This window comes from Perissodus microlepis, chromosome 7 (assembly GCF_051167445.1).
Source record: "Perissodus microlepis isolate ML-2025 ecotype Zambia chromosome 7, ASM5116744v1, whole genome shotgun sequence".
NCBI classification, from domain to species: domain Eukaryota; kingdom Metazoa; phylum Chordata; class Actinopteri; order Cichliformes; family Cichlidae; genus Perissodus; species Perissodus microlepis.
The window spans coordinates 56,310,346-56,372,619 of NC_140467.1; the positions used below are offsets into that span (position 1 = coordinate 56,310,346).

The following is a 62,274-nucleotide window of genomic DNA, read 5'->3' on the forward strand; positions in this document are numbered from 1 at the left end:
TGGCATTGGAGTGGATGATGCTGTCACTCTCCTCCTACATCGTTCCCTCTCTCACCTGGAGACTGCTGGGAGCACTGTGAGAATCATGTTCTTTTATTTCTCCAGTACCTTTAACACTATTATTCCCACAGTCCTTAAGGACAAGCTGGAGAATTCAGAAGTGGACCATCATTTCATAACATGGATACTGGACTACCTCAAGAAAGGACAGAGCAGGCTGTACCTGCTGCAGGGGCTCAGGTCTTTTGGATTGAGGGGCCCACTCCTGAAGACCTTCTATGGCTCTATGCCCCAGACAACATCGACCCTGGGATCCTTGGGACACAAAAACCTGTTCTAAACTGCAGCAATTACCCCACTTTGTTTTCCATAACTGGGTGTACTAATTGAAGCTTCTCCTGTGTCTAAAAATAATAATAGTTATCTGAATACCTAAACAGTTATCAAAATACAATAGCTATAATAACATGCTCAATCATCCAGGTAAGTAAGTTGGACTACAGACGAAAGTTTGAGCCTGTTTCAGCAATGCTAAGCCCCCAGCATCCAACATCAACATGGAGGGGAGGAAGGCACTCACATCACTTATAATGACAATAACATTATCTGGCAGACAAGGGTAGGTGCACGGTTGTGCACCAGAAAGACTATCATGAGAAAATGTTGTCACTGCTCAGTGACAAAAATACTTATGAGCCCCTGAAACGAGACCCAGGAAGTGGTTACAGGAAGAGGGTGATAGATTGTCTCAAGCAGTTAGAACAAGAAACTGCTATTGACTGGATCTCATACCACATCTCATACCAGAGGAATCTACACCAAGTCTGTATGGTTTACTGAAGATGCATAAACAGGGTGTAAGGTGTACCAATTGTCTGTATGATCAACTCGGTCACCTATAACATTCCAAGGTTTCTGGTTTGAAAACACTATGCCCAGATGAAAAGAATCAACCTTTTGGGATTTGTTGCATGGTGGACACAAAAATGTACATTATCAATTAAACAACAGAATAAGGCTTTCAAAAGATTTAAAAAAATGTTCCCAAAATCTAATAAACTACAAAAAGAAACAAGCACAGGTTAGAAGGATCATGATTATTGGAGAAAATACTGTGATTCCCTGGGTAAAAATACACCATTAGACAGGGTTTGGTGTACTTTAAAAAAAGAAAAGAAAAAAGAAAAAAAAACCTTTTCACTTCCCCCATGTAAAGGTTGGCTACAATAGGTGACACCGAGGAGCCAATGGCACATCCATGTTTTTTTTCTGTAAAACCCTTTCTGTAATTAAAATATGTGGTGGTAAGGCAGAGGTCTAACAGTGTCCTTAAACACTCCTGAGAGAGAAGTATTAATGAGTAATCTTAATAATGACAAAAATAATTTAAGGATAAGGGAATTCTTTCAAAGAGACTCAGGGCATATAGTTTTTGCTGATATTTTTACATTTTTGAAGGAGACGGGAATTTTAAAAATAAATATATTGGCGGTACTGTAGATTCTGTGCTATACTCCAATCTAAAAGGTGGCGGTATTGCACCTAGAAGTTATTTGCCAACCGCCAAAAAACAGGGGAAGAAGAAGAAGAATTTCGCTACTTGCCAACCAATAAATATTAAGAAGAAGAAGAAGACCGCGACGACTCCTCCGAATCCGAACGAGTTCTTTCCGCTTTTCGAACAATGATATCTTCCTGAAACCGCTAGCTGGAAAACTGTTATGCAGATATGCACAGAATAGGTTGTGTTTAGCACTGGTTTGATGAATAAGGCAATTTTCTAACAATGCGAGCTTTTCCAAAGCTGTGAAACGACCTAACCAAACAGAGCACTGAGGAAAAATTTCGGAAACCCCTCACATCCAACTGTTAGCCTGTTTCGGTAAGTGGTCAACCCAGTTAGATTGCTAACATTATCATTTATTGCAAATCCTGTGTCTTCTCACAGGTGGTGTAATTGACTGAGGTATGTGATATAAGCGCTTAAACGATCCAAGGGATAACAGACCGTTGGCTGGCCAGTAAAACCATAGCTGACGTCTGTGGACGGTTGCAGCTGGCGTGTGGAAGATGCACTATGTTACCCGACTAGCTTGTTAGCTTGATTGCTTATTTATTATTTCACAGTTAGAGTTGACAAACGAAGTCGAGTTATTGTCGCACAATAAATAATTTAGTAATGGCTGTTGTTAGCAATTTGTGTTAAACCTACGAATCAATGCGTAACTTGTCCTGTATGGGGAGAACTTTTGAGTGACATCTTTTTATCTCATTGCACCACTGGAATTTTGAGTGTTTGGACGTAGAAGAGAAATCCAGTCCTTTGCAGAGGAGCTCGCTGGAGACCAAAAAAGCAAATTTATGTCCTTAACGTAAGCTGTTTGTTTATACCCCAGATTTTTTTGTGACTTATGTAAAATAAGTTGCATCAAGATTTAAAAAAATATGGCAATAGAAGTTTTTTCCCACAAGCCAATAAAAATGTACATGGGCCATTAAAACTCTGAGCCATTGTCCTGAGGGTTGTTTGGTTGGACACAATTCAGTTCAATTCAATTCAATTCAATTCAATTCAATTCAATTCAATTTTATTTATATAGCGCTAAATCACAACAAAAGTCGCCTCAAGGCGCTTCATAGATACAGAGAAAAACCCAACAATCATATGACCCCCTGTGAGCAAGCACTTTGGCGACAGTGGGAAGGGAAAACTCCCTTTTAACAGGAAGAAACCTCCGGCAGAACCAGGCTCAGGGAGGGGCGGGGCCATCTGCTGCAACCGGTTAGGGTGAGAGAAGGAAGACAGGATAAAAGACATGCTGTGGAAGAGAGACAGAGGTTAATAACAGATATGATTCAATGCAGAGAGGTCTATCAACACATAGTGAGTGAGAAAGGTGACTGGAAAGGAAAAACTCAATGCATCATGGGAATCCCCGGCAGCCTATGTCTATTGCAGCATAACTAAGGGAGGATTCGGGGTCACCTGGTCCAGCCCTAACTATATGCTTTAGCAAAAAGGAAAGTTTTAAGCCTAATCTTGAAAGTAGAGATGGTGTCTGTCTCCCAAATCCAAACTGGAAGCTGGTTCCACAGAAGAGGGGCCTGAAAACTGAAGGCACTCCCTCCCATTCTACTTTTAAATACTCTAGGAACAACAAGTAGGCCTGCAGTGCGAGAGCGAAGTGCTCTAATAGGGTGATATGGTACTACAAGGTCCTTAAGATAAGATGGGGCCTGATTATTTAAGACCTTGTATGTGAGGAGCAGGATTTTGAATTCAATTCTGGATTTAACAGGAAGCCAATGAAGGGAAGCCAATACAGGAGAAATATGCTCTCTTTCTAGTCCCTGTCAGTACTCTTGCTGCAGCATTTTGGATTAGCTGAAGGCTTTTCAGCAAGGTTTTTGGACGTCCTGATAATAATGAATTGCAGTAGTCCAGCCTGGAAGTAATAAATGCATGAACTAGTTTTTTAGCGTCACTCTGAGACAGGATATTTCTAACTTTAGAGACACTGAATTACTATTTATAATTATTATTATTGACATCTACTGGGGATGGAACAGTTTACAAAATCTGTGGTTCTGTTCATAGCACAGTTTTGGGGTCACAGTTTTTGATTCGATTTGGTATATCTTGGCTCTTGTAAAGTTAGTGCTCTAATACAGTGATACCATACTTTAAGATCATTAAGATACGCATCTGGTTAGATACAATATTTTGGAGATTTTTAAGGTCTTATAAGGAGGTGAACTATTTAAACATTTTAAAAGACCTGTTTTTTGTCTTTTGAATATTTATTACTGCTCATTAATAAGACAAAAGTATTTCTTATTCGATTTTTGATGCAATAATAGATACTCAATTACTAAAATGATCTAAGATGAGCCCCAGTACAGTCTCTACTTATCTGAAAAAAAGAAATGTCCTGCAAAACTCTTATAGAACATAATGCAAGCAGTTTCAAAATTAAGTGTATTTCAAACTAATGAAATGGGAGCGGTAGGGTGAACAAAAAAATTAAATGTATTGATGATAAATAATTCACATAATCACAAAATGTATTTTTCTAATAAATTATGTAAGGATAATGCCATGATCAAAATATAAAAATGTGCTTTTTGAAAACTAGACTATATAATGGTGTTAACTATGTGCATTTCAAATTATGGCCAAGTGTGATATGTATAGCTTAATGGTTTTTGTCTCAATTACGAGTTTCTGAATGTGTTATTTGATCCAAGATTTGTCATTGAAAGTAAATTCATAGATTTTATTATCTGACTTGCAACAATTAAAAAAACTATGCAAGTACTATGCAAGTTGCAGCTAGGGCTGGGCGATTTTATTTTTTGTGTGTGACTATGTTATGGGATTTTTTTTCTACTTTGAATACAAAAAATCTGAATGAATTTAAATGTTTTATTTAAACCATTTTTTAAACCATCAGCTGCACACAGAGGTTGTTCGGAAATGACAATACTGTCCCCTCTTTCTGTGGTAAAAACTAGACTTTTAACAACCAAAAGATCATAGCATCAAGCAAGAATTCATGAGGCAAAATAAAACAATTTAAATTTAAAGGTGCTATTTTGTGCTTATAATGTATTTAAAAAAAAGTAGTGACTATAAAAACAACTAACCAAGAACAGTCACAGGTACGACAGCTTTAACTTAAAAAAAAAAAAAAAAGTGTGTGACATATCCAATATAAAACAAAAATTAAAAATATATTAAAAACATGGCAAACCCAAAAGAACATCATTTTCAAATAATGTCATTCTTAACATATCTTTGATTACAAGATTTTGATCCACATTTTGAGTTCATGAAAATTAAACTTTTGTATATTCCATATTGCATTACAGGTAAAGTGATATACTTACTTAAAATAAAATATTCTGTAGTTTGTACTATTTAAACCGTATATAATAGAGTATATCTCATGGTAATCTCAGGAGATTGGAAAGAAAAGCATCTGGACTCCTTTAAGTTTCTTGAAGATGTTTCACCCCTCATCCGAGAAGCTTCTTCTAAGACCATTAGGTGGAGAGTAGCAGATTTTTAAGCCCTCTTTGGAGTGTCCCTAAGAGGATCCTGGACCCCCTATTGTTCCTCTCATCTCTCAGTGAGCTTCATGATGTAGTCACCTAAAATGGTTTCCATCAAGTGCTATGATGAGCCTGGCTCGCACGAGGACCACCCAAGGAAAGGAAGACCAAGAGTCACCTCTTGCAAGGTTCAAGTGGAATATGCAGAGGCCTGCAGAGCAGTAAAGAAGAGCATTAGGATGGATAAGAACAACTACATAGATGGACTTAGAAGCTGACACTGAACAGACAGCATACAACGATAACATGAAGCAGCTCTACGACACAAGCAAGAAATTGTGTGGGAAGCACAGCAAGCCAGAACAAGGACAAGGAGGGAAAGGCCATCACAGGACTAGTGCAGCAGATGAAAAGATGGTCTGATCTCCTGAAGAGACCTGCACCACCAAATCCACCAGACATCAATCCAGCCAACGAATATCTCCCCATTAACTGCAGCAGACCAACCAGAGAAGAGATCAGGAAGTCCATCACCCTAATGAAGAACAGGAAGGCTGCTGAACCTGGCGATATACCAGCAGAGGCCCTGAAAGCAGATTTGGAAGCACCAGTGGACTTGCTATATACACTCGTCTGGAAGCTCTGGGAAAAAGAGGAGTAACCAACTGTGTAGAAAGAGGGATATGTAATCAAGCTCCCCAAGAAGGGTGACCTCAGCAGCTGCAACAACTACAGGGCCATCACACTCCTGTCAGTAACAGACAAGGTCTTCAATCGGGTCGCTACTATGGGATGAGCAAGCAGGCTTCCGACAGAATTGATCAAGCACAGATTAGACCGCAGTGCTACGCGTCATAGTTGTGTTTGACAGTGTGGACCGAGAAACTCCTCTGATACTACAGCATCCCAGCCAACATGGTCAACAGTCTGTCAGTCTGCCCCAGGGCAGCTGTGGCTACAACTATAGCTTGCCTCCACCAGTGTGTGAATGTGCGAGTGAATGAATAGTGGAATTGTAAAGCGCTTTTAGGGTCTCGAAAAGCCCTATATAAATTCAATCCATTATTATTATTATTATTATTATTATTATTATTATTATTATTATGATGATGATGATGATGATGATGATGATGATGATCAAGGGTTCATATGAGGGCACGACCTGCAGAGTGATCCATGGAGGGCAGCTTGTCAACAGCTTCCAAGACCAGAGTCCAACAGCAGGTCAAAAGCTAGCAAATGTGTCCTCCTGATTGAATTGCCATTTTATAATGGAATATTTTTTAATTACTGACTCTCTGTCTCTTTTCCTTCAACAGAGCTTGAACTACTTCATTTAAATAGTCTTTAAGTACTTGTGTATCAGAAAGAGGTTTTTTTATTTTTTCCTAGCATGCAGAACCATTCCTGTAATCACCATTAAAACCTTTACTGGGAAAAAGTGGGAGTGAGGTGTGTCTATTACACATTTCTCTGTGATACTGGGTTGAGGCGGAGTCCTTCATCAAACCACCTAATCAACAAACTCCAACATCAAGAAAAGTGAACTTTGTAGTTGCTCCATCCACAATTGTTTGTTTTATACAGGAAACCTCCTTGGTAAAGCTGCAGAAGTTGCATTTAAAAAATGCAGCTGAACTGTTAACTTGATACCATGTTTAAAATGCGCAGCTTGTTGACGGCTGACATTCCACTTTCTGTCGCCGTGATACCTGCAGCAAGCAGAGGGGACTTTAAAGAGGGGCAGGGGGTGTGCTAGACCAGTCTTTTAATAATTATTTTTCAAAATTAAAGTGAAGTGAAATAAAATGTTAATCTTTAAAAATATAAATATAAAGGTAAAAAGTTTGTTTGTTTGTTTTGTTTTTTGCAGGCCAATAAAAATGTACAGGGGATAGTAAAACTCAGGCACTGACCTGGGGCTGTTATATTAGACACTGTGAATTATTAGCATTCATTATTAAAATCTACGCCATTGTAATATCCTGTTTTCAGCCCACCAAATTTTGCATCAAAGCTCAGGGTAAATGTCCAAATGCTCACTATTCTTCATTGGAGCCCCCACATACTCTTAAAGGCTTATTCATTCACTAACACACACAGATGCAGAAAAATGTACACATGAACACACATCTACCTCATCCAGAAGATACAATACTACAGTAATACGAGGGTTTAGGTTTTTGTGAAAGTGCAGTGTTCAGTTAAACTGCACCATCACAAAAACTTCTGTGAATATATTCTATTAGCCTCATCTTATTGTATCCTATGTGTGTTTTTTATCTCTCACTGAAATTGACTTTTGATATCGCTTGATGTTATCATTTTCAGTATAATTTCTTGGCACTATCCTATGGATACTTAAGAATCTGAATTTTTTTTTTTCTTTATTGGAAAATAAAGTTTTCCAAGCAAATATGATTTAAAACAGTGGGTTTTTTGGGGGGCGGATGCTGCAACAATGTAACTCCACTTAATGCAGTAACCTGAGCTGTCCGTGGAAGTGACCAGTCACATTAGGACACCTGCTTTCTTTGGGCACCCCCTCCAAACAGTCAAAAATCTAATGATTTAAGCAAGCAGGATTCACATCAGAGTTGTGCCCAAGAAATTAAATTATTTGCTCGGATTATATTTTTTCCCTTTGTGACTTATGGTACAAAAAATAATTCCATACTTTAAGTTCAAAACGGTTAGATCGGAGCTCAGTAAGTAGAGTAAAAGAATTTACCCTGTATGAACAGCAGAGAAAAGTACATGTCTTATCTTACCAATCAATCCTGATGTTTATTCCCGTTCCCTCATTGTCCTACTTTCTGTGCCTGTTTTCCAATAATGTCATCTGTGGGGCTTTTTATTGCAGATCTCTATAAAGATGCCTGAGGTTCGGGACCTTTCTGAAGCTTTGCCAGAGATGCCAATGGACCCAATCACTGGAGTCGGAGTAGTAGCCTCTAGGAATAGAGCACCCACTGGATATGATGTGGTAAGCAACATAACATAACTCAAGAATGATTGGTCAGAATTGCCAAATACCAGAATTTTCCCCACACTATTAGATTTCATTTTTTGCAGTAACAGAAATATCTAATTTGCGCATTTATGCACTTGTGTGTGCGCATGAAAGGAGGCACTTAAATGCTTTCTTAAATTAATTTAATTTCTTAAATATTCTATTGTGACAAAATTAATTGAGCAATAATCGCATGTGTTTCCAGTGAGGGCTTCTCTCGTGGATAAACTCCAACATCTGACATACAAACCTGTTTTTGATTTGGTGCACATTCTGGTTAGCAAAATGGTTAGCTGGTTGTTAGGAAAATATAAGCTGTGACTGAACTTCAGTGATGCACAAATTCCTTTTCTTTTCTTTTTTTTTCTTGACTGATTTTATTTTGTTTTTTAAACTTGCCAATAGTGATTCTGTTTTTTTGTTTTGCTTTTTTGTTGTTTTTTTTCTGTTCACCCAATTCCAAATGTCTATGGAAAAACACATGTATTATTCTCCGTGTATATGATGATAGCCCAGACTTAAGAGTGTTTTGCTGTGAATTAGTCTTCATGAATCAGGTGGATGACAGTGTGTGTTTGCCAACAGTAGCAGCTGCTTTAGCATTTGTAGCAACTTTTCACCTGGTAGTTTACAATTAAAGAGGAGCAGAATCACTATCCTTCTTTCCTATGAAATAAGGGATGTGCATGACTTGTTAATCAAGCAACTAATCGTTGCTATTGTCACTAGTCAGTACAAGACGTAGTAATCATTTAACCTAATTGCTATCATTTTAATTGATGCGAAGTGATGGTAAATTGTTGTGCCTAAATGTTATACAGCCATGTGCTGCCATTTGGCGCATCATTGTTGAGAAACTCCATTAATCTGTTAATTTTGGGCTAATCTATTGTTGTTAGTTCTTTTATAAGCGAAAGGAAAAGATTGAGGATACGAGTAACGAAAATGGGCTTTCCGTTAGAATAAGATTAATAGTTCAATTATTTGTGTGGGGTTCAGAGTAGGGCCAGAAGAGTTAAGTAAAATAGGTATCGAACCTCAATTCAGGAGGAAGGTCAGTTCATGAATACAAAATATCAACTAAGAAGTTAAAAACCAGCAATAAAATTATTTATAAGTTTAATAAGGCTATTAAGTGGTCAGGAAAGCCAGGTTAAATAAGTAAGCTTTCAATCTTGATTTGAAGGATTGAATAGAGTCTGTGGCACGAATAGAAGCAGGGAGGCTATTCCAAAGTTTAGGTACAACTGAAGCAAAGGCACGATCACCTCTGGTCTTCAGCCTAAACTTAGGTTGGGCCACGAGTAATTGACCTGATGGTCTTAAAGCTCAGCAAGGAGTGTACAGATTGAGGAGATCATCCACAGATCCACAGATATTGTTATTCTTGTCTCAGAATAATGAAAATCTATCCCCCTCTGCCTATAGATCTCAACAACAACAGATGGCCTGGATGCTGACCTGTGGAAAGACGGACTTTTCAAATCCAAGGTGACCCGATACCTTTGCTTCACCAGAGTTTTCTCTAAAGAAAATGTAAGTTTACTTACCTCCTCAACAGTTAAATAAGTGTCCCACCCCCTCTCCAATAAACATCTCCTTTCTCAATACCATATTCTTGTACTCTATTCTTTCCTCTGCAGAGCCATTTAGGTAATGTTCTTGTGGACATGAAGCTGATTGATATAAAGGACACTTTGCCTGTGGGTTTCATCCCAATCCAGGAAACTGTTGATACTCGTAAGTTATTATCTCAAGTGGAAAGACACTTAGAGCCTCAATGTGTGGTAAGAATATGTGAAAATAATTAATCTTTTTAACCTCTGAAATAAGAATTGTTTGTTATTCATGAACCACCTTGTTGTGGAATGACTGTCAGTTTGTCTTTTCTGCAACAGAGGAGCAGGCCTTCAGGAAGAGGCGACTCTGCATCAAATTTATTCCACGGGACTCCACAGAGGCAGCCATCTGTGATATCCGCATCCTGGGACGCTCCAAGCAGGCACCTCCTCAGTATACCTTTATAGGGTGAGCATTGCAACTTCCAGTCAAATTTAACTTTTTTTTCCTTTTTTTTTAAACAGAAGAAAATAGTTTATAAATAAAAAAGTTGTTTGTACTGTAATGGAATCACTCCATTTGGCATAACAGTTTCCACTTACTCCAGAAATCAAGTCACATTAATCTTTTTTACATTTTTAATGTATGATGGAATGTTCAGGGCATTTCTGTCAGAAAGTTTTCTACATGAAAAGACACTTCCAGTATGTCAGATGTGTTCCACATGAGAGCTAAAGAATCCAAAGCATTTCTGGCAAAATTTTTATTAAAAAAAAACCTTTGTCCCCAAAACATTTCTAGGATAATTGCTTAGAGAACGTAAGAAGGGGAAAGGAGGGCATGGATTTAATACACACACGTTTTGACTAGCAGGTTTACATTAACCTTGGAACTAGTGTCAGCGCTTTCTGCTTAATAATGCTTCTAACATTGTTTGACAGAGAGCTCAACAACATGGGAATCTGGTATCGCATGGGAAATGTGCCTCGGGCCCAGGACTCCACACACACACAAACCATCAACAACACCCAGAATGTGAATTCCTCCAGCTCAGGATCAGCCCCACCAGCTCCCATGCTTAAGTAAATTCACTCTAATGATGTGCTAGTACTTGTATGTAATTGTCTTCACTTGTATCTCTTATTAGTTCTTGTAACCTTAAAAGAGAAATACAACACAAAACAAAGCAAGTGCACTGTAACAATACAGGTTGCACAGATTAGCACTTTAGTTTATCTTGGTATTGCCTAGAGGTTATGGAATGTACATGCAAGTAGTGATTCATTCGCTTGTGAGTGCCCCAACACAGAGAAGATGTATCTTCAGATGTCACAAAAATTGTTATGATGATATGTTTAAATTAACAGTGGATATTTATTTTTACACCTTTGAATGAATCAGTGGAGGAACTTCCTTAACTTTCTTGTCATCTTCCTATTTCAATTGTTCCAGATCGTATGCCTCCATGTCCATATTACCAAATCCAGTAAACATCTGTGGTCTTTCTCTTTTTCTCCTCCCTGGCAGCTCCATACTCGGCATCCTTTTTCCACTATACCTCATCTGCACATCTCCAGACCAACTTAGCCTTGCCTCTTTTATTTTGTCTCAAACTCCTTCAACCCAAGTTGTCCATTTGGAGCGATTTAATTAAACTTTTATAGAAAATGTGCTTAAGAGTTCAAATAATAAAATAATGAGTAACATAATTTCTTTTAATATTAATGGAACAATTGAGAATTGAGCAGAGCACTTTACAGATTTAAAAAGGATTTTTTTTTTTTTTTTTTTTTAGTTCTCTCTCTCAGATTTTGCACAACAATATATATTAAAAAAATCCCCTCTCACCCCTGCGGGCAGTCTGTCCTTTAAGCTCAGGTCCTCTACCAGAGGCTTGAGGGTCCTGCGCAATATCTTTGCTGTTCGTAGGACTGTGCTCTTCTGGACAGATCTGCTGGAGCCACTCGGCTAGGTTTTGGGTCACTGCACGGAGTGCTTCGATTACCACTGGGACCACTGTTACCTTTGCCCTCCAAATCTTTTCAAGCGCTTCTCTGAGTCCTTGGTACTTCTCTAGCTTCTCGTGTTCCTTCTTTCTGATGTAGCTGTCATTCGGTATTGCTACATCTATCACTACGGCTGTCTTCCTCTGCTTGTCCAACACTACTATGTCTGATTGCTTACCCACCGCTATTTTGTTCGTCTGTATCTGGAATTCCAGGATCTTGGCTCGGTCATTCTTGACCATCCTATGGGGCGTCTCCCATTTATACCTCGAGACTTCCAGGTACTCGGCTCAGATGTTTCTGTATACTAATGCCGGCCACTTGGTTATGGCGTTCCATTTATGCCCTGCCTGCCAGCATCTTGCACCCTGCTGTTATATGCTGGATTTCTCCGAGGCATCTTTACACAGCCTGCACCTGGGATCTTGCCTGATGTGATAGACCGCAGCCTCCATGGATCTTGTCCTCAGAGCTTGTTCCTGTGCTTGATTAGTGCCTCTGTGGTGTGTTTTTGTCCAGCCACTAGTAGGATTTGTGGACGTCAGACACTTCATCTATCGATTGATTGATCGCAGCAGAAACCCGTGACAGAGGAGGAGCCACCATCAAAAATATATATATTTCAGCTACTGTAGCAAAGATAATTTTCAAATTAAGTACATTATAACAATGTATGAATAAGTACTCTAGGATGAATAGAAATTACCCAACAAGCCATAGTCAAAAATTTGGATACAGCTCTAATGTACAACCCAACTTCCTTTGCTTAGCTGTGCAATTTGACAGTCCAGGATTAGTTCTAGCTGACACAGCAGGAGTGGATAGTGATAGTTTCTTTAAAATCTTGAGCTGTTTGGCTCACTTTCACATATATATTGAACTACTGAGGTGCTTAATGTTTTTCTTTTTTTCTTTTTGTTTCAAGGCATATTTCCATGACCCTCCCTGCCAGCTTCAGAGGAAAAAATACTACCAGACCAGACTATGAGCACCAGAACTCCAACCTGTATGCTATTACAGGTCAGGTCTTTACAGTTTCAGTCGCCCTTGTTGATTTAAAGATGAATACACACACACATATACACACAACCCCGTTCAACTATCTTAGTGAGGACCTTCATTGACATAATGGTTTCCCTAGGCCAGGGGTCTGCAACCTTTAACACCCAAAGAGCCATTTGGACCCAGTTTCCACGCAAAAGAAAACACTGGGAGCCGCAAATACTTTTTGAAATCTAAAATGAAGATAACACTGTATATATTGTTTTTTTACCTTTATGCTTTGTGTGAACAACTAAGGTGTGTTGCAAATGAAATCCATGAAGTGCTACAGAGAAAATTACATTTTATTTATGTAATTAACACATTTTGAACTCTTAAAGAAATATAACAAAAAGAAAGACACCCAGCTGAACTAAAATGATCCAGCAAACAAAAACTGTTGTGAGCCGCCACCCTTATATCGCCTTTGGGATTTTGGAGCCTTGACCTGACTTTTAAAAAATAATTGGAAAAAAAGCACTACGCTGCTAAAAGATGAAAAATAGATATTTGCAAAATTCTGCCTAAATATGTATTTTACCTGGTTAATGTGTGTGGCAGGGCGTGGTCTGCGGCACCGCTGCAGGGGAGGCGGACGCACCTGAGCGGGACCCGCAATCACGCCTCGCCGCCTTTACGTCTGTGCTGTTGTGTTGGTGTGTGTCGGGCTGTGGGCTGCAAGGCTGCAGCCGGCTGTATGCATACAGCAACCGTGTGTGAAAGGTGGTCAATAAAGACATGCTGAAAAGCATGTTCATGCGGACATCGTCAGGTCTGCCGTGATGTGTTTACAGTGGGACTTCTGCTCCTGGGCCTCTGCGTGCGGCGTCTGCGGATCGGGGCTGTGCGAGGTCACTCTTTGCGCGGGACTGTGGGCTGTCATCTGTGAGGCGTGAGCTGTGTTTGTTTTTAACATAGTTCACAGTGGAGAATGGCTGCTGACATAATGTGGATCCGAAGATCCATAATTGGCCTACCTGGGGTTGAAAGTCTCGATAAATGCACGCCGTTTCGGCGGGTACACCGGCTTCCGCAAATGTGACGCTTATTTTGAGTGATGAAAAAATAATAGAATATAATTTTATTTTTATATTTCAATATCACAATAATCTTCCAATTTAGAGCTTCAAGTTAAAGAAGAACTAACATAAATAAAATACACTTCAGCTAAATACTTCTAATTTATTTTCCCAAACCACGCGGAGCCGCACTATAAGGACTAAAGAGCCGCAGGTTGCCGACCCCTGGCCTAGCCCTTTACCCTAACCCTAACCATTAAAAATGAATGCCTAACCCTTACCCTAAACCAAACCATAACTTAATTGTAACCCTGACACTAAAACCACATTTTGAGCCTCAAAAAGGCCTTCAAACTTGTGAGGACCGGCGAGTGTGTCCTCACAAGTGACTGTTGGTTCTCACAAGTATAGCAGAATGCAGATTTCGGTCCTCACAAAGATAGCTAGACAAGAACACATACACATATATATGGCCTAAGTGTTGAAATAATATAGTATAGTTAAGTCATTATAGTGTAAAGAAATGTGTAGGATTAAAACAATAATAATAAGCTTTCATCTAATCAGAAGGGAAAAAAATAGCTGTAGCTTACCAGTTAATTGAACTTCTATCACTTATCTTGGGCTGGGTCATGGGGGCAGCAGCCTAAGCAACCTGTCTCTAAAGCTGAGCCCATCCACCCTGCAGAGAAAGCTAATTCTTACTGCTTATAGCTTCAGTCTCATTTTTTTTTGTTCATTTCCCAGAGCTTGTGGCCATAGATGAGGGTAGTGATGACACATCAACAGCTTCACTTTTGTGTGCTTTTAAGCTCTCTCTTCATAATAGACTGCGTGTTGAAGGTGACCGTCTCCACATCTCTGTATATGTGGACACTGTCATTTGTTTAACAGTCTCGAGTCGTTGCTGTTATTCAGTTTATGGTTTGTATGGGTTACTACTTGATCTCTTTTACGAGATGAAATTAACATTTTTTTTGACCTTTCTCTTTCAGCAATGGACGGGGTGCCTTTTATGATCTCTGAGAAGTTTGCCTGTGCCTCATCTGATGTAAGTCTTAAGTTTTAATCCTAGTGATATTTGCCAACATGTCCCCCTGTATCAATTTCCAGTGTTGTGCTTTAACATCTCTGCTCAAAAAGAGTACAACAACCACAGTATATGCCCAAAAGCTGTAAAAAGAGAGTAGCCTTACATTCATACACTAAGCTTCATTACATTGTCTGATGTGTATTTGGTACGTGAATGTCAGATTACATATATTTCTTAGTTGAGATTGCTGTACCCTGCAAGAAAGGGATACAGTGCTTAACAAATTTATTAGACCCACATGTCATAAAAGCAAGAAAACACACACAATTTAGAAATCTGTGAAAAGCTTGTTTAAAACTAAAAAGTACAGAATTAACTTAAATGAATTCATATTTTTATTCCCAAACTTAAGCCAGGAAACTGAGAAGTCAGAAATTAATCAAGCATAACAACAAACCAAAAAAACAAATTTTTCTGTTCAGGAATGCAACTGAATAACAGTAAAAATAGGCCTAAACTTTGTTTAATCCCAAACTCTTGGGAAATAACTTGTTACAGCAGCACAAGTAATAAAAAGAAAATTAGAGATATGATAAAATAAAAATATGGAAAAAATAAGAGTAGTGTACAAAAAAGCAAAAATACTATACTATTTATAGATGGTTACTATATACAGTAAAATACATCAAGATTTTTATATGTACTTAAAGTGCGGTGAGAGTGGTAATAATACACATTTGTTTTTAAACGGTATTTATCCTGTGTAGTTACAGTCTGACTGTTGTTAGGATGAAAGACCTACAATAGAGCTCCGTCCTACATTGTGGCTGAAACGCTCTACTGCTGAAGGAGCTGCTCAGGACCTCTATAATCTTATTTAGGGGGTCAGAGATGTTGTTCATAATGCCCATTAGATCCTTTTCTCACCCACCTCTTCTATGCGGTCAAGGGGACTGGCCAGGCAAGAGCTGGCCCTCGTTTTCAGACTGTTAATCTGTTTCCCGTCCCACTCCGTGCTGCCACCTCCCCATCAGACAACCGCTTTTAAAAAAAATTGCCCGATAGCCATAAAGTAAGGTTATGGTCGACTCCTGCTCCTTTTCAGCTTTTCACCTTAGCAGTGCCTGTTGAATTGTATTGAAAGTGCTAGAGAAGTCAAAAAACATGACCCTCACAGTGCTTCCAGTATTCTTAGGCATGACAATAATGTATGGAGGTAGATGCTTGCATCATCCACCTCAATTCCAGGACGTAAAGTGAACTGCAGGGGTCTGGCAGCAGCATGCTTACTAGAGTTTCGAGGTGGTTGAGGACGATCCTCCCTAATTCATCAGGTGGGAAGTTAAGATTACAAGTGTGAAATGGTTAGACAGTACTGGAACAACACAGGTTGTCTCCCACGGATAAACATGCGCATGATCACAGAGCTGATCTGCACAGTCCCTGAGCAGTGGGGAGCTTTTCTGGTCTTGAGCTTTTTTTTTTTGTAGTTTCTTCCTCATTCAATCAGCACTCAGGAAGTGTTGTCCAGTGTTATTTCACTTCTCATTCACAAACATCGCTATTCCTCCTCCCTTTCTCATTCATCGCTCTCTGGTGATATCCTGTGGCCGTTGCAAACCATCCAGAGTGATGAGTGAGTCTCTTCAAAGTTCACTCAGCCAAATCTCAGTGAAGCACTAAAGGGTACACTGTCAATACCACTATTGCTTAGCTAGCACAAATTAACTCTTGCATCTTGTTGGGAAGAGATTAGTATTAAGTAACATTTTCCATAATGACAGATGGTATTCAAATTAAAAGTAATTTAATTTTTCTTAGTAAGTAACATGCTTTAATATATTTAATGCTTATTTATGAAATGATAAATTTGAAAAATGACTGGATAGTAGCAATAAATATATATTTTAGCATTCAAAATATTTTAAAGACCTTTGGCATACTGGTAGATCAATTATTACAGAAACATAAAAACGGATTTTGCTAATAGCAGTGTTACCAGTGTTGCTCTAAATTACCAATTCTGTTCATTGAAGGTGGCTGTGGCATAAACCTTTTTATTGGGTGATGAGCCTCTATCACAATGTTCAGACTGCACCTAGAAAAATGGCAAACTTTTATTCGACTTAACCCTTCAAATAAGTCACGTTGTAGTAATACAAGTCTCCCAACACTACTCCCACACAATTGCAACATGCTTGAAGTTGAGCTTGTTCACACATCTCAGCATTCCTGTTCTCCATGTACAGCTGCAGCAGGTGGATCTGATGGGTATTACAATTAAATCACTGGCTGAGATTGAAAAGGAGGTGAGTAGACATAAGACTTTGTTACATTTCTGATAGTATAATTTATGGTCTCCAGAGATGAATAATGAAATGGTATTTGCTTAAGTACAGACTGTCCACTAGAGGATCAATAAATTACTGTATATGATTGTTAATCAACACTGTATTTTGCAGATAGGTAAATGAAATTATGATTTTAGTGAACAATAAGAAAATTTCTGTTAGACCATACTAATTAATAATAATATGCAACTCTCCCTATGTAAGTATGATTACAGTTTCCGCACAGAGCATAGTGCAGCGGCTCGCCTCCCCCCGAGTCCAACACGGACCTCTCTGAGTTCTGAGGCCTAAGCATCTCTTATATGAACAACAGTCATCTCCACACTATAGACAGCAGCCGGAGAGAAGTGCACACAACTACTGAGAACATACCTACAACGGGGATATTCAATCTGTAAATGAAAAGAAAGATTCCCAACAAAAATTGTGGATTTTCTAACTTCTGGGACATGTTGTAGGCCCTCTGTGTGCTGTTGAAATGAAAAGGAAATGGAAAAAATGGAATTCAGTCAGACTCGAACTACTACACGGCAGAGCTGGGACAAGAAAACACATTTTATGCTCATCGAGATACTTCAGTATCTCACTCGAATGACTTCAAAAATACATTTTTGTTAAGTGAAAAATGGTCAAGTGTTGTATTGTGGTGGAAAAAAAATAACCCTGTCCCATCAAAAGATCTTGTTAGAAATAAGATAAAAGGATCACACGGTACTTTTTTCATGGAGGACTTCTGTTGGATCTCACACCAGTCATGTTGCCTTTTTTGTTTATGACATGGTCTGTTCTGAATCAAAGCGCACCATAAAGGCACCTTAGTGTGTCAGAAATTTAAAAGAAAACTGTGACTTTAAGTTTTGTTGTTGAGCTTGTCTTCTTGATGGGGAAATGCTTCTCATTGTTTTCTAGATGTATTGCCATTTACTGGTGTGACTGTGAGTGCACTTTTGTGTTTGAGGTTGTTATTGTGCTTCCTAATTGCTGTAGATATTCTGTAAACCACTTATTCTCTTTCTGTGAGGTAGCAGCTTGCCCGACAGAACCATGACTACAGCTAATATTCACTGTGTGGAGTATTCACATCAAGAGTTTCTATTTATACCATACTCTAATACCTTACTTTGCATGCATATAGATGTTTTATTGATACATCTTTTCACTGAATGAGTAACATTGAGCAAACCTCACACATTTTAGCTAAAAAGCACTGATAGTTAGTCCTTATATCTTAACAATATCATAGCTATATTTATCGTTTCCTTCATCTTCATTGGTGTTATATCAGAAATGGATGCTCCAGTAAAAGTATAATATCGCAAAGAGTTTTATTTTAGTACATTGGTTATGGAACGTGTGTACAGAATTTTACTGTCCTGGTCAAAAGTTTTAGAACACCCCAATTTTTCCAGTTTTTGTTGAAAATTATGCAGTTTAATGTCTCATTGCACTCTGAAATGAAAGCCTAGTACAAATAAGGACTTTAAAAAAAAATCATGGGATCAATTCATAGACCAAAATGTATTCTAAATTTTTCATTTATCAAAGTAGAAACATGCCCATGGCTTTCTTTCTACATTAGAAATCAAATATTCTTCAGAAAGTTCTTCCCATATCTGTTAAATAAGTTCCCATAAATGTGTGGTACCCAAACCAGCTCAATGGGGTTTAAGTCTGGAGATTGTGCTAACCCCTGACCAACTAGGCACATACCAGAAGCTATTGCATGGTGCTACAGAATGCTGTGGTAGCCGTGGCCCAGGCAAGCCTCTTCGTCTTATTCTGACGTCTTAGCAATGTCTTTCTTGCTGCAACTCGTCCTGTCAATCCTGCAGCCTGAAGTCTTCAGTTGAAACTGAGACTTGCCTGCTACGATCACTATTAAGCTGTGCTTGAAAGGGTTGGGTTGTCCTGTGAGCCGTCTATCATGCAAGCTTGTTAACTCTCAGAAACTTGTCCTCTGATTCATTTGTGGCTTTGGGTCTGCCAGACCTCTTCATGTCAGAGTTTACCCCAGTTTCTGAGTGCCTTTTCATGGTGGAGAAAACTGTACTCATTGACGCCTTTCTTTGCAGTTTCTCTGTAGGAAGACGTACATTTTGATGGTCCGTCTCTCTTCCATTGCTATGCCTTTTTCAACTGATGCTCACGAGAATATGGTAACACAATGTGTTCCAACACTGCTTTTATGCAGACAGAGGGTGTTGGAATTAATCCAGAAAAGTTGGAACACCTGTAGGAATTAGTAGCACCAGCTTTCAAGGCTTGATAAACCTCCATTGCTGCAGAACAGCTTTAAATTGTTAACACATTTTTGTTTTCCCTGAAAAAAGGCCTCTTGTATAACTCTGAAATGTACATTATTTTTCAGTTTGGGGTAGGGGTGGTGTTGGTGTTGTTTTGTTTTTGTTGTTTTTGTAAACCCCTGGCGGTTCACCATTTGCCTTTGTTCCATTTCAAGTTATTCATTGGACTTAAGCAACTTGAATTCCAATAAATAACTGAAATAATTGGGGTGTTCCAAAACTTTTGACCATTAATATTAAAATCACCTATTTCACATGTGATGACAATAAAGACCAACTCAGAACCATGTGACTTTATGGAATTTCGACCCTGATTAGAGTCACCACTGGTTATATGCAAATAACTATTTTTATTTTTATTTTTTAATTGTCTATAGCACTAACCACTATTATTAAAACCACCAGATAAAATAAGTATCAGTTAGTTACTTTGTTTGTTTTTCTTTACTACCTACATTATACATTGAGCGTTTGAGATGTTTAAAGAAAAGCAGGAGAATAAATAGGATATGTGTCATGTAGATGGGGAGGTATTCTCTGGCGTATTGTATTCTTATGAACTGCTACAAAAAGGTCATATTGGAAACTTTCTTTTATTTGTAGACTATTGCTGTTTGATACTTTGAATCTGTAATACACTAAAAAGGCCTATTATAAATGTTTTTTTAAAGGGAAAATAAGTGGTTCACTTAATTCTCAACTTTGATGTGAACAAAATGGAGTTGAAACTAATTGTGTGATAATTTATCTCATGTTAATTAAGCTTAATTATCTCCATGTCTGTCCTGTAATAGAAACAGTTTCGTGTTTCCTCATATCGAACAAAATGTACACTAATAGAAATATGTGATAGGCCAGTATAAGTTGGGCTCTTATTATTGACCTTATGTTCAGCCTGAACAGGTGTCTGTGAAGGTCAGTCTGTCCACCATCTTCTTAAAACACATGATGTAGCATCACCGATTATGTAAAGAAAATTAAATCAGTTTCAGTTTTGCTGATTTCTATTTTTTTCCACAGGTCATATGTGACAAGAAAAAATGTTCTGCAATATATCAAGTCATTAAATAGAGTAACTCCTTTTGCTCTGTTTGTTTACTTTGTCAGTATTTCAGTATAGCACCTACTTGGTCTTAAATAAATTCTTTTTTCCAGTGGGTCCTATAAAACTTAATTATACTGCTGAAATTAATAGGGTTAGACAAATGGCTATGTGAAGCTCTGTGTTTCAGCTGTGCGTAACTGCCTGCTGTGTGATAAGCTACACATGTATATTTCTCAACTTTGTTTACTTCCAGCCAGGTGGGCTGCAGTATTCATTTGCTAAGTAATGTAACTATTAACTACAAATAATCTATTTAATGTATTAATAGTATGCATGGTGACATGTTGGGTTCAGTGGTTTCAGTATTGCAGTTAATGTTAATATTTTAGTGATCAATTTGTCTCAAAATCGTTTCATTTAGTAAGCTTTGAACAAAACAACATTAGCTTAATTTGTGTTTGATTAACTTTTAATGAAGTGTAATGAACTGAAGTCCTTATAAAAATTTCCCTCACCCCTCAGGGTGATCTGTCCTTCAAGGTCCAGTCCTCTACCAGTATCCTCTACAGCAGCGGTCCCCAACCCCCGGGTTTGGTACCGGGTCGCAAGAGTTGAGGCTCGGGTGTGATATTTATGGTTTTCAGGGTGCTTGCTTTTTATCGTTATTATTATTTTTTTTTATCGTTAACTCGTTTTCCCTGGGTTTTATTCCCGTGTGTTGTGAATAAATTTTGGGTTTTTCTGGTACTGGTTTTATTTTGTTGTATTTATCCACGACACCTTAAAGGTCAGTCCGTGAAAATATTGTCAGACATAAACCGGTCCGTGGCGCAAAAAAGGGACCACTGCTCTACATCTAGGACTGCGCTCTTCTGGATAGAAATCTTGGATGTTGTTCCTGCAATCTACTGGAGCCACTCGCCTAGCTTGGGGGTCACTACAAAGAGTTCTGTGATTACCACTGGCACCGCTGTTAACTTCACCCTCCACATCTTCTCAAGTTCTGCTCTCAGGCCTTGGTACTTCATCAGCTTCTTGTGTTCCTTATTCCTGATTATCATCGTCATTCGGTACAGCTACATCTATCACTGTGGCCGTCTTCCTCTACCTGTCTGCCATTACTATGTCCGGTTGGTTAGCCATCACCAGTTTGTACGTCTATATCTGGAAGTCCCACAGGATCCTAGCTGTCATTCTCGACCACCCATTTTGAAGTTTTGATTTCCAGGCACAGATGGTCCTGTATACTACGTCAGTCACTTGGATATGGCGTGCCATGTATGCCCTTCCTGCTACCATCTTGCACCCTGCTGCTAGAGCAGCCTGCACCTGGGGTCTTAACTGCTGTGGTACACCCCTACCTCTAAATATAAAAGCTTCTTCCTATGCTGCCATGATTAGTGGATGTGAGCCACTTCCTCTGTCTGCTGGTGTTACACACTGTGCAGGGGGCCTGTCCTTCCATAAGAACGCGGTAAGTTGTGTCCATCTTCCTGATGTACTCGTGGATGTTCGTTGCCTCATCCTGGACAGTGATTCTGACGTGTGTGTGTATGTATGTGTGTGTATATATACACACACATACATACATTCCTGCATACGTAAGTATAATTCTAAAGGTGCTATTGACATAAAATTCTCTCGTCCTACCTGACTGGATTCACACATTTTGACTGTCCTACGAGATCAAATGAAGCCCTTGATCTTCATCTTCATTGTCAAAGAAGCTTATAGAGCTACTGCCTCACCAACACATGGTAGATTGGACCACATCTTGGTTTTTGCAGACTTGTTACAAATCCTGTGTACAGCCTCCAACTAAACTCAGTCAGGAAATGGACACCTGATACTAACGGTCCAAATGGCCCAGAGGAGGAAGCCGGTTGTAAGTCTGGAGGTATGGGACGTGATTGACCTGAGGTGCTGACCGGAGGGCAGCAGGTCAAATAGGTGGTAAGCAGGATGCAAAGACGTCTTGATTCATGCTCATCGCCTGGTTTGAGCAGGGAGTCGAGGAGGCCATTTACGTGAAAAAGGAAAGACCATCTCTGAATCGTGGAGGGGGCCTAAGGGTACATCTTTCGCCATCTTACAATACTGTGATTGCAGCCATTCCCCTACTCTCTGTGAATGGCCATTGATTAGTGGTCTTTGATCAATGAGCTTTGATCTGTCATTGTTGATCAATGGTCATGACAGTTTGCATATTAATGATCAAGGAACTGACCTCCCAGCCCATTGTTCCTTCAGTAGTGCTAGTTTCAGTCACTGAGAATGAAAAAGTCATTTAGATGAGTGATGAAACATTTCTCCCACTGAAAACGCTACGTCCAGATGAACAGAATCAACTTTTGGGGCAGGGGTTGCATGGCCCTGGTTATACTGAGAGTGCAGGATCAGAAAAATGGTGATGTGCGTTGATAAATGAGAATAAACATGCTGTTCTCCACTCACCCCTCCAAGATGTACTCTTAGTAGTACGAGAAAAATACAAGAACAGTCTGACTACATTGCGCAAAGTGTAAAGTTGGGTGGTGGTCAGGGGTTATGGTGTGGAGTTTTTTTGTTGGTTTTTTCAGGAGTTTGGCGTAGTCCTTTAGTTACAGTGAAATGAACTCTTAGAACTCATAGAAGACATTTTGCACAATTTCATGCTAATTTTAGGAAAACCTCTGCACACCTGACTCAAATGACAAGTGCTTAGAGAAAGAAAATGTAGAAAAACATAATATAATAACATAACTGCTGCTTACCACTGTTTTTATTCAGTTACAACATTTCTGTCTGTGCAACCTTCATCATTTACAGAGAAAAGCACAATTTCATGCTACTAAATTTGTAGGAAGGGTTTGGTGATGGCCCCTTCTTGCTCCAACATGACTGCACACCAGTGAACAAATGAATCAAGGTCCATAAAGACATGGATGAGTGAGTCTGGTGTGGAAGAACTTGACTGGCCTGCACAGAGTCTTCACCTCAACCCAACAGAACACTTTTGAGTTGAATTAGAGCAGAGACTGTGAGCCAGGACCTTTCATCTAACACCAGTGGGTGACCTCAGCAATGCGGTTCTGGAAGAATGGTCAAAAATTCCCATAAATTCCTAAACCTTGTGGAAAGTTTTCACAGAAGAGTTGGGGCTATTATACATGTAGAGAGTGGATAGAAGTCATGTTAAGCTCTGCAGATTAAGAATGGGATATCACTAAAAGTGAATATTTTTAGCAATATTGTGTATATGTTTAAGATGTATAAAATTTTTCTCAGTCAGTCACAAACTCCATTGTATATGTTTTTGTAAAACTAATTTCAAGACTTTTCAAATGTATCTGAGTTTTCTGAAACTGAAACTATGGAAATTTTCATTTTCAACTTGTTTTTCTTTTCATCTTTTTTTCTCAGTTTTTTGGGAATTCTTGTCTGGAATTTTTGTCATTATGCTGAAGCTTCTCATCTGAAAAAGAATAACATGTCCATGTTTTCTGAAAGCACATAAGACAAGTGTTTGAGGGGCAACAGATAAGTCCTGAAGGCTGAATTAAAGATTACCTCATACCTCATAGGTAATTAGCAGTACAGGGAAGAAGACTCTCTTGGTGGGCTGTCACTTGGTGTTCGCTCGCTCTGCGGTAGAGTATCACTTCCTGTTCCTGCTCAAACACAGTGGTGTTTCTGAGTAGCTTATTTGCTTAGCAATTTAATTAACAACTTTTAAATACATTCTTCTTTCATAGTATAATCTTCACGTGCTTCATCCGAAGCACACTTTCTGTGTACTCACTACCTAATTTATAGCCAAAGTTTTCACTCACTGTCTCTGTACTGTTTCGCTAGCTTAGCTTAGCTCGTAGCCGACTCGTTAGCACCATGGCTACTTCACCTGTCCCTCCTGCACTTTCTTGCTCATTGTGTCAGATGTTTAGTTACTCCTCGGCCTCCTTTAGCAGTAATGATATCTGTAACAAATGTAGCATATTTGCAGCTCTGGAGGCCAGGATTACTGAATTGGAGACTCGGCTTCGCACCCTTCATTCACCCGTAGCTAGCCAGGCCCCTGTAGCTGGTGCAGCCGAAGATAGCGTAGGCCCCGCTAGCTGTTCCCCGGCAGACCCCAAGCAGCTGGGGAAAGAGGGCGGCTGGGTCACGGTGAGGAGGAAGCATAGTCCTAAACAGAAGCCCCAGGTACACCACCAACCCGTTCATGTGTCTAACCGTTTTTCCCCACTCGGTGACACACCCGCCGGGGGTCAAACTCTGGTAATTGGTGATTCTGTTCTCAGACATGTGAAGCTAGAGACACCGGCAACCATAGTCAATTGTCTTCCAGGGGCCAGAGCAGGCGACATTGAAGGAAATTTAAAACTGCTGGCTAAGGGTAAACGTAAATTCAGTAAAATCATAATTCACGTCGGCAGTAATGACACCCGGTTACGCCAATCGGAGGTCACTAAAATCAATATTGAATCGATGTGCAACTTTGCTAAAACAATGTCGGACTCTGTAGTTTTCTCTGGTCCCCTCCCCAATCAGACCAGGAGTGACATGTTTAGCCGCATGTTCTCCTTAAATTGCTGGCTGTCTGAGTGGTGTCCCAGAAACGATGTGGGCTTCATAGATAATTGGCAAACCTTCTGGAGGAAACCTGGTCTTGTTAGGAGAGACGGCATCCATCCCACTTTGGATGGAGCAGCTCTCATTTCTAGAAATATGGACAAATTTATTAAACCCCCCAAAATATGACTATCCAGAGTTGGGACCAGGAAGCAGAGTTGCAGTCTTACACGCCTCTCTGCAGCTTCTCTCCTCCTGCTACCCCCCCAAAAACCCATCTCCATAGAGACTGTGTCAGCTTCCAAAAAGACAAAAAACAAACTAAAAACCAGCAACAAACAACTTTAACATAAACAATCACAAAGAAAGAACAATACAGTATCCACATCTGAACCAAAGAGTAAAACAGTGAAATGTGGATTATTAAATATTAGGTCTCTCTCCTCCAAGTCTCTGTTAGTACATGACTTAATAATTGATCAACAAATTGATTTACTCTGCCTTACAGAAACCTGGTTGCAGCAGGATGATTATGTTAGTTTAAATGAATCAACACCCCCGAGTCATTCTAACTACCAGAAACCTCGAAGCACAGGCCGAGGGGGCGGTGTGGCAGCAATTTTTCACACCAGCCTATTAATTAATGAAAGACCAAGACAGACTTTTAATTCATTTGAAAGCCTGATGCTTAACATTGTCCACCCCAGCTGTGAAACTCAGAAACCAGTCTTACTTGTTATCATCTATCGTCCACCTGGGCCTTACACAGAGTTTCTGTCTGATTTCTCAGACTTTATATCTAATCTAGTTCTGAGCTCAAATAAAATAATTATTGTGGGTGATTTTAACATCCATGTAGATGCTAAAAATGACAGCCTCAACATGGCATTTAGTCTGTTATTAGACTCAATTGGCTTCTCTCAAAATGTAAAAGAACCCACCCACCACTTTAATCACACTCTAGATCTTGTTTTAACATATGGCATAGAAACTGAACATTTAACAGTGTTTCCTGAAAACCCTCTCCTGTCTGATCATTTCCTGATAACATTTACATTTACAATAATTGATTACACAGCGGTGGAGAGTAGATTTTATCAAAGTAGATGTCTTTCTGAAAGCGCTGTAACTAAGTTTAAGAATATAATCCACCCACTGTTATCATCTTCAATGCCCTGTACCAACACAGAGCAGAGCAGCTATCTGAACGCTACCCCAACAGAGGTCGATTATCTTGTTAATAATTTCACCTCCTCACTACGTACGACTCTGGATACTGTAGCTCCAGTGAAAACTAAGGTCTCTAATCAGAAGTACCTGACTCCGTGGTATAATTCTCAAACACGTACCCTAAAGCAGATGACTCGTAATCTGGAGAGGAAATGGCGTGTCACAAATTTAGAGGATCATCATTTAGCCTGGAGAAATAGTTTGCTGCTTTATAAGAAAGCCCTCCGCAAAGCCAGAACATCTTACTATTCATCACTGATTGAAGAAAATAAGAACAACCCAAGGTTTCTCTTCAGCACTGTAGCCAGGCTGACAAAGAGTCAGAGCTCTGTTGAGCCAACCATCCCTTTAACGTTAACTAGTAATGACTTCATGAACTTCTTCACAAATAAAATTTTTATCATTAGAGAAAAAATTACCAGTAATCATCCCACAGATGTGATATTATCTACAGCTACTCTTAGTACCATTGATGTTAACTTAGACTCTTTTTCTCCAATTGATCTTTCTGAGTTAACTTCAATAATTACTTCCTCCAAACCATCAACGTGTCTTTTAGACCCCATTCCTACAAAACTGCTCAAAGAAGTCCTGCCATTGATTAATTCTTCGATCTTAAATATGATCAACCTATCTCTAATGGTCGGCTATGTACCACAGGCCTTCAAGCTGGCTGTGGTTAAACCTTTACTCAAAAAGCCATCTCTAGACCCAGCAGTCTTAGCTAATTATAGGCCAATCTCCAACCTTCCTTTCATATCAAAAATCCTTGAAAGAGTAGTTGTCAAACAGCTAACAGATCATCTGCAGAGGAATGGTTTATTTGAAGAGTTTCAGTCAGGTTTCAGAGCTCATCACAGCACAGAAACAGCTTTAGTGAAGGTTACAAATGATCTTCTTATGGCCTCTGACAGTGGACTCATCTCTGCGCTTGTCCTGCTAGACCTCAGTGCAGCGTTCGATACTGTCGACCATAATATCCTATTAGAGCGATTAGAACATGCTGTAGGTATTACAGGTACTGCACTGCAGTGGTTTGTATCATATCTATCTAATAGACTCCAATTTGTGCATGTAAATGGAGAGTCCTCTTCACCCACTGAGGTTAATTATGGAGTTCCACAGGGTTCAGTGCTAGGACCAATTCTGTTTACATTATACATGCTTCCCTTAGGCAGCATCATTAGAAGACATAGCATACATTTTCACTGCTATGCAGATGACACCCAGCTCTATCTGTCCATGAAGCCAGATAACACACACCAATTAGTTAAACTGCAGGAATGTCTTAAAGACATAAAGACCTGGATGGCCGCTAACTTTCTGCTTCTTAATTCAGATAAAACTGAGGTTATTGTACTCGGCCCTGAAAATCTTAGAAATATGGTATCTAACCAGATTCATACTCTGGATGGCATTACCTTGGCCTCCAGTAACGCTGTGAGGAACCTTGGAGTCATTTTTGACCAGGACATGTCCTTCAACGCACATATTAAACAAATATGTAAGACTGCTTTCTTCCATTTGCGCAACATCTCTAAAATTAGAAATATCCTGTCTCAGAGTGACGCTGAAAAAACTAGTTATGTGTTTATTACTTCCAGGCTGGACTACTGTAATTCATTATTATTAGGATGTCCAAAAAACTCACTGAAAAGCCTTCAGCTAATCCAAAATGCTGCAGCAAGAGTACTGACAGGGACTAGAAGGAGAGAGCATATTTCTCCTGTTTTGGCTTCCCTTCATTGGCTTCCTGTTAAATCCAGAATTGAATTCAAAATCCTGCTCCTCACATACAAGGTCTTAAATAATCAGGCCCCATCTTATCTTAATGACCTTGTAGTACCATATCACCCTATTAGAGCACTTCGCTCTCGCTCTGCAGGCCTACTTGTTGTTCCTAGAGTATTTAAAAGTAGAATGGGAGGCAGAGCCTTCAGTTTTCAGGCCCCTCTTCTGTGGAACCAGCTTCCAGTTTGGATTCGGGAGACAGAAACTATCTCTACTTTTAAGATTAGGCTTAAAACTTTCCTTTTTGCTAAAGCATATAGTTAGGGCTGGACCAGGTGACCCTGAATCCTCCCTTAGTTATGCTGCAATAGACGTAGGCTGCCGGGGGATTCCCATGATGCATTGAGTTTTTCCTTTCCAGTCACCTTTCTCACTCACTATGTATTAATAGACCTCTCTGCATTGAATCATATCTGTTATTAACCTCTGTCTCTCTTCCACAGCATGTCTTTTATCCTGTCTTCCTTCTCTCACCCCAACCGGTCGCAGCAGATGGCCGCCCCTCCCTGAGCCTGGTTCTGCCGGAGGTTTCTTCCTGTTAAAAGGGAGTTTTTCCTTCCCACTGTCGCCAAAGTGCTTGCTCATAGGGGGTCATATGATTGTTGGGTTTTTCTCTGTATCTATGAAGCGCCTTGAGGCGACTTTTGTTGTGATTTGGCGCTATATAAATAAAATTGAATTGAATTGAATTGAAGAGAGTTGACAGGATCTACCAACCCCCACCTTTTTCCTGCCACACAACCCCCAATCTCTTGCACCTCATCTATCCCTTTAAAGTATGAGGAGATCACCTGTGAAATGCCCTTTAGCCCCCATGCAGCCATGCAGCCATCCAGCACATGCCATCCCCCATGGATCCACCAGGAGAGGCATGCTAGGCCAGTCCCCTCCCCAAGAATCACAGAGGACCAGGCCCCAAGTGAACTGGGATGAAGAGTGAGAGAGAGAGAGAGGAGCAGAACAGTGTGAGATGTAAGGACCCCCCCTTTCACCATGACACCTCCAAGCCAGTGAAAAGAAGGATTAGTGATTTGCATTAAAAAGGAAAGCAGGTGGAGTAGGGGATAGCAAGTTTGGGGGACCAGTGACATTATTGCCAGGAGATCACCTGGTAGTGGAGATTTACCAGCTTGGAAACAGTTATGACGTTTAATTGAAACGGTAATAAAGGGGAGGTCTGAAAGTTTAATGTTATTATAATCTATCTAATTCTATCCAAGCGAATTATCTTATAATATATTTTACTGTATTGTACATTTGTTTTTATGAAGAGTGAAAAGACTGATTTGGGCTCTTTTGTTTTTCCAGTAAAACTTAATAATGTTGGAGTCTAAAACCAAATGGATGTGGTTTGAATGGGATAATTGAGAAAAATAATAATTTGGGGTAAGGCTTTAATTTTAATGGTAGCTATTCACCCTAATAATGTGATGGGAAGATTTTTCCAGCATTTCAGATTGTTATTAATCTTAAATTGCCATATGCGGTAATATACCGTGCTGTAAATCGGGCTGATGTACATCGAATGACCAGCTGATGTCAGATGTTGTGTGACCTGCCTTTTGGCAAAGCAGTTGGCCGGAAATATTCGAGATGGGGCTTCATCACACCATCGCTACTTACCAGGTTAGCAATTAAATGAAAAATCAATGGAAAGGCACTATCAATTTTGATGCTAAACATTTTTCTTTATATGTCAGGTTATTTATTTAGTATGTGATGTGTGTTTGTTGATGGAGAGGGTGTGGGAATTTTAATTTGGTAGAGATCACCACCTCTGGTCCTTGGAGTCCATTGTCCAACAGGTATTAGATTTTTCCCTTCTGTAACACACCTGAATAAAACTAAGTGGTTCTTTAACATCTTGTCATGTTCTGTGCATCCCTGTTAACTACCCATAAATTTACCTCAAAAATTGCAATGCATTTTTTCAATAGAATAATTAAAACTTAGTGGCAAGACTTTGCATATATTTTAAAAAGCTTTTGTTTTAATGGTGATTACTAATACTAAGTGAAAAACTGAGTTGTGCTAAAGTGGGGGGGGGGCTTTAAGGTCTTTGGAATAAATTATCTTTTTTGTTTGTTTCAATGCACATTTGTGACTGTGGGGGAAAATAGTTTTGGCTTATTTAAGTTTCAATCAAATCAGAATTGTTGTCTGAGTAAAACTAATTTAGCTGTAACAAATTAGAGTAATTTGTAAAACTTGTAAAGCTTGTTACTCTGTCTGCCCTTGTGTTCCCTCCCTGACAAGTTGGTTCAAAGTTCAAAAAATGTAGTGTACAATAAAAACATTTGAAATATATTTTTTAAACTTTACTTCACATAACTTGTCACTCTTTGTCACACTTTTTTTCCACATGCAATTTTTAACCACATGGTGTCAGGATTGATCACTCAGTGGTGGGGGGCTATATATTTTGCCTTTCAGGAGACCTTAAAATTCAGTTTGAACAAAAATCTCCACTCAGCCTCTGACTCCGCCTTCACCCACCTTATTTCAGGATTTGGTTTGGTCCAGGTGCCAGCACTCCTAACTGACGCAGAGCTGGAGCGTAGGATCGTAGGATGGCACTATTAAGTCAGGGTTTTAAATAACAAATGAAAAGAGAGAGAGGGGTGGAAATTAAACTCATAGCGAATTTCATATGAAATAAACTGACATACTTTCCTCTTATTCCTTTATTTTTAACAAAGAATAATGTGTTTGTGTTATTTTAATCAACATGTAAATGGTACTGGCAGATCCAATGTACACATCTATACTAAATCACTTATTTAGTATAGATAAAATAACTGTATTATTTTGGATATATTTTACACACTATATGACTGTGCAGGTGGTGAAAGCTTTCAGTAAGCTAAATGAGATTAAAATCTATTTGAGTTCCACTAGGTCTCAGGACAGAGTTGTCTATACTTTGAAAAGTGCTATCCTGAGGAATGGTAAATGAACTGCTTCTTATATAGCACTTTTCTACTCTGAGCACTCAAAGCGCTTTACGTAACTTGCCTCATTCACCCCAGCACTTTTTCCATGCTCTTTCTACCTAGTAGTTTCTATCAAACATTCACACACATTCATACTCCAATGGATGCATCAGATAGCATCTGCTATAGTATCATAGTATCTTGCCTAAGGATATTTGGCATGCAAACTGGAGTAGACAGGGATCAAACCACCAGCTTTCCAATTAGTAGGTGACCTGCTCTACTACCTGAGCTACAGCCAGGATCATTTAAGTCATATTTGCCAATACGCAAATATTATAAATAAAAATGTTTAAGCAGTACAAATACTTATTTACTTATCTTAACTTTTCTTTAAACCAAAAAAAAATCATATTTTATTTGCAGGCAGTAGGGTGGTACAGTTAGCCCTGTTGCCTCACAGCAAGAAGATTCTGACTTACCATCTTCAGCTTCATCCCACAGTCCAAAAACATGAAATTAATGGGGTTAGATTATTTGGTTGTTCTAAATTGTCCATAGCTGTCTCTATGTGATAGTCCTGCATCAGACTGGTGACCTGTGTACCCCGCCTCTCGCCCTTTGGTAGCCAGGATAAGCTCCAGTGAGCCTGTGGATGAGAATGTGTATATGTATATATATGTGTGTGTGTGTGTGTGTGTGTGTGTGTAAGAAACTAGTTGCACATATCTCATGAATCTTGCATGAATTAAAAAAAAATCTGTTTATCTGTACAGAATGTTGCTCCATGTCTGCACAGCTGAATAACAACATTTTTAAGATGGCATGATTTACAATATTAAGTGGTGGAGCCCAAATTCCTGGCGGCACCTCTGCCTCGGAAAGTTTTATTTGGTCGGTGCTTGTTTATTTCAGTAATATTTTACTAAAATTGTCTATTCTAATTAATCCTCCGCCGTGCTGAGGCTCAGTATCAAGCCTGACCTGCTCACATCCTTCATTTGTCAAAATGATTTTTCCCCGATAGTGAAAGCTTCCTCCTGCTCTTCAAATATCCTGACGCTTTCCACATGTGACAGTGAGGGAGGGTACGAACAAAATCGCACACAGTTGACACAAATCGTTCTTTACTGCGGCTCACATAGTTTGTATGTATGACAATATGCGACGTTATATGACGATTGGTGAGATGTATTTCATATGCCAAACAAAAGTGAATGTGAGCGTGTTTTTGAGAGCAGGCTGTAGGTTTATGGGGCATCAGGCTACACAGATTTAATGAGAATTCATCCTGACAATCTGCTCCAAAACGGTCTTTCACGTGAATAGATTACCATTAGGCATGGAGACGTTTAGAGCTGTCACGTGACAGGGCACTAAACGCCAGTTTTGAATATTTAATAATATGGATCAGAAATAGTTTCAGATAGAAATTGTAGTCGTTATGTTACTTTGTAGACTCAATTTAGTCAAGTTAGCATTTTCATTCAATTTTAGTATTGCAAAATATTTTTGATATTGTTTCTGTTTTTATTTTGCAAGTTGATAACACCAGCTAGGAGTATTTTTATTTATATTATTTTTATATTATATTTATAATATAAATATATTATTATATTTATTGTTGCATGTATGTAGTTACTCGTATTTACTTTGACTGCTTGATTGTAAGCAAGAGCGAGAGAAAGAGAGATATATGCTTGTGTCAAACTGCACATATTGTAAATGAGTGTCACGATGCCCCGTCTATTATTTGTATTTTGAGTTTAATTCGTTTGTAAACAATTAACACAAACTAATTCATTTTTTGTGGTCACCACCATATGTGGGGTGTCTGCCGACTGATACAGTTGTCGCATATAAACAACACAGTTTGGAAAGGATTGTTCTTTCCTTCCATTGTGTGCAGGCGGATCTATCCACAGCAGTGCCAAGAAAATGCTGTGCCCGAGAGCATGGGTAGGCTTCATATCTCTGCTGTTGCCCTGTATAGAGAGATCACGGCTGAGATATCAGGTTCAGGGGTGCTTGAGAGTTTCAGTGCAGACCTCTTGACTTACAAGAGTTGGAAACTTGTTGAAGGTTTCATCTTTGCGACCATTTATGTGCTCTTGATTTTGCCCATATTTTACTCTCAAGCAGCAGAGACTGTAGATGTGAAAAACGAGCCACAGGCCTGGATCTCACGGCTTATGGAAATTGCAACAAGTGTAGCTATTATATGGAGAAGCGCGACTCGAACAGCAAGGCTAATTCCACTACGTTTTTAAAGATGTTGAATGACTTTAAAATGAAGGATCAACTGCGGAGCGATACCAGTTCGTTGGATGGTAAGATCGGTGAGTTTCTTTTTCTCCTGCACAACGGGATGGTCGGCTTTCCCATCTCCTGACAGGTTTGGAAGAGTGTAAGCTAATTTTGCAACGCCTTTGTTTCTGGGTCTGTCCAGGTTCGAGACTGTGTTTTCAGTTTTATATTTTTATGATATTATTATGGCTACATGTTCCCCACTTGATTTTATGAAACATGTTTTATAACATGTGTTATATGTGTGCTGCTACGACGCATAATTTCTAACATAAAAACTCTTTCAAATTACGTTGTTATATTTCATGCTTCTGGGGCAGTTTTGTGTAGTCTTGTTGTTTATTTTATTTAGTTATGTTTTATGTTGTTGTTTTTAAAATCATGTTTCGGTTTAAAGAGATATGAATAATCCCTGTGTTAATTTATGGCGTACAACGCTGAAACTCTCCCACTAGTTTTCTCAATAAACCTCTAAGAGAATTCTTTAGTCGTTATAAAAATATAAGTAGCGTTTAATACGAATATACAACCCCAGCAGGTTCTGTCCTCTTTATTCACTCAGGCGATTCTCTTGATTTACTGAAATGAACCATTCTAGGGAAAACGTATAAATAAACAAGAGAAGAAATTCATTTTTTATGTATTCGCAAAAAAAGTGAATTAATTTTTTTGTTACCAGGTTTGCAGATTTTTTCCAGTAGAATGGACATATATTTTTTGTGTGCTTACATGATGACCTCTATATTCCAGCAAGAGCTTTGTGACATGCAGGTTCGTCTGGGTAGCGCTTTATTTGGATGACTTGGACATTTAACAAATGATTCATATTCCCGAGTTACAGGGCTATGTGCAAATCACAGTCGCAGTTTTGGGAGCATTCTCCCCTTTTACATCAGCTGTAGCCTTCTAGTTCATGCGGCTCATGTCTGTTCTGTTGTCAATCAGGCGCTGACTTTCGACAGCAGGCCGTGTGTGAGGGCTGCGCGCAGATCATTTCAGACCGTTTCCTGATGAGGGTCAATGGCGCGTCCTGGCACCAGAAGTGCCTTCAGTGCGCTGCGTGCCAGCAACCGCTCACCGACACCTGCTACTTCAGAGACACAAAGCCGTACTGCAAGAGCGACTACCAACAGTAAGAACGCTTCTCTGTATCCATGGACTTGGCCTCTGTGGGCCCAGTCAGCCAGTGGCTCAAAGTAAAAGAAAAGAGTATAAACTGGGTTGTTTTTGTTTATTTGAAGGCGCTTTTTATGCAAATTTAACCTTGAGCACGTTTTATAATCTGGCTTTTTTGTTGTTGTTTAGTCCTAGCACATTGGTTAGTGCGTGAAAAGAAGGAAGTGCCTTTCTGTTTATTTTTTACGGGTTACATTTTTCCATATGCACCTTGTCTCCTAAAAGATGTCTTATTTATTTGTTTTTGAAAGGCGTTTATTCTTGATTCATAAAATAATAAATATTAAAAATTTAACAATTCCATAATTAATTGTAATGCTTCCAGTAATTTTATTTTAAATGGAGCTACTGGCATCCCAGAAATCTCTTTAATACAGTTCTAAGTATCCACTGTGGTGCATTGATGTAAACGTTCTTTTAAGGAGTTAGAAATTAAAGTTTAGTTATTACGTTATTTGGAAGCTAGAAAATAGAAGAAGAAATTGATGCGTGTTATCATAGGGGTCTGTAATCTTTGTTATCAAAAGATTCATTATTTAGAAACTTTCATCTTAAAACATCTGTATGGAGCTGCCTTAAAGGAAGATAACACAGTTTAATCAGGTGCCTCTACATGTGCCTCTACTCTTTAATTGTCTGGAAATGCCACTTACCCTGCCCACAAAGGGATTTGTGTCTCTTACAGGGATCAAACTGGGGATCTTCTGATTGTGAGGTAAATCTGTAAACCTGAGGTATTAGTAAACCTATGGAGCCACTACTCTGTCATCTGTGTAAATTAATCATATTGAAAGTAGCTTAGTGGGACAATTTGCTGCAGATGTCATAGCCCATCTTTGATGGTATGTATGAAGTAAGGATTCATGGATTCAGAGTAAAGAGCTCAACTTCACTGGCAGTAACTGAAGCAACTGAAGCAATAACAAATGCACTAGACCTATGTGTATATATATATATATATATATATATATATATATATATATATATATATATATATATATATATATATATATATATATATATATATATATATATGAAAATTGCTTGTGGGGTCCCCCAAGGGTCAGTATTGGGCCCCAGTCTATTTAATGACTTTGGTAATTTGGTAACTACAAGGTGAATGATGGGAGACAAATACAGGTAGAGAATGAAAAAAAAATGAAATAGTAAAGGAGACTAATTTCTTAGCATTGATACGTGACAATAAAATCAGTTGGAAACCTCATATCAGACATGCTCAAAATAAATGATCAATCAATCAATCAATCAATCAATCAATCAGTATTTTATACTTGAACACCTTACTGTGAATGTCTTTGTGCACCACCTGTCTAAAGCAAATGGCAGTCTAAGTGTCTCTTCTAAGATGACATAAAGATCGAACTGCTCTCCAGTTGTGAATTTGCTCTGTTTCTTTTATCTGCATATGGACTGTTCTCACCAAATGAAGCGTGGTTTCTCTGAAATGTCTTTCCACAATTTTCTTTTTTCAATTAATGAATTAATGTATTTGTTGTTGTTTGCAACTTCTCACTACAGGTTAAGCATACCAAACAAAGAAAATTGTAAATAAACTGTATTATTTTCCTCTGTTACTTTTTCTTTTGGAATCCAGACCTGGGGCCACTCAAAACTAGCCTTTGATGCATTTCTACTAACATTGCTACTAAGGTTCAACAAAATTAAGAGGATAAGGCATCAGGTGACAGATGTAGGCTATGAAACACATTTTAATTGATACCATTTTTTCCTTTGTTTTATTTTTTAATACTTTAAATACAGCATATAGGCTACACATTTGATAAATAATTAATAATTAGTTGCACAACCATTGTTCATTTTCATAGTGAAAATAATGTATTTTTGTTAAAGCCACTCAAAATGGGTAAAAGAGCTGAATGTTGTTGGAAACCTGTTGGTGGCATGTATCACAAAACTATTTTCAGGATTTTTTTGCTGAACATACAAGAGCCAGTAATCGCACTGACTGTAAGAGTTTCAATAGAGCATTATAATAAACCCAAGTGGGGACTGTCCCTTGAGAGGATCGTTGACCCACTATTGATCATGTGCCTCATCACATGAGGATAGGTGTGAAAAGGGGTGTGGGTCATTATCAGCAGAGGTTTCAGGTGAAACCACTGCCTTGCCTCACCCTATCATATGCCCTTGAGATCACCTAATGCAAGATGTGAGTGGACATTAGGGTGGCTGGGGAAAGATTTCAAAATTGCATTGTAGTGACAGACAATTGTTGTCTGTTCAAAAATGGGAATTCACACTGGACATAAATGGCTTACTTTACTCCTCTTTCAAACCATTTGTCTTTTCTGTCCAAAATCTGAACATTGGCATCCTTGAAAAATTGAGTTTTATTGTTTAAATGCAGATGGACAGTTGAGTCATGTCCTGTCGAGGTGGCTATTTTATGCTGTGCCATGTATTTACAGTGTGGCTCATTGGTTTTTGCAATATAGAGGTCTGAGCACTACTTGCTGCATTTCAACACTATGTTGTTTAGCTTGTGTTTGGGAGTTTTGTCCTTGGGATGAACCAATTTTTGTCTGAGGCTGTCACTGGGTGGGAAGTGCACAGGGATGTCATGCTTTAAGAAAATTCTCCTGAGTTTATCTGCTAAGCAAGGCATGGCAATGTTGTTCTGTTTGGCTTTCTGTTTCTCGCTAGTTGGTGTCTGACCTTCTTTTCTATTCATCTTTGTTGATTTGATGAAAGCCCAATTGGGATAACCACATGTTTTAAGAGCTTTCATTAAATGTGTGTGTTACTCCCACTATTTGTTGTGTTGCTGGAGGGGGAATCCTGCAGCTTGGTGGTCTTGCCTGTTGTATTGAGGCGTCTTCCAGACAGGAGCAGCACACTGATAGCGGGCTGACTTACTGTCACATTATCTCTATATGGGATTTTCTTTGGGCCTGTCTGCTCCTCTTAAAGCACCATTGTCCACTCTGAAGGTCACCATATCATCTGAAGGTCTTACAAGATGTGACTACAGCACTATAAACAATCTCTACTGCGATCATCACCGAAACCAAGCAGGTGATCTACAACCCGGCATCAGTGATGACTGAGATGCTTGACTATAAGACAAACGAACACAAGGTAAATGGATTGATAGCGCTTTTCTTCTCTCCTGGAGTACTCCAAGCACTGTATACAACATGCCTCATTCACCCAAGCACTTTCTTCTATACACAAGTGCAATCTAAGCAACATTCACACACATTCATTCATGCTCCGATGGAGCTAACTTGGGGTTAGTATCTTTCCCAAGGATATTTGGCATACAGACTGGGGGAAGCCAAGGATCAAACCACCAACCTTCCAGTCAGTAGCTGATCTGCTCTACCACCTGAGCCACAGCCACAATGTCATGTAAGGAATTGTGTGATGTAATTCAAGTAGGCAAAAACAAGGTGATTGATGATATCCCGAAGGGCGTCATTGACAAGTGCCTGGAAGACAGAAAGAATGTTAGTCAGTGAGTCTGTTATGTATGTCTCCATGTCTTCTTTTTCTAGTTTGGATAAACTATATAAACTGCTAGTGGGCAAAGGTCCACTAGGATAAAGGTTGATAGCAAATTGATAGTTGATAATAAATTCTGTGAGGAGGAAGAGAAAGAGAGACAGGGCTTTTTTAAAAAATACTTCATCTAAACAAGATACACGGGGTACTGAAGCTAGATCGGGCAAGACACTTCACCCGTTGCCTACTGGTGGTGGTCAGAGGGACCAGTGGCGCCAGTGTCCGGCAGCCTCGCCTCTGTCAGTGCGCCCCAGGGTGGCTGTGGCTACAATGTAGCTGCCATCACCAGTGTGTGAATGTGTGTGTGAATGGGTGAATGACTGGATGTGTAAAGCGCTTTGGGGTCCTTAGGGACTAGTAAAGCGCTATATAAATACAGGCCATTTACCATTTACCATTTAGATCAGGTGGAGATGGGGGAGGCTAAGAGGAGAATGATGGATAGTATTTTTCAAACAGAATTGATGACAGTGAGTGCTCCAACCAGAAATAAATATTTTTTTTCTCTATTTAGTGTTGAGATTATTCTCTCTTAGCCATGAATGACCGAGGACGAGAGGAGCGAGTGGTGCAACAAATAGATAGAGGCATATTTGTTCAGTGTGGTTGCCTGAGACAGTGGGAGTTGCCAGCTGGGTTTTGTGAGTTATGTTGAGTAGTCTTTTTCCATTGAGAGCAGTGACTTGGAAACACTTATAGGGCGGGGATTCAAGCGAGGATATGATTTTAGTTCATCATTTAAAGTGCATAGGAAAGCTCCATGAGGGGCCTTTTACTCCAATCCCATGTCTTCTGCCAGAATCCAAAGATCAATAGACAAATGGCCTCAGGGAAAAAAGCAGAGGCATTGAGGTTTGAACCCTTGTCAAAAACACTGCAGAACTTAGCAAGAAACTCCTCACAGGAGAGATGAGTTAGTTTTTAATACAGCTTGTGCCCATTTAACAGCCCAGTATGTCAGAGCTGTCACATTAGAAAGAGACAAAAGACACACATACAACACAAAAAGCAGTGTTTCAGGTAAAGTGTGTTTTAAATATGTACTGATTTGTGTCCTAAAATTACCTCTTTGTCTTCTTACTGCTGCAGCTGTTTTATTAATGACAAGCCACGCTGTTAAAGCAGAAAAATCTTTGTGTGACAGTGTAACATCAAGATGACCGGACATTTAGATGGGGCTTGTTGGAACTTGTTGAGCTGGTGTTGGTTCCGGATTTGCTTTTCCTTACCTTGCAGTGGGGTGTAAGAAATCTCTCCTTCCACGTACAGTTGTCTACCTCCCCCCCCCACGCCCCCCCACGCATCCCTCTGACAACTGTTACAGCAATGGTGCTGTATGTGTGTGGTTTTCTCTCGCTCCCCTTTCTCTGTTGGATTTGTCCTCCCTCTGACAGCAGGTGTTTCTCCTCATAGTCGTGGGCACAGCGTATAAAGGGGAAAAGGAGGAGAGCAAACAAAGCTGTTGGGCCTTTCAAAGCAGTGTGCACACCGTGTGTGGATGTGAGAGGACGATATCGTGTTACTTCCGTTGGAGAGGGTGTCTAAATAGTGTGTTATATCAGGAGTCGGTTGTAGACGTTACAGTTTCCTTTCAGATTTTACTTCCCTTTCTCCTCTTCCTTTAGTTTTCCTGGGAAGGGACGTGACTTCAGGTTGGAGATTGTTTTAAGTTCTAGTTACTTTTATATTAATGAAACAAATAATAAATAATAAAGTAATGACAGCACATGACACATGAGCTATAATGACTTTATTTTTTAGGGCTTGGGGGCAGTTGTGTTATCCAGAGGTTGGTGGGTGAGGTTGATGATGTAGTTCCAGTCGCCTCTTTGTTGCTATTTTACCTGCACCTTAGACATTGAGGGTTTTCAGGGAGAGGCCAGCAATCATATTCTCATGTTGCATCTGTCCCCTCAATTTTATTACCACTCTAGTTTTCACACAGTCATACTCATTTACACCTCATACACTCACATACAACACATGCACAAAACAGTTGACCTTGAACACTGTCAAGAACGGAAGGGATGAGGCGGGTCTTCCTATACCACTGCTTTTTACACCCTGTCTGGGGTGAGGACATCTACCAGAGTCAGTTTAGGGTTCTGTTCCATTTCTTTTTCTATTCTTCTTCCTTCCATCTTTCACCAACCTGGCCCTAACCCACTGTCAGCTCTGGCATAATATTGAATCAGATAATAATGTGAATAATAAAATGAAATAAAAACAAGTAAAAAGACTAATAGGAGGAGCCTATAGAAAGTCTACAGCGCTTCTGTTGTTTTGCGCAAGAAGGCATTCAGACTATGATTCTGCTGGACAGGTTTAAAGAAAAAGGATGACTGGACATTCGAACCAGATAGATAGATAGATAGATAGATAGATAGATAGATAGATAGATAGATAGATAGATAGATAGATAGATAGATAGATAGATAGATAGATAGATAGATAGATAGATAGATAGATAGATAGATAGATAGATAGATAGATAGATAGATAGATAGATAGATAGATAGATAGATAGAGGGAATTATAAACATAGAAAACTACCATTACTACCATTTTCAACAGTGCAATCACGCAAAGTCCTCTTCAGTTCTTTTTGGCCTTTCAGTGCTAGAGTCAACTCTTTGGTGGAGCTTTAACCCATTGGACCTGTGCCCTATGCTTCCAGCAGCTTAATAAGCATAAAGAGGTACAGGATTAAAGAGGATAAGAGGAGAGGAAAAAGAATGAAGCAGTAAAAACAGACTGTGTGTGTTCCTTCACTATTGTCTTGTTTGTTCTCCCTCTTCATGGAGCTGGGTGACCTAAAAGAGGAGGTTGGGTGGATGAGTGGGTGGTGGCTTTGGGTGGCAGCTTGATGGACTTTTAATTAGCCAGAGTAATCAAAAGATGTCTATGAAGGAGGCAGGGAAAATAAAATCAGTATTCAGAGAATGGATTTGCTGTTTGTTCAGCGAAAGCTCAAAAATTCATAGTAAAGCCTACAGATTCTCTAGAAACTCACTTCAACATGTTTTTAGCATGGTAATGATCTCAGCTATCAGTAGAGCTATCGGTGAAAAAGGGGAGTAGGAGTAGTGGAAAAACCCTTTTGTCATTTCTGTATAATATTAAACAAAAGTAAATGTGTGATTCTCACAATATGGATCTTAAAAATAATTTTTATATTCCATATATGACACAGACTCAAAGTGTTTTGAAATAAAAAAAATGAACCCTTTTGCCTGCCTCTAAATATAACTAAAAGCTTGCAAAGAGAAAGACGTTTTCACTCTGCCTTTCAAAGATGACACATTGCACTGTATAATACAGCATGGGACTTATTTTTCGAGTGCCTAAACATACTTACTGATTCCTGATGATACTTGGCAAGACGAAATAGTATATAATGTAAGTTGTTTTTTTTTAATGTAATGAGTATCTTTGGGGTATTTCAGAGGAAAGAATAAATAATATTTCCCCTTCATTCACAATTATTAGGGGTGTAGACTAGTCTAACCAACTCTTCTTACACTGTATTTTCCACACATTTCTTTCCAGGCTTTTATTTTACTTTAGTACACTTTGTTTATAGCATATATGAAAGCCCACAACAACTGAAAAACAAAAGGTTGTGAAAATTACACGTTTAGGTATAAACAAGGATTTAAACTGTTGCAGTCTATGCAAGCTTGAAAAGTTTGTTTTTTTTTAAGTTGCAGAGAAGCTGTGGTCTCTCACCCCAACCAGTTGCAGCAGATGGCCGCTCCTAACTGAGCCTGGTTCTGCCAGAAGTTTCTTCCTGTTAAAGGGGATTTTTTATTTCCCCACTGTCACAAAGTGCTTGCTCATAGGGGGTCATATGGTTGTTGGGTTTTTTTCTCTGTATGTATTATTGTAGGTTCTACCTTATAATATAAAGCGCCTTGAGGCGACTGTTGTTGTGATTTGGCGCTATATAAATAAAATTGAATTCAATTGAATTTTAATTTCCTTTACTTATGCAAATTTATCTGTTAACAGCATTGCAAACATTCTTGGTGAGTTGTGTAACTGCTCACACTATTGATAACTCAGTGAATCAAGGTGTTGTGTTCGTTTTTTTGCTGAGAGTAGTTCAGGAGACAATCTAGCAATTATCAGGCAGTTAAAGATTTGGCGTGCACAGCTGTGGACTTCTCAATGTCAGGCAGTCTGCACGTGGAGAAGTGAAGCACAGTTCATAATTCAAAGCATATATTAGACCAGGGGTGGGCAATCTCAGTTCACGAGGGCCGGTGTCACCTTGCAGGGAGAGATCTCCCTGCAAGGTGAGATCTAAAACCTGCAGGGACACCTGCCCTCGTGGACTGAGATTGCCCACCCCTGTATTAGACACATGACAACCGGAAATAATTTTGATTGGTTATTGATGGGGAGGTGCCATGGTTTAGACTTGATTTGTTCTCCTCGGGGTCCTTCCACATGAGAGCAGTCATTAACCTCCAGTCAGGGATCTTGTCTTATATGAAAAAAAAACCCTCCCTACCTTACAGTTGTTACCAGGGATGTTTTATTTTCATGCATGAAAATGAGCACCCTGTTATCATACACCCAAGGGCAAGCAGCCCTTCCTGTCTGATAGTGTGTTCTGTAAGCGTGTAGCAATTTACCTTCACTCAACTCTTTCTAACCCTCTTAGTTATCCCTTCACACCATGTGGTTAATGCTTATATCCATTTAATGAGGAGCGTATCAACGTCGGCAGTGCATGGTCTGCGGTGTTGTTACAGGGGAGATGGATGCAATCACGCCTCTGCCGGCATAAAAAGCTGTGCTGTCTGGCATTATGTTGTTGTTGTTGATATGTGTCGGGCTGTGAGCGGCGGAGCTGCAGCCGACTGTGGTTGTACAGTGACCAGGAGAATAAAAGTGTTAAATAAAGAAATGCTGAAAACCATCAACTCGTCATCGGGTCTGTCGTGGTTCTGTTACACAACTCTATTATCAGCATACATTGCAATTAATGTAAAAAGAAACTATCAAAGAAGGTATTTCTAACAAAGGGCAGTTGAGGCAATAGTCATATTTGACAGAATCTCAAGTTAATTAGTAGCAGCATAGTCTATCACTAAAAATCAAAAATGCAACTTAACATTCATCTGCCACCAGTTCACAACAGCCATCTCAAGCTGTTTTATTTTGTAAGGTAAACAGTGATTTAAACCAGATTGTGGTGTATTTTTATTTGTTAATTTTACTTGGTAATGTCTTATACTTTATATACTCTGTTTAAAGGGTCTTTATGGCAAATGTTCTTCTCACTTTCTGAATTGACAGATGGTAAGACAAAGGTTGAAAGAGAAGATCAATGAGATATGGGGAATGGGAGAAAAAACTATTGAACAGAGAAGGATAGTGTCATTAGAAAGGAACAGTGCAGCTGTCCAAAGACTCTTGTGTACCTGCCTAATGCTTCCTCTTTCCTCCTCTCCCACTCTTTAACTAATAAATTACAAAACCGTATCTACACAGAAGCTCATGTGCTGTTACAACAAAGATACCAATGGTAACTAGAACAGACTAGACCTTTATTGTCATTGTACAAAAACAGTCTCTCAGAGCAGTGATACCAGATTCAGCAGCAACTTGTATAGCACACTAGTCTCCTCTGGTCTAATCAGTTTTCCATTAGACCAGAGGCTCAAAGAGAAACAACCAAAAGAAAAAGAAAAAACTACTGGCCTCTAAGATTGGCAAGCTCCAGTTATTGTTAGCGGGACATGAACACACCCATGAAATTTAGACATGGTTGTGATTCAGTGGAATCAAAGGTAAGCAACGCTTCCTGTGACAAAAGTTAGCTGTGGCTAAAAGTAACAGAAAAGTAACACCAAAACTAGATTCAGTTTTTTTTAACCAAGGTGTTACTTTGGTACCTTAATTAAAGTAACAATTTATGGAAAATTATCCACCAAACTTAGTGTTTTGTGATTTAAAAGCCACAGAGATCCTGTAAATTGATAAATAACTTTACACTTCAGTGGTAATGGGATGGTGAGAAAACTGTAGAAAGAAGACATTTTAAAGAGAAGCCTCTTGTGTTTAAATACTGTTGAAAACTGTTGTTTGAGTACGCCAGTTTGTAAACCCATTCAAATGAAAATAATCGGTGAAATTAGCAGGTTTTTCAGCGTGACAAATAATTTTTCACCCGAATTTCAATTTGAGCAGCAAAATGTGTTGAATTATGGTCAGAAGGCAAAACAACTTTTATTAGATTTAGCTTGGTAGCTTTTGTGTTATGTGACTGATAGGTGGATTAACAGCAGCAATCTCATTGCTCCTCCTCCGCTCACTGTTGGAGGAGAAACATAACTGCTAGAATGATTCAACTGCAAGGAAAAATATGTCAAACACAATTTTCCCTAAAAATGCTGCATCAATAACACTGTTCTTCCTTCCCCTTGTGCTCAGGTTGTTTGCTGTGGAGTGCAGCAACTGTCTTGGAAAGATAGCGCCCACAGAGTTTGTTATGCGAGCTCTGGACAGTGTTTACCATCTCAGCTGCTTCTGCTGCTGTGTCTGCCAGCGCCAGCTGTGTAAAGGAGATGAGTTTGTACTGAAAGAAGGTCAGCTGCTGTGCAAGACTGACTATGAGAGAGAGAGGGCCCTGCTCAGTACACTCAGTCCAGACATCACAGACTCAGGTAATATTTTATAACAGATTATTAAAGAAAAGAACTGAATCAAAAGGAACATACCTAATTGATGACTTTATCTAGAAATGGAAAATTCCCATGCAATGCAAAAAACTGAACTCAAGTCAAATCTGCAGCAACAAAGGGATTAATGGAATTATTTGTGTCTGGTGACAGATAAGAGTGAGGATGAGGATGAGGATGTGAAATCAGAAAAAACCCTATCAGTCAGGAAATGCAGCAGTGACAGCAAAGAACGCCTAAGGCCCAAACGCCCACGCACCATCCTGACCACCCCGCAGCAGAGAGCCTTTAAGGCCTCTTTTGAGGTTTCTTCCAAACCCTGCAGAAAGGTGAGTAGAGGTCTAGAGTATATTATAATTGTATACTGGTATATTTGAGTGAAAAAGCACGTATCAAGTACTACAATTACATTGCATTTTATTTCTTACATTACATTTGAATTCAGTATCATTTCGTTTATATAGCATCAATGCTTAACAGCAGTCACCTCAAGTCTATTTCTTAGTCATAGTAGAAAAACTGTATTATGTTCTTAATAAAAGTAGTAGTTTAAATATGAAGGAAAAGGCCCCAAGACAACCAGCCAAGCAAATATTTAAAATTATTTTAACATTGAAACTTAAAAATTAGTTCCTCTAGCTTTAACAACCCAAATTTAAAATGAGGAGTTGAATTAATTAACAGTTGAGAATTCATTAAACTTATTAACACATATATGCAAAGAAAATTAATATGTTTAAGCACAAAACCTTACTTATGTTGTCATGAAAATTATCTTATTTCCAAGCAACATTTTGTCATTTTCTTTTCTTTTTTTTTTAAATAGGGTTTTGTCAATCCTGCATCGACGCTTGAGGGTTGAAACCCTGTAGAGCCTATATTTTAATAGATTATGTTGTTGTATATATGTGTGTGTTGTATTTATACTTCTGAGCTGGTGTGTCTACATTTGTCGTCTATCGAGGGTGACACTGAGGGTAGTAGAATTTAAAGCTAATAAAAACTAGCAAATGCCTGCACTGCCAGAAAACTGGTTAATGCATTACACAGTTACAGCCCAGAAGAGTTTGTTTAATGGAAGCATGTTGGGTTTTTTTATGTATTTGTTATAGTAAAAAAGTAAGAATACTAATAGTATTAATTATTTTATTAATATTATTTTTATTAATAATAATAATAAAATAATAACAATGACAACAACAACAATAATAATAATAAAATTTAATTGTGCTGTGATTTACAGGTAAGAGAGACCCTGGCTGCAGAGACTGGACTTAGTGTTCGTGTGGTCCAAGTCTGGTTCCAGAACCAGAGAGCAAAGGTAAGGAGCACATCCCCAAAGCTATAAGCATTTATACATTTATAACCTAGTTTCATAATTTTATGGTTGTAACTTCTAAGCATTCACATTGTTGGACTACAGTTACAATTTTTAAATTGCTTCTTCTAAGCAAAGATAGTTAAAATGAGCCTTTAGGTGTTTCACAGAAGTCTTAGTCGCTGATGGCCCCCCACATTGCATTCTCTGAAAATGGGCCCTTACTGTTTATTCCCAAAAGTCCTTAGTTATGTAATCAGTTTTTCATCAGTCAAGCTTCAGTGTACTGAGAGTTTCTAATCTAATTTGTCTGGCTTGGTGGCATTTGAGAGAATAAACTCATCATAGTCTCACTAGCTACAGGGATTTTACTATTGTCCATCATCGGTCTGATGCAATACTTGCTCAAGTCTAAAATATATCATAATCATGCCGTTTAATTTAACAGCCATTCATTGCTCTTGCATGTCTACTAATTTCTTCTTTGTAAATTAAAAAAACAACATAGTGTTTTAAAAATTGTAGCATGATGAATAGTCTGTCATCTGGTTCCTAATAACCCAGAAGCTTTTAAAATTTTCAAAGCTTTCTTCTGTAGCATATGAATTAGTGTGCATCTTCTCCTTGTGCCCTTGTGGGTTCTCTCGAGGTACTCCGGCTTTCCACAGACATGCATGTTAGGTTCCCTCCTTCCACAAGACATCTACGCACACATAGACACAGTGGCTTACTGCTCTCCACATTCGGTGCTTGCTTTTCTAGATTTTCTACATGTATATGTGTGGATGTATGTGTTTTTTTACTACTGTATGGAGAGTAGTATCTACTCAGGACCTTCTGAGTTTGGGATTACACTGTGCAAGGAACATTATGTTGGACTATCACCACTTCCACAGGATTCCGGAGGACATAATAAGAACTCCAGGCCTGCAGCAAGCCCAAAAGGAAGTGTAAACAAAGGAGGCAAAAGCGAGGCTGCAGGGTGGGCCCAGTAGCATGGTTAAAGAAAAAAACATTTAAGCCACCGCTCCCGAGTATTTGCTTCACCAACATTGGGGGTTTATGCATCTAGATCAATGACAGCTGGTCTAAAGAGACAAAAGACTGTAGACAGCCACTGTTCTGATTTGGAATATTTGACTGTTAAATGCAGACCTATCTACATACCTCATCATGGTAACGGCCGTGTATGTACCACCCGATGCTAATGCTAACTCAACCATGCTGTAAGCAGTCAGCAGAAATCCTGGCCAGATTTCCCCAGGTTTGAACAGTATTTAATTGTGCAACAAGGTGGAAAAATACACTGGATAAAGCCTACAGCAACAAAGGCTCATACATCACGGTACTTTTTGTTGATTACAGCTCCGCCTTCAATACTGTCACTGTCACTCACTTTGTGTGTGGAAGTGGAGAGGGTGAGCAGCTTTAGATACCTGGGCGTCTACATCACTGAGGACCTCACCTGGACACTGAACACCACAAAGCTGGTCAAGAAGGCTCAGCAGTGGCTGTATTTCCTGAGGAGGCTGAGGAAATTTGGTATGTTGGCCAAGATCCTTGGCAGGTTCTACAGCTGCATTGTGGAGAGCACCCTGACCAGCTGCATCACTGCATGGTACGGCAGCACTACTGCTATGGACCGCAAACGCCGGCAGAGAGTGATAGCAACTGCAGAGAAGATCACCAGGACACCGCTGCCCTCTCTGCAGAGCATCTACCATCGCAGAGTCCAGAGGAGAGCTGCCTCCATCCTCAAAGACCCCACACCCCCCCAACACAGACTGTTCACACTTCTGCCCTCGGGACAAAGGTTTAGAAGTGTGAAATCTAGAAGATCCCGACTCAACAACTCCTTCTTCCCCACTGCTATCAGACTCTTGAACAGCTGACCTATTTTAACTAGTAATAATAATTTTTGCACATCAGGTCATCTCATGAGCTCATAGACCTTTTGCACATAAATCTATTTAACACTTCAATTTTTTGCTGTCTCCACTTATTTATTCCTATTTCTATTTAATCTATTTGTACATATTAACCGATAAGAATTTCATTGTACAGAGAAATGCTTTTTCTTTGCACACATGACAATAAGCGCTTTGAATCTTGAACATCCAAAAAGGCTACAGAACGAAGCCTTTACCACATCTGGGTTCTTCAGACCAGTTGTCCATGCTTTTGAAAACACAGACTGGAGTGTGTTTGAACACCAACAGAGCACACAACATTGGTGCTCTCATAGATCAACTTCTGTGTCGACAGCGTCACTGTAGACAAACGTCTGCGGGGTATTCCAACCAGATACCTTGGATGACTAAAGAGGTCCAAGTCATGCTGAAACAACGTGATGCTGCTTTCAGATTGGTGACAGAATGCAGTACAGTGCAGTCAGATCTGATCTGAAAAGAGGTATCAGAGAGGCCAAGCCAGCGTACAAGAGACCTGTTCTGGGTGTACCTTGCCTCTCGCATTATGTCTGTTACTGAAGAACAGATTCCATTTTTAGAAACTAGAATGATGCATTGGTACAATATTGTGTAAAAGTCTTAAACTACCTCTGATTTCTTTACATTTTGCTAGAAAATGATAAATAGGAGCATTGATTTATTGAAACATGTGCATACATGAAAATAAAGCTTCAAAACAGAAATTTGCTCACATGAAGACCGCCCCAGGAAAGGAAGACCAAGAGTCACCTCTGTGTTTTGTCTCTATGGCTGTCTGCTTTACTGGTCTTATCAAGTTCCTATGTGGCTCCGCTTCACATGACACAGTCCTCTTTACTGTATGCTGTAATGCTGCCCCTCACTCAACTGCTCAATCCATTTGGCATGCACAATACAAACCTTTTCCTGAAAACACTGGTGATAAGTGAGAACTAATTATTTGTTGCAGTTATGAGCTGCAAGTAACAAAGTACCTAAAGTGCTAACTATGTCCAAAAAATATCTTTGAAAGACCTTAAGAACATTGCTTAGAAAAATTACTGGTCCTTAGAACCACAATATAAAGAAACAGCACAAGACTTTGCACAGTATTGCATGTGTGTTTTTGCTTGTGTGTGTGTGTGTCTGCTTGTTTGCCTGTCAGTCATGTATCAAACTGTTTACTATTTATTTATTTGCAGATGAAGAAGTTAGCCCGCAGACAACAGCAACAGCAGGAGCAACACAACAGCCAAAGGCTAGGCCAAGGTAAGGATTTATCTTTGTTTGCATTTCCAGTTCCTTTTTTTTGCTACTTTTCTCTAATGTAGCAAAATGAAACGCACCACCACTGACGTCCTTCTGCGAATAAGTACAGCGATCGCAGAAAGCTAGGTGATTTATCAATAATTTGGAGAGACAGCTTGAAATATTAAATTTTTTATTGGAAGAATAAAAAGAGTAAAGTCACTCAGCAAACACTCCCAGTTTTGTAGTTTTTAGCACGCCCCATATTGTGAAACCAGAATTTCATCTCTGCTGGTAAATATGGGTTTTTCAACAACAGAGCTATAAAGCGGGAGCTGAGATTCTCTCTGCAATATAGTTCCACATGGCTAGTGGGCTTATTGCCACTGTGGTCTCACAGTGGATATGAGCAGACAGTTTAGATAAGTGTCTCACTGGTTTGGCAAGCACTGCTTCTGTCTGTTCAGGGACTTCCAGCATGTCAATATTGGCATGGCAACAGGGTTTATTAGAGTCGAAGCCGCTGCTGTTAACCAAACGAACTAAGCAACCCAGCAGCAAGCAGCCGGTTGTTTGAAGGTGAGATTAGCAAATGAAATGTTAGGTGAGACATCTTTAAGATCAAACAGCCAATGATAATGATGATTTATTTGTTTCTATGTAAGACACGTTGTTGTACAAGAACATTTTAACATTGGTGTGCTGCTTAAGTCCTGCAGGAGAATAGGTCAATAAAATAGAAAAGGAAAATGAATGAAACAGCTACTTCAAACAAACAGACAATACTGTCATTGTGTTGTATAATATCAGGATAAAATGTCAGATCTAAACTGACAATTTTATTTGTGTATTTACCTCTATACGATATACAATATTTACATGTCTTTTCAATATGTCTGGCACTTCTATATTCAGCATACTTTGCGCAATATATCCACTATCCTTTTCACAAACCCAAACCATCTCAGCTGTGCCTCTCTTTCTCTCCAGACTGCTCAACCTGAGCTGGCACAGTGATATACTAATTTCTGAAGATAAATACAAGTCTAAACAAGTAGTCAAAGAACAGCAAAAAATTTTTGGTGTTAACTGAGGTAGTAGTAGTAACTAAGGAGGTAGGAGGTGAATATAACCAACTGGTAACTTAAAGAAATAAAATGGACATTTACAAGATAAAGGTTTGATAAGATGTTCAGTTAATCTCTTACTTCTGGTTTCTTTTGTCTGTCTTTCTAAATAAGTTAAACAATTCCCTGCACTTTTTCCAACCTATATTTTAAATAGAACATTGATAATAACAGAACTTTGTTAGCAGCGGCTCAGGTTATGTATAATTTGTAATAAAAGATTATTAAACTCTCTCTACATGGTCCTTTTTTAAACTTGTTTATATCTTCTTCTCTAATTTTGACAGGTATTGACTTCATCCATGACATTGACAGTGAGACCTCTCTGACAAGTCTAAATGATTGCTTCATGGCCACTCCAGATGAAGCCTCTTTACATGAAAGGGTGGGGAACACCATTGACTGTCTTTACTCCATGCAAAGCTCATACTTCTTAAGACACATCATCAGTTTCAGTCCTTCTCAGCCCACCATACCTCCTACCAGGCTGTGGACGGTGAGCCCACAATAGTGCAGACAAAAGGCACAGAGTCTACTTGGCCATAAGACACAAAACAGCATGCAACTAAATATGACCAAGGCCAACCAAATACACCAGACTAACCTCTATCCAAGGAAAGGCGCACCTAAAGCAGATACTGGACTCCTTTGTTTCACAAAAGTTGTTTTGTTGCAGTGGGATTGCCTTTTAAGCTATTTTCTTTTTGGTGGACAGGCGGTTAATTAGGATAAGAACTAGTTGAGCCCTGTTTCACAGCAAAATGTAATAGTATTGAAAGTGTTAGTTCATAGCTGTGTATGTGTAATTTTCCTAGCTGGCTGAAATGAGATGACTGGCTGAGATGACTGGTTTACTGGTGGGTCAGTGATGGTCCAGGAAGGCATATTCATGTTATCACACCTCTATTGGCTAAGCAATGCCACTATTAGGTATCAGGATGAAATCCTTAGACCCACTGTCAGCCCCTACGTTAGTACAATGGGTCCTGGGTTCCTCCTGTTGTGTGACAATGCTCGGCCTCATGTGGCAAGAGTATGCAGGCAGTTCCTGGAGGATGAAGGAATTGATATCATTGACTGGTCCCGACACTCACCTTTTTAAATCCATCCTCTTGGACATTATGTTTCTATCCATCTAACACTGACAGGTTGCACCTCAGACTGTCCATGAACTCAGTGATGTGCTGTTTCAGAGGTGGGAGGAGATCCCACTGGGCATGATTTATCATCTCATTACTTACTGTAAAAGCATGCCCTGATTTTGTCATGGCATACAAACTAATGAGTATCATTCTGAGTTATCGCAATGGAATTTCAACAAAATGGACTAGCCTGCCATCATTTGTTAACTTCAAATTTCACAGTGATTTTGACTTCAGCCCTCTGTAGCTTGATAGTCCATATTACTATGGATACCCAACATGATTTTTTCCCCATTGAGATAAAATATATTTTCAACACGTTCCTTTATTATTTTTTTAAGCAGTGTATATTTATTGGACAAGAATAATAATGCTCTGTACTAATATTGTAAACATTTTTCAGTTTGTCTGTTCTGAACTAGTTCAACTTAAAGATTTATTGAAGTACTTCAAACAGTGTCTCAGAAGCACAGAGCTTTGTGTTTCTCTATGTGCCGCTCAGTAAAGATACCCGAATAATACTGTAAGTTGTTCTAAAGGAGAAGTTAAGCAAATATTATATTTTTGTTATGTGAAGTATTATGTGAGCCAGCTGATTGATACCCATTGTTGAAGGTATTCCATCTACATATACTATTCTTGAAGAACATGCATTTTTGCATGTTAGAATGGACTAAGTTATTTATTTCTCACCAGCATGCACATACAATAAATAAAGAAGGTTCTATTTAAAAAATACAATATCATCCTGTTTTAATCTATTTATCATACTATATACATTGTTTATATTCTGTGTTTAGTGTGACTTTGCTATTTATTTTTTTCCAATGGGATCAGCTACAAATGATCAGGGATGCATTTTAAATTTGCTGCTTTACTAAGTGTTGGTACTTAAAATAAACAATTAATTGCCTTGAATTCTTATCTACTTATTTTTTATTCATTGAGAAACAACTAATGCTCTTTTTATTTAAACACAGTTTAAGCTATATTGTCAAAGTCATAAAAGTAGTGTAAAAGCACTCTGAGTGCTCAGCAAGGCTAGAGGTGCAGAAAAATAGTCAAATATGCTTAGGAAGGTTGCTAACTGAGATAAGTGACTTGGAATTATCTGCATGGTAGCCATAATGACAGCTGGTTAAGTTCTTTTAATAATATTAAAAAAAAATCCTTAAGTACTTCGTTTGTAACCTCCTTTAGTATAGGATACACTGATCCATTCACTTCCACTTGTCCTTTTCAGGGGCGCAGGGGGCGCTGGAGCCTATCCCAGCTGTCATAGGGCGAGAGGCGGGGTATACCCTGGACAGGTCGCCAGTCTGTCGCAGGGCTAACACACAGAGACGGACCAGTATTCACACTCACTCCCGCATTCACACCTAAGGGCAATTTAGATTGATCAATTAACCTATCCCCACCAACTGCATGTCTTTGGACTGTGGGAGCAAGCCGGAGTACCCAGGGAGAACCGACGCAAACACAGGGAGAACATGCAAACACAGAGGGACCCTGGTCTGATGGTCAAATTAAACTCAGGACCTCCTTGCTGTGAGGCAACAGTGCTAACCACCGTGCTGCCCTCCAGAGGTTCAGACGCTGCACAGTCCTGATCCTCAAGGACCCCCAGAAGGGAAGGGAAATGTAGTCGGATGATAACAAAGAGAAGGAAGGTAGTCAGAACTGAAGGAATCGAACTACCAGAAGGCAACATTGTAGACATAGAGGACAGCTACAAGTACCTTGGGATCCCACAGGTAAATGGGAACCATGAAGAGGCTGCTAGAAAAGCTGCAACCACCAAGTACCTCCAGAGGGTCAGGCAAGTACTGAGAAGTCAGCTGAACGGTAAGAACAAGATCCGGGCTATCAACACCTACGCCCTGCCCGTGATCAGGTACCCTGCTGGGATAATAAGTTGGCCAAAGGAGGAGATAGAAGCCACTGACATCAAGACAAGGAAGCTCCTGACCATGCATGGAGGGTTTCGCTCCAAATCCAGCACCCTGAGGCTGTATGCTAAGCGGAAGGAAGGAGGCCGGGGACTGGTGAGTGTCAGCACCACAGTCCAGGATGAGGTAGCAAACATCCACGAATACATCAGTAAGACTGCCCCAAACGACCGTGTGCTCAGTGAATACCTCAGGCAGCAGAAACCCAAGAATGAGGAGGAAGAGGAGGCACCATCATGGAAGGACAGGCCTCTGCACGGTATGTACCACCGGCAGATAGCAGAGGTGGCTGACATCCAGAAATCCTACCAGTGGCTGAACAAAGCCGGATTGAAAGACAGCACAGAGGCACTAATCGTGGCAGCACAGGAACAAGTTCTGAGCACAAGATCCATAGAGGCTGGGGTTTATCACACCAGACAAGACCCCAGGTGCAGGCTGTGTAAAGATGCCCCTGAGACAATCCAGCACATAACAGCAGGGTGTAAGATGCTAGCAGGCAGGGCATAGTATACAGGAACATCTGTGCCAAATACGGCCTGGAAGTCCCAAGGTCAAAATGGGAGACTCCCCCTAGGGTGGTGGAGAATGACCGAGCTAAGATCCTGTGGGACTTCCAGATACAGACGGACAAAATGGTGGTGGCTAACCAACTGGACATAGTGGTGGTAGACAAACAGAAGAAGACGGCCGCAGTGCTAGATGTAGCGGTTCCCAATGACAGCAACATCAGAAAGAAGGAACACGAGAAGCTTGAGAAATACCAAGGGCTCAGAGAAGAGCTCGAGAAAATGTGGAAGGTGAAGGTAACAGTGGTCCCAGTGGTAATCAGAGCCCTAGGTGCGGTGACTCCCAAACTAGGCAGGTGGCTCAAGCAGATCCCGGGAACAACATCTGAGATCTCTGTCCAGAAGAGCGCAGTCCTAGGAACAGCTAAGGACCCTCAAGCTCCCAGGCCTCTGGTAGAGGACCTGAGCTTGAAGGACTGACCGCCCGCAGGGGCGAGCGGGGAATTATATATTCTTTACAGATGAAAGCAGGTTCACACATAGAATGTATATATATATTATGTATATATCTTCTCTTCATTGGCTAATGTGTGTATGAATGAGTATGAATGTGTGTGAATGTTAGCTATGAAGCACTTAGAAAGATGTGCTTGTGCGAATGGGTGTGAATGGGTGAATGCACAAGTTGTGTAAAGCGCTTTGAGTGCTCAGATGAGTAGAAAAGCGCTATATAAGAACCACTCCATTTACCATTTACCACTCTCGTATTACAGGCTTACTTGTTCTTCCTAGAGTATTTGAAAGTAGAATGGAAGGGAAAGCCTTCGGTTTTCAGGCCCCTCTTCTATGGAACCAGCTTCCAGTTTGGATGTGGGAGACAGGCGCTCTCTCTACTTTTAAAATTAGGCTTAAAACTTTTTGCTAAAGCATATAGTCAGGGCTGGATCAGGTGACCCTGAATCCTCCTTTAGTTATGCTGCAATAGATGTAGGCTGCTGGGGGATTCACGTGATGCACTGAGTATTTCTTTTTCAGTCACCTTTCTCACTCACTATGGGTTAATAGACCTCTTTGCATTGAATCATACTTGTTATTAAGCAACTGGTTCTTTTGTGCTGACCTCACGCTAATGGAGTGCAGTGAGCTTCTTTAGCCAATAGGCATGAATCATGTCAGGGCCTGGTGCTGTCCAGCTCATCATGCTAAAGTCTCTTTCTTAGATGCCTGCCACTGTGAAGGTCACTGGGACCTGTTTGGGAAAGTTGCAGTTAGCTTTACTTGCCACTGAGCATTGTTGTTATGGGTTGTGTCCTTCTCCCATATGCTCTTTCAGTATTGCTCCAGCTCCAGTCTTAGTGAGGCTGTTCTCATATTGTTCCCTTGCCATTGAGTAGAGCTGATTTATTCCCCTGAATTCTATCTCTCTGGTATATCCCTTCAAGCAGCTGACCAATGCTGTGAGTCATTGCTTGGCAGTTTCCAAGGCTTTAGGTATAGACAGATTGCTGTACTTGTTAGGCATCCCTTTCTTCATCACACCTTTCTTCAGCTTTCATACAGTAGTTGGCTAACTTTTCTCCGCATTGCCTTGATCGTGGCCTCTAGTCTCCATCCCTTCTCCATGAAGGGTACTGCTCTGTTCACCTTCTACCCATGCACCTCAAGTATCACTTGTGCCATGGTGTACATCAACTGGTTGGTTTCAGTGAACGTCGCAGTAGGGATTGTCGGTAATGCTGCATTCACATCTTCTAGTAGACCTGCAGAGGATACTTCACATAGACTTGGTAATCAGCCACAGAGGATCCAGGTTTCTAGCTTAGCCATGATCCTACCTCTCAGGTCAGCTGTTCTAAGACTCATCGCACCTTCAGTCATACTTGGGGCTTCCTACCCAATCATGGGTGAAGGTGATGCTATCGCCCCCCCCTTGCCATTTTTGTTTTGTACCTCATTGATCTTCAATTGTGGTAGCAGTTGCTTCTTCCGAATATTGGAACACTGAGTACTAGTTGTTTACTAGTTGTTACGCCATCAGCCTGGATGTTGGGTATCAAAGATTCCATAGGTCCCACATTCTCTTCATGTAATGCTTTCCGCTGGGGTTACTTGCATAGTAGAATTTGGGGTTTGGTGGTGGTGGTGGGGGGGGTTATATGATGATGATGGTGATGATATGGACCTATGATGGCCTATGATGATAGGCCACTGTGACAAAGATCGGACCCACACAGTGCACTTGATGTGTGTTTTGTTTGCTTTTATTCTTTTTGCTTAGGAGTTCGCTCAGTGTATGGCAAATTCGAGCCAGGAGTCAGCTCATTTCGCAGCTCCTCCACTGCACACACACTCCCTGTCAGTCTCCACCGTCACTATATACAGGGAGAAAGTCATTAGTCACAGCACACACACCTGTTCCCTCTGCTGCGCCGACACCGCCCCGAGAGCTCACTGCACCACCCCTCCACTGCAGCAGACCAGAGACCACACCCCTGCCACACAAACCCACCGCCCTACTGAGGCCCGGGCCACATCCAGTCGAACCTCCCATTTAACCTGGAGGATAAAAGGGAGGAAAAAGTTAGGCGTGGGTAACAGTGGCTCCCCACAGAGAGCATTTGACTTGCACAAACGCCACCTGGCAGTGCCCCATCCACCAGACCAGATCTGGAGCACCCTTACGGGTGAGATTGGTCAAAGAGCTGGTCAGGTCCGCAAACCTGGACACGAACAGGCGATAGTAGCCAGCCAGACCCAGGAACCGTCTCAGCTCCTTATTGGTCTTAGGGCACGGGCAGGATGCGTTCGCTGCTGTCTCCTCCACTGTGGGCGCACCTGCCTGCTCACCAAACGGTACACCAAAAACTGCACTTCCCTCCGTGCACTGAAAGGTGGCAGGGGCTCCAAACAAGCCAAATGGAAGTGTGACAAATTGGTACAAATCGTACGGAGTGGAGAAAGCTGTTTTTTCCTTGGACTCTGTAGATAAGGGAATCTGCCAGTAGCCCATGGTTAAATCCAGTGTCGTGAAAAATCGGGTTGTACCTAACCTGTCCAGGAGCTTGTCGGGGTAGACATCGAACCATGACACTTCGTTCACCTTGCGATAGCCGACAAACTGCGTTTCAAAATGGTGCTCAATGAGAGTCGTATGGCTTGGCAGGGGAGAGAACACATATGCAAAATGCTGTTGCAATGCGACAACTCTCTGAGACTGTGTGAGATGGTTATCAATTGGAGGGAGACGGGAATGGTGGAAGTTGGCACTTTCGGCCCAAACTCATCTCTTTCCTTCACCAGGCTCACCAGAGAAGTGGTCTCAGTGAATTTCACTATACACACACTTCACCTCCACCCACCCTGTTTCCAGCACTGGGGGAGGGTGCTGGAGCACCGGCGACGCAGCGTCGTCCCACTTCCATTAGTGGACAATCCCACTTCAGGTGGCCCAGCCGCCCACACCTCCAGCACTCCTGCCCCGGCGTCTGTGCCATTCTCCTATGCTCGGAAGCAGTGCTGGTCACTTGCGTGTGGTCAGAAACCATGGATAAAACATTTATAAAGCATTTTTATCCACAACACCACCAGCAGCTTGAGACAACTGTATATTCACTATTAAGTGAGAGAGAGTTCATTGCTGATAGAGAAAATGAGAGCAGGTGGTACAGTTTAGAAGCATTTGTTTGACTTCCTGTTTTTGTGTAAAATTGGTATCAATGTTAATGTATCCACATCTTAGTCTTTCTGTCACTTGAATGAGGTCAAGAAAGCAGAACTGGATTAGATTTTTATCCAGAAAAGTGTTCATTCTCTTTGAGGGCTTTGAATGTGTTCATCCAAAAACTGTTTTCCTGGTATTCCCCACCAGGATTTAATGCACTGCCCATACTGCATCCACAAATAAAACTCCTATTTCTGGCAAAAGTGTCCTTGTGGTTTCTCCCAAGAAACATTCGCCTGCTGGAGACTTGTCTGTATTCTGTGCCATTATCGGCACGAATCCTCTCTGGACAACCACCCAACTGCGTAACTCTTTGATTATAATAGTTAGCATGACCTCTGAGTCGTTATTTCTCGTGGATGCTTCCATCCAAACAATAAAACAACTGAAACAATTAATGCATCCATTAATTCCTATACCAAAGGGCACTCATTTATCATAAGAGTTCATGTGCCAAATAGCATTTGGCCCTTTAGTGCAGTACTGCTGATGCCTAAGATGCTGTGCTCCAAACCATGAGGATCGATTACTTTAATAATCTGTGGGATTGTGTCCTGCTGTACCATAAATCCCATTTCAATTCAATTCAATTCAATTTTATTTATATAGCGCCAAATCACAACAAAAGTCGCCTCAAGGCGCTTCATAGATACAGAGAAAAACCCAACAATCATATGACCCCCTATGAGCAAGCACTTTGGTGACAGTGGGAAGGAAAAACTCCCTTTTAACAGGAAGAAACCTCCGGCAGAACCAGGCTCAGGGAGGGGCGGCCATCTGCTGCGACCGGTTGGGGTGAGAGAAGGAAGACAGGATAAAAGACATGCTGCGGAAGAGAGACAGAGGTTAATAACAGATATGATTCAATGCAGAGAGGTCTATTAATACATAGTGAGTGAGAAAGGTGACTGGAAAGGAAAAACTCAATGCATCATGGGAATCCCCCGGCAGCCTACGTCTATTGCAGCATAACTAAGGGAGGATTCAGGGTCACCTGGTCCAGCCCTAACTATATGCTTTAGCAAAAAGGAAAGTTTTAAGCCTAATCTTAAAAGTAGAGATAGTTTCTGTCTCCCGAATCCAAACTGGAAGCTGGTTCCACAGAAGAGGGGCCTGAAAACTGAAGGCTCTGCCTCCCATTCTACTTTTAAATACTCTAGGAACAACAAGTAGGCCTGCAGAGCGAGAGCGAAGTGCTCTAATAGGGTGATATGGTACTACAAGGTCATTAAGATAAGATGGGGCCTGATTATTTAAGACCTTGTATGTGAGGAGCAGGATTTTGAATTCAATTCTGGACTTAACAGGAAGCCAATGAAGGGAAGCCAAAACAGGAGAAATATGCTCTCTCCTTCTAGTCCCTGTCAGTACTCTTGCTTCAGCATTTTGGATTAGCTGAAGGCTTTTCAGGGAGTTTTTAGGACATCCTGATAATAATGAATTACAGTAGTCCAGCCTAGAAGTAATAAATGCATGAACTAGTTTTTCAGCGTCACTCTGAGACAGGATATTTCTAATTTTAGAGATGTTGCGCAAATGGAAGAAAGCAGTCTTACATATTTGTTTAATATGTGCGTTGAAGGACATGTCCTGGTCAAAAATGACTCCAAGGTTCCTCACAGCGTTACTGGAGGCCAAGGTAATGCCATCCAGAGTATGAATCTGGTTAGATACCATATTTCTAAGATTTTCAGGGCCGAGTACAATAACCTCAGTTTTATCTGAATTAAGAAGCAGAAAGTTAGCGGCCATCCAGGTCTTTATGTCTTTAAGACATTCCTGCAGTTTAACTAATTGGTGTGTGTTATCTGGCTTCATGGACAGATAGAGCTGGGTGTCATCTGCATAGCAGTGAAAATGTATGCTATGTCTTCTAATGATGCTGCCTAAGGGAAGCATGTATAATGTAAACAGAATTGGTCCTAGCACTGAACCCTGTGGAACTCCATAATTAACCTCAGTGTGTGAAGAGGACTCTCCATTTACATGCACAAATTGGAGTCTATTAGATAGATATGATACAAACCACTGCAGTGCAGTACCTGTTATACCTACAGCATGTTCTAATCGCTCTAATAGGATATTATGGTCAACAGTATCGAACGCTGCACTGAGGTCTAGCAGGACAAGCACAGAGATGAGTCCACTGTCAGAGGCCATAAGAAGATCATTTGTAACCTTCACTAAAGCTGTTTCTGTGCTGTGATGAGCTCTGAAACCTGACTGAAACTCTTCAAATAAACCATTCCTCTGCAGATGATCTGTTAGCTGTTTGACAACTACTCTTTCAAGGATTTTTGATATGAAAGGAAGGTTGGAGATTGGCCTATAATTAGCTAAGACTGCTGGGTCTAGAGATGGCTTTTTGAGTAAAGGTTTAACTACAGCCAGCTTGAAGGCCTGTGGTACATAGCCGATTATTAGAGATAGGTTGATCATATTTAAGATCGAAGAATTAATTAATGGCAGGACTTCTTTGAGCAGTTTTGTAGGAATGGGGTCTAAAAGACACGTTGATGGTTTGGAGGAAGTAATTATTGAAGTTAACTCAGAAAGATCAATTGGAGAAAAAGAGTCTAACTTAACATCAATGGTACTAAGAGTAGCTGTAGATAATATTACATCTGTGGGATGATTACTGGTAATTTTTTCTCTAATGATAAAAATTTTATTTGTGAAGAAGTTCATGAAGTCATTACTAGTTAACGTTAAAGGGATGGTTGGCTCAACAGGGCTCTGACTGTTTGTCAGCCTGGCTACAGTGCTGAAGAGAAACCTGGGGTTGTTCTTATTTTCTTCAATCAGTGATGAATAGTAAGATGTTCTGGCTTTGCGGAGGGCTTTCTTATAAAGCAGCAAACTATTTCTCCAGGCTAAATGATGATCCTCTAAATTTGTGACACGCCATTTCCTCTCCAGATTACGAGTCATCTGCTTTAGGGTACGTGTTTGAGAATTATACCACGGAGTCAGGTACTTCTGATTAGAGACCTTAGTTTTCACTGGAGCTACAGTATCCAGAGTCGTACGTAGTGAGGAGGTGAAATTATTAACAAGATAATCGACCTCTGTTGGGGTAGCGTTCAGATAGCTGCTCTGCTCTGTGTTGGTACAGGGCATTGAAGATGATAACAGTGGGTGGATTATATTCTTAAACTTAGTTACAGCGCTTTCAGAAAGACATCTACTTTGATAAAATCTACTCTCCACTGCTGTGTAATCAATTATTGTAAATGTTATCAGGAAATGATCAGACAGGAGAGGGTTTTCAGGAAACACTGTTAAATGTTCAGTTTCTATGCCATATGTTAAAACAAGATCTAGAGTGTGATTAAAGTGGTGGGTGGGTTCTTTTACATTTTGAGAGAAGCCAATTGAGTCTAATAACAGACTAAATGCCATGTTGAGGCTGTCATTTTTAGCATCTACATGGATGTTAAAATCACCCACAATAATTATTTTATTTGAGCTCAGAACTAAATTAGTTATAAAGTCTGAGAAATCAGACAGAAACTCTGTGTAAGGCCCAGGTGGACGATAGATGATAACAAGTAAGACTGGTTTCTGAGTTTCACAGCTGGGGGGGACAATGTTAAGCATCAGGCTTTCAAATGAATTAAAAGTCTGTCTTGGTCTTTCATTAATTAATAGGCTGGTGTGAAAAATTGCTGCCACACCGCCCCCTCGGCCTGTGCTTCGAGGTTTCTGGTAGTTAGAATGACTCGGGGGTGTTGATTCATTTAAACTAACATAATCATCCTGCTGCAACCAGGTTTCTGTAAGGCAGAGTAAATCAATTTGTTGATCAATTATTAAGTCATGTACTAACAGAGACTTGGAGGAGAGAGACCTAATATTTAATAATCCACATTTCACTGTTTTACTCTTTGGTTCAGATGTGGATACTGTATTGTTCTTTCTTTGTAATTGTTTATGTTTAAGTTGTTTGTTGCTGGTTTTTAGTTTGTTTTTTGTCTTTTTGGAAGCTGACACAGTCTCTATGGAGATGGGTTTTTGGGGGGGTAGCAGGAGGAGAGAAGCTGCAGAGAGGCATGTAAGACTGCAACTCTGCTTCCTGGTCCCAACTCTGGATAGTCATATTTTGGGGGGTTTAATAAATTTGTCCATATTTCTAGAAATGAGAGCTGCTCCATCCAAAGTGGGATGGATGCCGTCTCTCCTAACAAGACCAGGTTTCCTCCAGAAGGTTTGCCAATTATCAGTTATCATAACTCAAATATGTAACCAGCGATATCTTTGCATCTCTCCATTGTGCTGTAGTTCTTGATACACAAAGGCTATCAACTCATCCAAATCAGTGTGATGCTTATGATAACGTGGTGATTCTGAGCCAAAATCAAAAATAATTCCTTGTTGCTAAATCCAATTGAAAAGTATGATTCAATTAGGTCCTCTATTGTTGGAATAGTGCATGGCAATCTCAATATGTACAGTAATGAGTTTCCTTGACCGAAAAAAAAAGCTATTTTCACACAACAAATTTTCTACATAAACCTGCCACTTTTTTTGATTTGAGACTTTAATGCTGAAATCTTTCTTCTTCTTTTTTTCTCAATTGTTTTAAAGTAAGCTATTTCAAGCTTTTTGTTTGAAGTACAATAACATAAAGAAAACGGAGAAAACCCCAACAATCATATGACCCCATATGAGTAAGTGTTT

General features: G+C 39.9%; 2 protein-coding genes across 2 annotated transcripts; both read left to right on the forward strand.

The window, feature by feature from the left end:
• Nucleotides 1-1,606: 1,606 nt before the first annotated feature.
• mvb12ba (multivesicular body subunit 12Ba) lies at nucleotides 1,607-20,462 on the forward strand. The gene is made up of 10 exons (XM_084936150.1): nucleotides 1,607-1,882; nucleotides 7,919-8,041; nucleotides 9,497-9,604; nucleotides 9,712-9,808; nucleotides 9,967-10,096; nucleotides 10,570-10,710; nucleotides 12,560-12,654; nucleotides 14,690-14,745; nucleotides 16,977-17,036; nucleotides 17,283-20,462. Exons 2-10 carry the CDS (start codon nucleotides 7,931-7,933, stop codon nucleotides 17,367-17,369), a joined length of 885 nt encoding a protein of 294 aa, XP_084792276.1. The 5' UTR covers nucleotides 1,607-1,882; nucleotides 7,919-7,930; the 3' UTR covers nucleotides 17,370-20,462.
• Nucleotides 20,463-32,847: 12,385 nt separating this feature from the next.
• On the forward strand, nucleotides 32,848-52,279 carry LOC146384244 (LIM/homeobox protein LMX-1.2-like). Its single transcript, XM_084936151.1, has 7 exons — nucleotides 32,848-33,270; nucleotides 34,184-34,370; nucleotides 44,405-44,637; nucleotides 44,806-44,981; nucleotides 45,896-45,973; nucleotides 49,101-49,167; nucleotides 50,561-52,279. Exons 1-7 carry the CDS (start codon nucleotides 33,153-33,155, stop codon nucleotides 50,782-50,784), a joined length of 1,083 nt encoding a protein of 360 aa, XP_084792277.1. The 5' UTR covers nucleotides 32,848-33,152; the 3' UTR covers nucleotides 50,785-52,279.
• The last annotated feature ends 9,995 nt before the right edge of the window (nucleotides 52,280-62,274 follow it).

Bases quoted from the DNA above. Each gene is read 5' to 3' on its own strand.
- mvb12ba (XM_084936150.1), top strand. From the start codon at position 7,931: ATGCCTGAGGTTCGGGACCTTTCTGAAGCTTTGCCAGAGATGCCAATG. The intron at 9,605-9,711 runs GTAAGTTTACTT...TTTCCTCTGCAG, and splicing joins GAGTTTTCTCTAAAGAAAAT to AGCCATTTAGGTAATGTTCT. The intron at 9,809-9,966 runs GTAAGTTATTAT...TTTCTGCAACAG, and splicing joins CCAGGAAACTGTTGATACTC to AGGAGCAGGCCTTCAGGAAG.
- LOC146384244 (XM_084936151.1), top strand. From the start codon at position 33,153: ATGGAGAAGCGCGACTCGAACAGCAAGGCTAATTCCACTACGTTTTTA. The intron at 44,982-45,895 runs GTGAGTAGAGGT...TGTGATTTACAG, and splicing joins CTTCCAAACCCTGCAGAAAG to GTAAGAGAGACCCTGGCTGC. The intron at 45,974-49,100 runs GTAAGGAGCACA...ATTTATTTGCAG, and splicing joins TCCAGAACCAGAGAGCAAAG to ATGAAGAAGTTAGCCCGCAG.